At 44.9% G+C, this 72089-nt stretch overlaps 1 protein-coding gene across 1 annotated transcript; it reads right to left on the bottom strand.

Annotated features, from left to right (window-relative positions):
• Window positions 1–2013: 2013 nt before the first annotated feature.
• Window positions 2014–35210, bottom strand: btbd3b (BTB (POZ) domain containing 3b; the record flags this gene model as incomplete). The annotated part of the gene is given in 5 exon segments (XM_084321419.1): window positions 2014–4723; window positions 10420–10538; window positions 23092–23182; window positions 34870–35027; window positions 35031–35210. Coding segments are annotated over 5 exon segments (1581 nt in total). The 3' UTR covers window positions 2014–3690.
• Between the last annotated feature and the right edge of the window lie 36879 nt (window positions 35211–72089).

Raw genomic sequence — 72089 nt, forward strand, 5'->3', positions numbered from 1 at the left:
GCCTGCTAGATATGTACCACTCCTGCTGACTTGTTGTACACAATTTGTAAGTTGCTTTAAATTAAAGCGTCAGCTAAATGACCAAATGTATTTAAATATGTAACTCACAAAACATTCCATGGCCCCAAAATCATGTGGGGACCCCCCCTGGGGGTCCTCCTGACCCACAGGTTGAGAACCACTGCTTGTCTAGGTGATCTTTTCCATCTTAGTGTATATTTAATGATAGTTTGTTTTTTCTTTTCCTCCACCCCCATAATATTGTTCATTTTCTGCCTACATTGAAACATGATAGTAGCTGCTGTTGACAAAAAGTGCACTGACTTGTGTGCTGTTTGGGAACAGTTGACAATGTTTATGTAAAGGTTTTCATCAGCTCATGATGTGGGAAATTGAGAGTGAGCAGTGAACATTATGTTTTAGGGTTTTTTTCAGTCAAACTCATACATTTTTCCAGATAGGGCCATGAACAAGAGGCATTGTTGTTATTGACATCATCATCTTCATCAATGCCATCAGCCCTGGAAACATCGAATCCCTCTGCCATTTCGCGCGGACTAGTTCATGTAATCTGTTAAATTGCATTCATTCATTCAGTGGTCTGTTTTGATTTGCACTTCCTGATTTGCGGAGCTGGAGTCCCGCCCTATCCTGCCTCTGATTGGCCTACCCGTAATGTTTTGGCCTAACCTTACCCAATCGTGAGTCGTCATACTCATATCTAAACCAACCAACCAATCATAGTGGGTTTTCTGCGGGGAGTTTTTTTCCCCCCACAAATCTTTATGTCTGTTTCTCCGGATAGTAGCGTGTAGCGTTTCGTCACGCTACGTCACTACTTCGTTCTAAAAATAGCTGCACTACAGAGAACGCTACTTGGTTCAAAAGTAGCGACGCTACCATCACGCTACCGAGAATTGTAGTTAAGCTATGTAGCGTCGCTACTTGTAGCTAGCTACTGCCCATCACTGGGGATGAGTCACTCGTGCACTGCAGCCTGTAACTGAGAACTGTTGAATAAACAAAGACTGAGAAATAGCATCTGCCTCGAGAGTCGTCAATAACGTTTGAAACCTCAAAACGTTACACTGTTGTCAGAAGTAAAGTGGTGAGAGAGAAAGGAGAGGATGTTTCACTCTGTGTCGAAGTAAGTTCGACGGAGGTGTGCTAGCTTAGCGTAGCCTAACTTAGCTGCAGTTAGCGGCTAGCTAGGCGCATCAGCATGGATATCTGCGGTGGGTCGAAAGAGGCCACGAGAGTCGTCAATAACGTTTGAAACCTCAAAACGTTACAATAATAACAATACATGTGAATCTAATATAATCTAATCTGTAATATAGCGGAACACTATACACCGAAAGTACCAACGCAGTGTTTACGTTCTAGTTTCTCTTCACTTCACTGACAAGAGCAAAGTTTGTTAGATGTAACGCGGCCTGGTGATATGCTGTTCTCTGTTTTGTTTCTTGTCTAATCCCTGATGCCAACCGAATTAACTGTAATCCTTGATGCCGTAGATCAGCTGTGTCGGCAGGGTGGGAAGGGAGTGTGAAAAACCGGCTGCCGCTGCTGACTCCACTGGCACCCCGCGCTCCCCGGCCACCTCCAGTGCAATTAATGATCCTGCTCACAACATCAGCGCCGCAATCATGGAGAATCGCACCGACGCACCCGTTACTACAACATATTGAGGCCAATTCATCAGGGGCGTCATGCTCACTGGTTCTGTTAAACTCAGTCTCTGCATTATTGACTGTCCCGGTAATCAACTAGCCTCTGTATACACACTCTCAGGAGTGATTATGGTCTCGAATGTACATGTAATTCACTATCAAAGGGACACGATGGAATTTCAGATGAAGTATGTCATGTTGTTTTTGAGTTTTATTGTATACAACACTCCCAAGGTTCAGTCTTTAATCCAATTTGAGAACATCACTCCTCTGAGAAGTCAAAATGACATTTTCGTCTTTGTCTTTCTTCAGTTATACTATAGTAGGAAACACAAATAAGTAGCAAGAAGAAAAGCTGCTTTATTAAGAATAAACAACAATACAAATTAAATTACAAAAACCAACAGCAGTGAGGGCGGCTACGTGGTGCAGTGGGCAAGGCGCTCACCACGAATACTGGAGACGCTGGGTTCGCCTGTTTGAGCCCAGCGCTCCACATTGCTTTCAGTTTAGCTGGTCGTCCGTACTAATACACATTGGCAGTATTAGGGGGTGGAAAACTGATGGGTGGGGATCGGGCGTTGTGGACAGCGACTCCTACAGGTCGGTTGGTGCGCCTGCACAGTAGAATCAGGAAGCGATGGGGGCGGCGCCCCTCCAAAGCGCAGACCCCTGACGCTGAAAGATCGCGCCGCGCAGGTGAAAAGATGCGACTGCTGTTACCTCGAGTATCGGAGGGGACTCGTGCTATGTATGACTTAGTCCACATTGCAGCCGGCTTGTGGGAGGCAAGAAACAACGTTCGAGACAGGGGAGGGTTGAATTGGATGATACGAAATTGGGATGGGAGAAAAATAGAAAATGGGAGAAAAAGTGGATAAAAAAAAGAAAATAACCAACAGCAGTGCAATCTGACATGATATGTATGCTTCTGTAAGTGCTGATGTTCATTTAGTCACATTGGGTGGGAGTGTTCAGCAGTTCTGACATTTAGTTTAAAAGATTACTTGCTTAAACTTAAAGGGGCACTTGATTGATTGGTTGATTGATTGAAAATGTTATTAACAGATTGCAGAATGGGTACAATACACACAATATTTCTTCACCGAAAAACAACACAGATTTATTTTACACATAATCTCACACATATCCTAAGGCTCTAAACGGTTTTGCACTCATTAATTTAGTTTGCCAGTTATTGAAAGTGAATGAGTTTGAATATCTCCTCCCATGATGTCATCAGAGGACACACAATCATCAATCATCTACATAATTTCATTGAGCTGTAATTAACGCAACACAATGATACAGAGTCCTCTGATGACATCATGGGAGTAGATATTCAAACAAATTAACTCTCAATAACTAACTTTCAATAACTGTCAAACTAAATTAATGTGTGCAAAACAATTTAAAGCCTTGGGATGTATGTGAGATTATGTGCAAAATAAATCAGATGTTTTTCGGTGAAGTGCCTCTCATTTTCTACCCATTTGTTTAACCTAACCTTAAACACTGGTGCAGATTGAACATGCCCATATATCCAACCAATCGTGAAACTGGAGACTCAACTGCAACCACTCCACTACAAAATGCCTAATGCAGTATTACACGCTAGAATTATGTTACTAATTGTGGCTTGAGAATTGTGATTGGTTATTAAACCACAGACAATTTTTCAATTAAATTCTAATGTAGGGAGTGATTCATGAAGTGCTAAATCCTAGAATAGTATAGAATATGCAAGAATAGAAATAATAAACACCATCTTTGTTATATACCTTCTGACGTTACCACAAATGTGGCTTTATGTACATTTCATTTCAGAATTTACATATATCCATACATATATATCCAGTGCAATTTATCTTGAGCCTAACTATAGGCCTACACAAACTGACTATCTTACTGCACTCCACAGCACAGAAGACTTCATAGATTTTTCGAATTCAGAGCCTTTTTGACAATACTGTATATATTTACACAGTTAGACGTTTTATCTGAAATTATCTTTGTCTCAAGCGTAGAAGACGAGCTCGGGGATCTGTCCCCCCTGCACCCCGGTGCCGTTGGTGCTGTCCGAGGAGCACTGGAACTGGAACGTCACGTTCCCACACTGCACTTCCGTCATGCCCTCCTGTCCAAAGTAGCTCAGCTCATTCCCATCCAGAATGGCGCTGGCCGTGTAGAAGATCTCAGGCTCAATCTGAACCGGATACTCGAACCACACGGGGAAGGTGTTGCTGGAGCCGTCGGAGAAGTACTTGATGGCGTTTTGTCCCAGAACCACCCCTTGATTTTTGAGCTCGATCTTGGCGCTGTACTCCGCCGACCCACAATTAGATCCGTAAAGGCCGAAGCCGGCTATGAACACCCTCTTATCCACAGAGAACTGTATGCTGTCACAGCGGCCGCGGTAACGCCACTGGTTACCCCGGTAAGCACAGGACTGGAACCTGTGACAGTGCTGGGGTGTCAAACCCTTCCTGGGCTGACTGACGAACTGCAGCTCCGGCTTCCTGGCCGCTGTGTACCACAGGAAGATGTCGTTGGTCTCGTTGAGTGTCAGCACTCCTGATTGGGCCGCTCCGTTGGCGAAGTCACCCAGAGGCATGGTGGGGATGCGGATCAGGTACACGGCGTTCCCCAGGACCTTGCGCTTGTTGTCGAACGACGCGGCAAGCTCCCGTCTCTGGCACTCGGCCTCGGCCCAGCTCAGCGCCGCCTCGAACACCACTATCTCTTTAGCGCTGAGCGTCTCCCGCTGCAGGATGCTCTCCAGGGTCCGTGCGTCGATGTTGCAGAAGCCCTCGGAGCGTAACGCTAGCTCGGCCTGCACGTCGATCACCTCCCAGCAGCGCTGGGTCAGCTCCGGCTCCTCGAACAGGCAGCTCTGGGAGAGCAGCACGCAGGCGTTCTTGGCACTGAGGCTGGTCTCCAGGAAGTTGACACAAGCACGCACCAGATGAGGGACGATGTACTTCTTGGCAGCATAGAGGGTGGCCAATACTGTGTCAGCACTCAAGTCAATCTCATCACAGTAGATGTACCTGGTGAGACAGAAATGCACCTTGTTTAGCTCTTTTGTATCAAGTTTCAATATACTTTATAGACCAATACTGCAGTATTTATATACAGTAATTGTACACTAGTATATACACTAGTACAGTGGGTATATTTAATATTTAAGGACAGGTAGGCAGGATACAGGTCAAGAGACAGGGAGAGCTTACTGGCTACTTGAACTGAAGACAAGCAGGTAGAAATACTAGTAGTGGTGGTAGAGACAGAACATACTAACTGACTAACAAACAGACGTACGAACACTGACATACTGGAGAATTTGCTTCACGTGCTGCTCTTGCTGGGACTTGGAAAGAATGTACAGTAAATATCATCCAGATAAACAAACACAGCCTGGTTGAGCATGACACAGAGCACATCGTTGACACAGCAGGAGCATTGGTGAGTCCAAAAGGCATTACCAGATATTCATAATGACCACTGGGGGTATTGAAAGAAGTTTTCCACTCATCTCCCTCTCTGATGTGCAGATGCTAAGCATTGTGGAGGTTGAGCTTGATGAAGATGGGAGCACCCTGGAGGAGATGAGGGGAAGGGGATACCGGTTCTTTACTGTGATGTCATTGAGGCCACCGTAATCAATACAGGGTAGAGCTGCCGCGGTTACCGCATTACCGTGGTATCACTGTTACATCACGCCCACCGCAGAGTTAAGCTGAATACCGCATCACCGCTGTTTTTTTATAATAATAATAAGAAAGGGTCGGGGGGGTAACCGCCGGGCGCTACCACCCCTGCCCGCGACACCGAGTGAACGGCGCACGACCAGAGGGGAGACTTCGAATCCCCCCCGCCTCTCCCCTCGTTAAGTCGGGCTCGCCCGGTCTTCCCCGGCCGCGGCTCACCCATCCTTTCGGGGGGGGACGCGTGTATGCTTTCCACAACGCAGTTGTGTTTCCGTGTTGCTCTGATTGGCTGAGCGTGCGCATGCGCATGAGCCGCGACAAGCCCCTCAGCCAGGCAGGAGTACTAAGCTCCGCTTAACGCAATTTATACATAACGAATCATTAAAAAAATATACCGTTAACTGGAATATGTTGTTTCTTTACACATATGTTGGATTATGTAATTGGTTTGTCATGACAAACCAATAAAAAATCGCGAATTAACCGGTGGCTACAACAAAGTGCACAGTAACGTTAATATAATTACATGCATCATTGTTTACAATGAACGGTGGGGCTAATCGAAAGGACTGGACACGGACAAGTTAAACAGCAATGTTGACTGCAAAAAGTCATTGATAAGCGACGGCCATATTAGACACATAGCCATAATTTAAGATATAGTTTATGCATTCGCAAATATGAGAGCTCTGTCATTGAAGTGGGTGGTGAACAGGACGGCAGTCGTGTAGCGCGGAAACAGCTGTTCACGCGTCACTCGGGGGCCAGAGCGCAAATCAGAGCGCAAAACGGGAATGCGGAAACACAACTGCGTTGCGGAAAGCATACACGCGGTCGGGACAGAGCCCTGGGGACTACAGGTATTCACTCTTGGTCGACGGGAAGGGGAGAGAGGCGTGCGCCTCAGCTCCTCAACAGACCTGTCCACCGTCTACCTCGAGTGAGCCTCACGTTGTACCTCACTGCTAGCGTCAATAAACAGTGTTCACTGTTCAGTAGCCTATGTTGTCTGTGTTTCACTTTCAATAACGAATGCGTGCTTGCCGAATCCCAAACAATATTCATGCTACAAAGTCATCCTCTAAAGATAGACATTTAGACTAGAGGCAGGCTATATGCGACAGGCTGCTTCCTCGTGTACCGGAGGGGACACGTTATGCAAGGCTTCTATCCTCACTACAGCCGACCAGTGGGAGGCATAGTCTAGCAACGTTCAAGACAGGGGAGGGAAGAATTGGATAATACGAAATTGGGATGGAAGAAGAAATTAAAAAAGAAGGAGAAAAGGTGGATCAAATTATTTTTTTACACCAGGCAATAAAAATGTGCCTTTCTACATACACCTATACCGGTACACAGGGGCGGCCCTAGCATTTCAGCAGCTCTAGGCGAGATTCTGAAAAGCGCCGCGGCCATCTTAAGCACGGGCGCACAGCAATAAGTACAGTATTGTATATTATTTAGTTCAGCGTAAAGAAGGGTTTTTGTGGTCTTTCATTACAGGATCGTACATTGCCATTAGCTGCACCTGTTTAAGGAAGTTGCCATTGTCTGGTTTGTTGAGCATATCAGATGTTCCCCTAAGGCTCAAGTTTCTCTCAGCTAATGACTGAATGATGCCTACCAACCATGGTTAACACCTCACGCCATCTCTTCCTTTCTGTGTTGATCAGTCTCATCTCAATCCTATTGATAGTTTGCGAGACTAACGCTTTCCATGATTTCATGTGTTTAGTATGTTCTGGATTCCTCTCGTGTGCTCTCAGTAATTGGTGGAAATTTTTCCAATAATTTTGTCCTGCATTGATTAAGTTATACCCTTTCTGTGAGAACAGCTTGCAGAAAAAACGTATAGCTCATGCATGAGCCTGGTCTCTTTTGAAAGATCACATTCTGAAGTTTCTGATACAATAAAGAGAATTCACTTTTAGTGCTAATGAAATAGACTAACATAGGTCTGAACTTGAGTTGTAGAAAAACGTGTTACTCACGTTCTTCTGTAGTAGTTAGTAGTCCAGAAGTAGTATTTCCAAAATAATTGGATAGGCTGAAAAAATACCATGGGTCCATAGCCTGAAGTCTTGAGAAATGAGTGATTAGGAGCGGTTTGGTAAAACGTTTCGGTAACACTTTATAATAACACTCAGTTATAAGACCTTTATGCTAGGTATTTGTAGATAATGAACTAATCATGAACAAACCATTTATATACATTCGTAAATTATTATTAAATCATTTATAACTATATTTATGTATCAAAGTCAAGTTAGACCGCGCTCTCAGTATCTGACACTGGGTGCTGAAATCCCAAACATTTATGAAGAATAAAGCCAAAGGCCGGACCAGCATAACATTTACAAATTAGTTCTACATTGTTACGATTCTGGTTCTTGACTACGGTCGGGAACCACCCACCTTCTCTGTCATCTGTCACTTGATTGCTGTCACTTGTTTTTCCCTGTCATTTAGTGCTGTTACTTAGGGGTTGGCTTCTGATTGGCTGTCACAGGGGTGTGTGTGGAATGTTGGTATTTGGTGGCTATGTAACATTCCTTTCCTCTGCTTGTCATTCGTCAGGTCTTCACTATAGGCGTTCGGAGATAACGCGGCCGGTTCCAGTTCTGGACCACCACTAAGCTCCATTATCTATTTCTCTCGTTCCCTTGCCTTTGGCATAGAATCCTAGTATTACTCTTTGTGTTCTTTACTGTTAAAGTCGAACCTGTTCAAGAGTATACCTTCTCCGTCTCTGTGATTGCCTACAACAATTGGAACTCACCTACCTCCATACTGATACTACATTATTTATTCACTGTATGCTTGTATGCCGTGACAAATAAAACTCTTGACTTGACTTTATAACTCATTATCAACATTGTTTGTACTTGATTTGTTCATCATTAAATAATGTTGTTTAATGTGTAGTAACACATTTGTAGATGCTTTGAAAAATGTATATGAAAAAACAACTATACTGTACCTCCATTTATTTGTTCATGTTCAACAAATGATTTGTTAAGACATTCATAAAACATCTATAAATCATTTGCAGATGCTATTGTGTGCCCTAATCTAAAGTGAAGCCTATTCATCATTAACTCATTCAGAGCCACGCCCCTTTGACCATATTAGGGCTAGCGTGTCACACTGAAGTCAATGGGAGGACGGGGAAATTTGCGAATGCTTAAACTATATCTTAAATTATGGCTATGGGTCTAGAACACCCCTCGCTTATCAATGACTTGCTTGCAGTCAACATGTATGAAACGGATGTTTTTTTTCATTGGTTCATTTCCGTTTTATACCGTTTTGAATACGAGTATAGTTTTGGAGATGTCTAGTAATTCCAGAGAAATTCCGCGATAATAGCTCTTTAGTGGAATACATAAAACACGTAATTTTTTGGCTGATTTATGAATAGTTTTCAAATAAACGCTAGATTATCGATAGTATGTGTACTTATGCACGCTAGAGAAACTGGCTGAAAAATCGATTATCCATGCCGTGGTCAGCGCTAACGTTACACACACACACACACACACACGCTGCGATGGCGGAGAAAAAAACATCTGATTAACCCAAGACTGGTAAAATAGAGTCCTTACCTCACATAAGATGTTCTGCAAAAAGATGAATCCAATTCCTGATCGCCATTCCAAATATTGATCGTGTTTATTGATCCAACGTTATAGCACCAAAACACATAATCGAAGCTGCTCCGAGCCTCCCCAGTGAATGTGGTAACAGCTACTGCTTGCCCGAGAAGGGAAACCCCGGGACCGGAGTTTTTTTCTGATGCACAGTCCCACCCAATCCAATCCAATGATGTGCAATACCATCCAGGAGACGATAGGCGGCGGTATTTGCCCTTTTTGAGCTCAGACCCATTCCCAATGATAACGTCAGGCTGGATGGATGAAAAATGTATGGATATTGCTAATAAAATAAATAACGATTAAAACCAGAGTTTTCTCTGGTTTTCTCGGGTCTTGGCACTCAACGCATGGCGAGTTAACCCGACTAATGCTCGTGGTTGGCACTGAATGGGTTAACAAATGTCTAATAGTTTGTTTATTTGTGGACTTTTATGAATACACACGAAGCAATTACCAGAATTGTCTTTTCATGTTTAACAAATGATTTGTTAAGACATTCATAAAACATCTATAAATCATTTGCAGATGCTATTGTGTGCCCTAATCTGAAGTGAAGCCTATTCAACATTAACAAATGTCTAATACAGTTAATTATTTGTTTACTTTTTCATCACCCGTTACAAATGTTGTAGACAGCTTTCGGATACACCCTTCTTTGTGACATCAAACAGTGACAGAATTAGGACTATAGATAAATGCAATTTTATTAACATATAAAATACATGTGCATAACATATAGTGTAACAGTGGGGGGCACTAGGACCCAGGAGTACCCTGGCCAGGTATTGACAGAGTATGTAGAGGAATCATGCGAGTGAGACTTGACTTCACGTTTGTTGCCGTCTGTTGAATGGAAGCACGATACATTTGCAGAGCCAAGTTATTCGTGCTGCCCCACGCTTTTAAGGTATGAGTTTTTTATATATTTTTTAAATTTTTTGTTGGTTGTTTTGTTTCCGACCTACAACTCTTATATGTTGTGTAGACGTACTTGATGTGGTGGGCGCTAACGTTACATTTGAATTATGTGTTTGTTCCTAATGTGTGCTCAGTTTTTTTTTTTTGTGCCAAGTGCCCCTTGGCCATTTGACACCACCCTAGGCCCCCGCCTATTTTGCCTATGCCTGGGGCCGGTCTGGCGGTACACATTCCGGTTACTGGTCTGACTCTCAGCCTCTTGGTCATCTCGCCACCCGTTTTCCTGTAGTAACTATAGTTTTTATGTAAACCTATAGCCTACTGTTTTCATTTTAAGTGGGCCTTGAACATGCCGGAGCAATGCCATCGCTGCTGAACCCCAACGCAAGAATATAAATGTTTGTGCCTGAAAACATTGAAGGCAAGTACCGTGTGGGAAGCAAAGAGGGGAACAAACCTTACTTTAACATGGCCAGGAATGCTAATGCTTCCACATCCAGGATCCTAATTTCGTCCTTGTTTTCTGCCAGTTCACCATAAAACATGGCATGGAAGACCGGGCTTCCCACAGCCAAGACATACTGGTGGAAGGAGTGAGAGAGAGAGAGAGAGAGAGAGAGAGAGAGAGAGAGAGAGAGAGAGAGAGAGAGAGAGAGAGAGAGAGAAAGAGAGAGAGATATCTGTAAAGCATTCCCGGTAACTGGAGAAAGGTATTCCCGTAACCTATGGGTAACCGAGAATACCTTGAGGTACCAGGAATACCTTGCATAGGTATTCCTGGTTACCTAAATAGGTATTCCCGTTACCTGATAGGTATTCACGGTAACTTTAGATATTGATATGTATTCCGGTTACTTGTGAAAAGGAGAGGTTACCAGGAATACCGTTACCATATAGGTATTCACGGTAACTTATATGTATTCCGGTAATTAATTAATTCATAAAATTTAGGCAATCATATTATCGGGGGTAGGCTAGCATATAGAATAGAATGTATTTTGTCATTGCACGTCATATACAACTAAATTACAAAGGAGCTCAACACATGACCGTAGTATAACACGACACTGTAACACGTAACAGGACTGATAAAGTGCATGATGAGTGGTGGCATATTGATCACAGTTCATAGTGCATATGAGGTCGACATAAATAGACATATAATCACATTCCAGATGAAGTGAAGTACATGGCCCCGTTCCCCGTACCTGGATAACTGAGTTAGCCGGATAACTTTCGGGTAAGTCTGACTTAAGCCGGACTTTCCGATTCCCCGTACCTGGATTTTCCAAATCACCATGACAACAGATCCAAAAGTTTGAGCCTGGTCGAAAGCAGAGTTTAAGTTCAAGTTAGCCGGATCAAGCAAAGCCACGCCCCCGCAAAGAAAGTGACAGCTCGTTTCCTGAAATTATTCCCACAGCCTAGGATCTGCGTTATACCATTCTGAATTACGTTTGTGTGCTCCATTCTTCCAGAGGGGTCTTTTGAAATGTAAAATAGACCCAAAATGCTGATACTAAATTCACTTTGTCCTAAATAATGCACGTTATATACCGTGGCGCTCGCTCGGTGCAACAACAACAAAATAAAGAATATTCTAAACACGGGTCTCTCGTTCATTAATGTATAAACAATGAATTTATCCCATCTGGCACAGTGGCGTAGCGGTAGTGCTCAAGCCTGGCAACCCGGCAACCGGTGTTCGAAACCCCGTGTTTCCAATATAACTTTTTGGAATATAATATTAATGATTATACGCAAAGGTAGCCTAGTTTTAAGTCAAAATATTATAAATCTACATGCATTGAGGATGTCATTCTTTATATAGCTCTCAACGTGCACCAAATTGAATTATTCCTATATTGCAAAAAGAAGGAGACGACTGGGTCTCGAACCCCGGTCGTCTGCGTGAAAGTCAAAAGAAGAACCCGTTACACCACAGAGAAGACAAGTAAAAGATCGACCATACATCAATCAATGGGTAAGGGAGCCGTATCGTTATTCTGTATAACAGTTTTACTAATTATTTTCGCTAGCAAGATCTCATTTGATTATTCAATCCAGCAGGCAAGTTTAAAGAAATATAATCTGATTGATTGAGGTAATGAGGGACTTGAAATTAGCCTATAGATAACGCATTTAACTTGTCGGCGAGGCGATTGAGCCGTACTGCAATATGTTACTAAAGTTTTAAATCAATTAATCAATCAATGCCGCTAGAGAATCAGGATCTCTGCTCTCGACACTTGCTGCCTTCTCGGCTGAGGCGGGCACGCGCACTTATCCTGGGTCGCAAGTCTGGCTTGAGTTAACGAGACTGAATCCACCTTCGAGGAACAGGAAAATCCCGGCTTCAAACATCGGGTTAACTGAATCTGGATAATGACATCTTGATCGACTTAGTTGAACCAGGTACGGGGAATAGGGCCATGGTGTATATGAGGGGGACAGTTCAATGATCAGTCATTCAGCAGTCTGACTTCTGTCTTATAATGTACGACACGTCATAGAGAAGTAGACTAACGTAGAAACAACTTTTCAAAGCATATTATATTATAAAGCAAAACACATACACAAGAAAAGATTAATTGGGCTCTATGTGTGCACGTGCCTGACCTTCCCCCACTCTCACCCGCCCGTGTGGGATCTCTTTCGGAGCGGCTGCTCGTTGGCTACAATGGTGATCAATCATTCTCACCATCAGCGGTGATTGGTCAGTTCAGGACCGTTCATTACCGGACGTGGTCATTTGATGGAGTGGCCTGTCAAATGATGCTCGCCGGGTATATGTCAGGTAACTGAGACCCGTAGCACGTAATTGGTTGAGTGTGGTGGCGATCGAAAGGTGGCAAATTGAACTTTCGAACAGTGTATTGGATGATTGGCGAAAAATGCAGCCCGGAGGCGGCAGATGTGTGCAAAGTGCCGCGAGTGTGCGCGAGTGTGTGACGGCCCGCCGTCGGGCTGTCCAATGCTTATGTGGCAAATCATGTCCTTATCTTACAAAAGCTGCACCCTAATACGAATCAATCATCACAAACAACCTATTATTTCACATGCATTTGCAAGTGAAACCAATCACTACCCTCACCCAGGTTTGAGTAAATATTGTTTCTGTACAGCCAGCTAACCAGTGAAGTCAACCCAGAGCCCTGCGCTGTATTGTACGTTGTATTGCACATTGTTTACTTTGTTTTTTCTTGGTCTGGCGCAGGGGCGGCTGACTGATTATGGCGATTTGTGCGTCGCCCTCCCTGCCACAGGCGATTTTATAAAAAATGTAATGTTTACAAAATAATGATGATGTATGATAAATATAATAAGAATTCAAAAAAAATCCTGCCTCTGAATATCATAGTCCACTGTCCACTGTCTGACACATGGGCGATTTCTCTCTGCAGTCCCCTCGTTCATTTGTGTGTTAGCTTAAAAAATAATAATAATAATTTACACGACCTCCAATGCATACTATGGGTTGTTTTAGATTTAGTGCAAGCCCTTATGTGCTTTCGTCATATGTAAGCAGGGCTTGACATTAACTTTTTGGCTCACTAGCCACTGTGGCTAGTGGTTTTCCAAAGTCACTAGCCACTCAGCATTTTCACCAGCCAAAAATCCCTGCACTCGTGCCCCCACCCAAAAAGTGTCAGTAGTGTGGTGTGTGATAAAATAACATCTAATCCAATAACATCTGTCCCCACCCGAACATCCCACCCACCCAGAGAGTCACACTTTACATTCTCTGTTCCTGTGTAGCCATTTGTGTAATGACAGTATAAAAAGTATTGTACTTAGTCTTTGTTTCAATGTACTTACTGCATTGAATTGACTCAATACCTAGGAATAAGGTCAGGGTTAGGATTAGGAATATACTTAGGGTTATTGTTAATGTTAAGGAAGTGTAATGCGGTAAGTACACTGTGTAACAATGAGTATGTAATTACAAAAATTAAGTACAAACTTAATTAATTAAATTGTAGAGCACTGTGATATATTGTTACCAATATTTGCTTTGATGTCTAGTCCTCTATTCAGTGTGTGTGTGTGTGTGTGTGAGAGAGAGAGAGAGAGAGAGAGAGAGAGAGAGAGAGAGAGAGAGAGAGAGAGAGAGAGGACGTCAGAGAGAACATATGGAATTAAATGGAAGAACAGAACACAGAAGAATAGAACATGGTATTGGTAGAATAGAATGGCTATAGGAAACAAGCCATGTTTGATCTGAATGGTAAATAGACTGCAATTATATAGCAGCTTTTAACCAAGAAAGAGGCACGTGTAATACACATTACATAATACATGTTAGTTTGTTTACTTACTCGCACATCCACAAATAGTCGGTCTCGGTCTCATTCTCTTTTCTGTTTGTCGATGGTTTGGTTCACCCGGTCTTTTCACAATATTCCACCACATTGTAACGTTAGCTAACTGTCTGTAAAGTAAACTATGGACTAACCAGTAGTTGAGCTATTAACATTAACAGCGTTCGTTCAGCTGTCACGGAAGCAACACGACGTGCGCGATAGGGGCGGGCGAAGTGGATGGGCCAATGGAATGAGCACACTGTGCGCACCCAGTCCTCGTGGGAGTTGTAGTTTATATAGTATCACCTGGATTCACTTAATTATTCCAGATGCCTTTTGTAGACTACAATGTATTTTTTTCATAGAAAAAAAGGCACCCGCCCCGTTGGCGGGTAGAATGACGCATTTACCCGCCAATGATTAATTCTACCCGCATTGGGCAGGTGGGCAGGTGTCAATGTCAAGCCCTGTACGTAAGTCACACTAGGCTGAGCGCGTGGCATTCGTTTGACATCACGTCCGGATATATGCCAACCAGGAAATAACTAACGCTAATAGTTGTTGACTTTTTGTCGTTGTTGCAAATTTATAATAATCACAAGATATATTCAGTGCTGGATCTTTTGGATGGAGACACATTTATGGAAAGTTCAAGCCCGGACCACAAAGCTTCTCGAAGGGTTAGCGGGACACACGACGGCTCTTCCAATTTGATGTTCTACCGGCAGCAAGAAAAAACAAAGATTTGGCATTCACTTAAATTTTTACGCTGATGACACCCAATTATACATACCTATTAAGCCAAACGATTCCTCCCAATTACAAAATCTCTATAGGCTTGCCTATAGCACAACTTTCTACTCCTTAACGCAGATAAAACTGAGATGTTAGTCGTTGGCCCCCCAAACCACAGAGGCCTGTTTGAGGACATCTCCCTCAACTTTGATTTTGAGTCATTTTCGATTCCTTCCTCTCATTTAAAGCACATATACAGTAAAATGTCTCATCACGTCTAGACTACTGTAACGCTCTTTTTTCAGGCCTACCTAATTCAAGCATCAAAAATCTTCAACTTGTGCAAAATGCGGCTGCACGGATACTAACTAAAACCTGAACATTTGATCACATCACACCAGTTTTGTCCTCCTTACACTGGCTTCCTATTCAAGCCAGATCTGACTTTAAAGTGCTACTCCTCACCTACAAAATTTTAAATGGGCTCGCACCGCTCTATCTATCGGATCTCATCTCACGATACTCGTGCTCTGCGCTCACAAAATGCGGGGCTTCTATTGATTCCTAGGGGCGCCTGCTCTGTCGAAGCTTTTAAATCATTGCTTAACTCTTTAATTGCCAACGACGAGTTTGGAACATTTGAACGTCGGGAATTTTAATATTTTTTGCTGCCATTTTGTAGAGGACACCGATAGCTTTCGATGAGTGTTGGACAACACTTCCCAAAAGCCTCTATGGGGTTTCAAGCACATTACTTCTGTATGCATTTTTTCATATCTCTTATTATTTGGGATAATAAACCACAAAACGTAACGTTATTGACATATATTGAAGCACAGTTAGTTTATCTTCCCTAGTTTTAGCATGTAGCAACAATTAGATTTGAATATAGTTTAAAAATGGTGCCACCCTGATAAAAATTTAAAAGCTACTGTACATTACAGTAGAGTTCATTATCTGTTCTTATGCACGCCTGGTGATACTAAATCCAAATTGAACTTGTGCATTTGAAAGATAATATATGTATATATATAAATGTGCGAATTGGCTATAATAAGGTAATTTATAAGCCTGCTATTCTATATTCTATAATAATATTTCAAATAGCATTGGTCCGGATGGGAGAATTCAGTACTGTATCTACAGAACCTTCTGTTTAATCATCTTCCCTTTATTAATTTCCTTAGATTTCTTGTACACATGATCTCAAGAAGGTACTGAACGAAATCAGTGGCAGTTTTTCATGTCTGGTCATTATTAGCATGGTGTTATTCACTGTCAAAGATGCAAAGAAAAATCATAATTCATATTCTCCTTCGTTTCATCACAATTTAAGCAAGCCTAGTAATAGACACAATATTTCTGACACTGGGAATACATTCACTGAGGTCCATAGATGTCCCTAGATACAAAGAATATGCAAATGGCCCTTGTAGAAATGGAGCAATATTCCACAAATAAACAAACTATTAGACATTTGTTAATGATGAATAGGCTTCACTTCAGATTAGGGCACACAATAGCATCTGCAAATGATTTATAGATGTTTTATGAATGTCTTAACAAATCATTTGTTGAACATGAACAAATAAATGGAGGTACAGTATAGTCGTTTTTTCATATCCATTTTTCAAAGCATCTACAAATGTGTTACTACACATTAAACAACATTATTTAATGATGAACAAATCAAGTACAAACAATGTTGATAATGAGTTATAAATAATGTAGGACTCATTTGTAAATAATTATACAAATATAGTTATAAATGATTTAATAATCATTTACGAATGTATATAAATGGTTTGTTCATGATTAGTTCATCATCTATAAATACCTTATAAAGGTCTTATAACTGAGTGTTATTATAAAGTGTTACCCATGTATCTATTGCTCCATCTCCGCCCACTACAAACATGGGAACTCTCTAACCCCTGTCCCAATCTCTCTGAGTGGTTGTCTCGTAGTGTTGACCAAGGTGGTGGATGTCTCAGGGTTTTGGCCAAGATTGCAGTGACTGTTCTCCCCCCACATTGGTTACAGTATGTGCACCACCAAGGCCATGGATCAGCTTCATACTGTCTTCTGTCTGACCTGCCTGTGGTTTAGAAGTTGAGTTCATTGCTGGGTTAAGTACTTCTATTCTATTCACATAATATGCTTACTACATATATCTATTCTATTCACATATATGCTTACCACATGTGTCTATTGTTATGTCCGCCCATCACAATCACGCAAACTGTCTAACGCCTGTACCGTCTCCCTGTCTCCCTGTGAGTGGCTGTCTCATGGTGATGACTGGAGTGTTGGACGTACCGTGATGATGACCGGGAGGATGCAACCCTCTCTACGCCACCCCCATACCTCAAATGGATCCGCCATCAGCTCTATTTTCAATCTTTCAAAATGTTCAGTTGCTATTGCATGTACTTATTTGTGTTACATTACACATATATGTACATGCTTATCAACTGTTTTGCCTGTTTTATAGCAACACTACTATCACCGACATCTAAGAAGGGAGATTCGCCCTTCAACGGCCCTTCTAAGGTTTCTCCCCTCCACATTGCCTGTGGTGCTTTTTTCCTATTGCTAGGTTTTTAGTGAGTTTTTCCGTACCTTCGTGTGCGGTATATCTGGGAGTGTTGCATTCATTTAATTTATTTATTTTACATTCTATTTTGTATTTTCTGGTCATTTTGTCTTTGTTTTTTATTTATTGTGATGTTTCTTCTGACTTGTTTAAAGAAGACGTGTCCGGCCCATGGGGACATTAACGTGTGTTGTCGGGCCTTACAAATACATTTGATTTAATTTGATTTGATTTAATTATTATTTTACTATGAATTTCTCAGGACCTCGTGACCGGAAGTAGCAACCCCTCTCCTATACCCACTGACATCCAACCCACACATCAGACAAAAACAAGCAATGTAAACAAAGTGCAATACCAAGAGATGCTTTTTTGCCTAGAGGTTGCTGTTTGATGACATTACAGAGTCTACCTTAAATTTACCAAATACCCGTTGCAATAGTAAAACATTTTAAAATCCCCATTCATTAACATTAACTAACCTCCCTCTGCATTGAAATAGGGCTATTGGATTCTTGTAATTCCTTGTAATTGCTCTCAGGGGTGCAGCACGAGGTCTTGTACAATGGTTGACATCTGCAGCTTTATCTCTTTATGCAAAGAACAGCCGTCGCCTTGGGGACGCTGGATGAGTGCTTCTCACTCTTGCGAGTAAAGTGAAGGAACACATACAATAGGCCAATAGAACAATTCACACCATCAGCTATGCTCAACCACATTTGCTTATCTCCCCCGGGATAGAGAGAGAGAGATTTCTAATGAATAAGACGGCAACTGTCACCCATGTGTAAAGTAGTGAACAGGGTGCAGCAGAGATGTAATTGAGTTACATTAATGAATTAATCTAATGATCTCTAGACTAATGATGAAATCAGATGCAACGCACAGCCACAGATGACATCAGGAATAGGCATATGAGGCTCCGCAGATCATACTGTACTCCTGGTGTGTCTGCATGTGCGTGTAGTACCCTCAAGAATATGTGAATATTTTGTGTAATTTTTGCAATTGTTTATATATGATTATTATTATTATTATTATTATTATTATTATTATTATTATTATTATTATTATTATTATTATTATTATTATTATTATTATTATTATTATTATTATTATAAGCATTGTAGTAGACTTTATATTGCCAGCTGCAAGCTAAACATGTAAGGATACAAAGTGAGAACATAATTAACTAATTTCACATTTATTGTGAGAAGAAGCCATAGGTTATTAGGGAAGAGGAGAGCGGAACCAATTAGTTCAGGTGATGTTGCGCCAGGTCCCCTAAGGCGACAGTTTCCGCCCTCTCCTCAGAGGAGGTCTGGAAAGTGAAGCGAACGGTTTGTGTCTTCCTTCTGTGATACAATTCCTATGTGTTTCAGGTCAGTCCACTGTGAAAAGTACAAAAATTCTACCTCCTAAAGCTAAACGTTAGGTAGCATGAATGTATTGCTAACAAATTTGAGTAGTTTATAACGTATATTATATTTTATACAGTATATATAGTGTGTGTGCGCATAGCGGCATGCCGTGGCATTTGTAGAAAATGCCGATTGTCACGTTATAAGTTACAGACGCCGCGCACGTGCCACTGGGTCATAGAAGACGTTATAGTTATTTTGTATATTGTAAAATGTTTATTCAATGCTGGGGCCCTGAACACTTGACAATTATGTTGAATAAGGTTATTTGTTATCCGTGAATTTAGTTGTAAGGTTTTATGAAGTACATTTCACAAATGCACTTAGTCAAAGCTTAGGAAGACGCCATTTTGTGAAGTTTGAATTTAGCTAATATTTTGAGTTAATGAATAATATCTATGAAGTTTAAGAACAGTCTTAAACTACTACAAGTAGTTTAAAGGTAGAAGTATGTTTATCTATGGTGCTCATTGAACTATTGGTATTTGTATTTTATTTTTTTATTATTTTTTAAACAAACACATAAACAAACATGACAACACACGATAAGATATACAAGCATTAGTTGTCAGTGCACATCCAATGAAATCACATTTTAGTTAATTGTCTTATATAGGATATACTTTTAATACCTGTTATCTAAAAACCTACACACATATGCTCCAGCTCGTACCCCCCCCCCCTTCCGGACCCCCCATTGGATAATCCATCCACTTTCCCTCGCTCCTAACCAACTATTGGTATTTGTGAAGTGTAACTTCTAGTTGATTTAATTGAACTATTAGTACTTGTAAAGTGTACCTTCTTGATTCAATTGAACTATTGGTATTTGTGAAGTTAACTTCTAGTTGATTTGATTTGATGTTGTAGTATATACACTACTAGTACTATAGGTGGCAAAGGAAGATCATTCTCTCTCTCTCTCCCCCCCTCTCTCTCTATATATATATCCCTCACTCACCCTCTCTCTCTGTCTCTCTCTCACACACACACACCCTCTATCTCTCTCATATACACACTCTCACCCACTCACCCTCTCTATCTATCTTACTCACCCTGTCTTTCTCTCTCTCACACACACCCTCTCTCTCTCTCTCTCTCTCTCTCTCTCTCTCTCTCTCTCTCTCTCTCTCTCTCTCTATCCCTCACTCACCCTCTCTCTATCTGGCTCTCTCTCACACACACACACACACACACCCTCTATCTCTCACACATACACACTCTCTCTCACCCACTCACCCTCTCTCTCTATCTCTCTCACCCACTCACCCTCTCTCTCTATCTCTCTCACTCACCCTCTCTTTCTCTCACACACACACACACCCTCTATCTCTCTCACACATACACCCTCTCTCTCACTCACCCCCTCTTTCTCTCTCTCTCCTTCCTTTAAAGGTGTGATCTTGCTCTGTCGTTTACAAAAAGAGACCACACATACACGACATTGAAACAAAGACACTTACAGTATGCAGTGGGGCAAATGTGTATATGATTTGAATATGATGTTTTGGTAATCATTGACACTTGTGCAGTAGGGCAAATGTGTATATGATTAGCATAATATGATGTTTTGATAAACAGTTGGTAATAAAACTCCCAAGAGAGGAGGTCTGGAAAGTGAAGCAAACGGTTTGTGTCTTCCTTCTGTGATACAATTCCTATGTGTTTCAGGGGACAACGACGTTGAACAAAAATGTGTTGTTATAACAGTACCCGACAGATTTGGGACCCGTAACATGCGCACATGTGCACATGCATGTTTTTGTGCGTGCGTGTACAGTATGTGTGTGTGCGTGCGTGTACAGTATGTGTGTGTGCGTGCGTGTGCAGTATGTGTGTGTGTGCACTGTGCAGTATGTGTGGGGGTGGATATAAACTTGCTCTAAATAGATGCACGTAGCGAGAGCTTCTCTCAACTGAATACATTACTGCACTAATGCACTGATTTCCCCCCCACCCAATCATACAACTGCTTATCGCTACACACCCCGGTAAAGAGAGGTTCTTACATGTATTTGGTTCCTAGATGTCCCTTTTTAGGAGGATCTATAGAAATGCAGCCACTCCTCAGGTATGCAATAAATAATGCAACACGGCTTCGCGTCTGTCTTCGAGAGATTTAAATTTGCGAATACAATCATAATGTATACGTGCCAAATGGAAACCATTAAGACTGTTGTGCAGAGCGCCGCTGTGCAGAACGGAACGCCATCTTGCTCCATTGACCTCAGCACAGGGTGCAGTCGAATCATTTAAAAGTGTCCTTCTTTAACTGCTTTGAAAAACTAACGAGCAAAAACAGGAAGAGAAAAACAGCCGAATGAATTGAAGTCTATGAGAAAACTGAGTTTTTTATTGTACACAGTTTACCAAAATCACTCCTAATCACTCATTTCTGAATGGATATTTATGAAATGTGGACATGTACTACATAAGGCTTCAGGCTATGGATCTCTGGAGTTTTCTTAAGCCTCCAGCCATTCTGGGGAAATACTACTTCTGGAATACTAAATACTACTGAAAAAAGTTTTTCTACAACTCAAGTTCAGACCTATGTTACTCTATTTCATTAGCACTAAAAGTGAATTTTATTTCTGGAATCAGAAACTTCAGAATGTCATCTTTCAAAAGAGACCAGGCTCATGCATGCTATACGTATAAAGTATGTTGTTTTGGTTTGCAAAAAAAGTATACAGTCCTCAAAAACTAAAACCAAAATGGCCAATTTTGGGGGCGCAGGTTAAGAGGAGATAGGGATTTTCACTTTTTTTTATGCTCTGATCGTCATCACTGGATAGCTAAAGCGGCTGGCGCTGAAAGTGTTAAACGACAGACCCATGTGTTCTTTTAAAGCTGGGCTGATGCTTCTTTCTCCTCCATTGACGTCCTCCCTCTGTCCCCGCTGTATAACCAAATCTATTACACCGCGATTGGCTGCTGCAAATGCACTCTGCACATTTAAGGACACTTTTAAATGATTCAACTGCACCCTGTGCTGAGGTCAATGGAGCAAGATGGCGTTCCGTTCTGCACAGCGGCACTCTTGAATACTACGTATGTTGATCGACTGGATCGATATGAAATCATTTGTAGGATCAAGGTGGAATTGACGTCAGATAGTCCTTACCTTTGATCGGGGGTATCCCAAAAAGAATATTCCAATTGTCTGATCGCGATTTCCAGTATTGGTGTCCATCGGGTCCCCGACATAATCCGGCATAACCCATGCATCGAGCGGCCATGGACGATCCAATGTGATCGGGTGAACCGCTACACTTGCCTGGACCAAAATTCTCGAGGGGTTTAGATGTAACACACGGTGTGAAATAAGGTTTCAAAGGGTGGGCTATACTAGCAGGATGCGGCCGGTATTGCACTCTAGCAATCTCAGAATGATTTCCTATGGTAACACCGAGGTCCGTGAACCTTTAATGAATAAAAAAAATCGAATAAAAGAAAAAACAATGAAAACCTGACTATACTCGGGTATGGCACTCAACCGCTGGCGAGATAACCCGACTATCATCGGGTCTGGCGCTGAAAGTGTTAACATTGGCTTGAAGTGGTGGAAGAACATGGGTGTGGTCAATCGATGATCATCTGCCAAGGAAGTCTCATGCGGATGTATCACATTAACAAAAGCCAATCAAGAATCATCATGTGATGTATTAGGTGGAAATGATGAGACATCGTATCAAACGCACCCCATCCAGAGCCTCATTTATCATTCCAACTGTGTGTTGGTGGATGTGCGTTTGATTAAAAGATGATTAATAGCAGAGAGAGACAAAGGAGATCAGCTCTGCATGCGAGATGAGCGCTGAGGAGGACACTCCTTCCTCCTTTCACTCCATCCTTCAGACTCATTTACATAAAGCAATCGAGGGGCGTCTCGCGAAAGACACATGGTGTGGCAATGAGATGTAGAACACAAAGGATTTAGCTTCCATTCCTGTTGGCAATGAGGCGGGTTATTTCTATGATGATGTTGACAGTGGCGGCGAGCGGGGACTGACGGCTTGTTAACCGTTCATTTCCTCCCCGGCCAGCTGATTGGACCGGCTGATAGAAGTCTTACTCTGTGTCCGGGAAGCCTCTGTGTCGCTCCCGACTGACCCACCACAAAGTGAACGTCTGCCATCAGCTCGTTGTTGAACATGACCGAGTTCCTGGGGAAAGAGGAACGGGAGAGGGAAAGACATTCAGTACCATGTGTTTTACTCTGCTTTGAGAGGTAGAGAACACAGAACAAACGTTTTAAAAAGTGCACTAGGTACGGTTTTTGATCGTTTGAAGTTACACCTACTGTAGACTTCAGTATATTTTTACTGTATTTATTTACTGTATAATTTATTCTATTCTTATTCTTAGGCCATTTGTTTTGTTATTCTTATTCGTGACTTGTTCTGTCTAAATGTTTAATGTGAGCGATTTGCAGTGTCAAATTTCCCTCGGGATAACAAAAGTATTTCTATTCTATTCTAAGGCTGTGTGGACCACGTACATTAACATAGAATAAACAAGTAATTTAGAAGACTCATTATATTACAATGGTGTTGCGCTTAGCGAATACGGGATCACTGGTCTGCTTTAATGGCTGTGGTTTTCGTTTGAATTTTTTCCTATGATATGGTCCGTCTGTGTGAGGTTAAACAGAGCGGGCCATGTCTATGTTATGTGGATACAGTCAGCTCATACTATTGTCACGCTCGCACGTAGCATTTTATTTTGAAGTGCTGTTCCCTATTCCATTCACTTCCGGGACCAAACCAAGAGGGCATTTCAGGGACTCTAGGGTACCTTTTGATGGACTATCCATCTATTATATTCTTGACCATTATTTTCAATGATATGCACATCACATACATCCAGTGTTTTAATTTGAACAAGAAGGTTTTTTATTTTTTTTATTTTATATTTTTTTTACTACAGAAGGTAAAGACTGATTGTTGTTAGACTGGTTAGTATTATTTCAGTTTTAGTATTACACGGTTCTGGTAAGGCTCAGCCCCACAGGGTAAGCTTTGAATATGGTTTTGTTATGGGATAGTCCTGGAGGGTGAGGTGTTAATGTGGGTTTGTGTTAAATGTTGTATTTTTGTTTGCTTTTTGTTTTTCTTTTCATTCGACTCGCTCTATTTTATTTTTGTTTTCACACTCATGCTCGGAACTCAATAGGACCTTAACGAGTGGATATGTGTCTGTTCTAATGCTCTACTCCAAACGAATTACATTCAGTCATACTGCAGCCCTTTTAGACTATGGCTAGTTTAAATATCTTGATCTGGAATACAGGGGGTCTTAATCTACACCATAAACGCACAAGTGTACTAACGTTGCTAAAAAGGAAGGAAGTGGACCTTGCTTTACTGAGCGAAACACACCTTTTAATGGCTGATAATGCAAGACTGGCAAATAAATGTTACCATAACATAAGTTCTTCTTCTTTTAGCACTAGGTCCTGTGGGGTAGCCATAATAGCGAAGCGAAATTTGAATATTAAACTGTTAGATGTGTGGTCTGATGCAGATGGTCGAATCACTATTGCTAACATTGAATACTCTAACCGGAAAATTGCTCTGATCTCTGCATACGCCCCTAATTTGCATGACGCTAACTTTTATACTGCACTCACTGCAGCTATGCTGAAACTACCTGATTACTCGTTTATAGTAGGAGCTGATTTTAATGCAGTATGGGATCCATTGATTGATAAAACAAAACATACTGGAACCTTTGATCAGAAACAAGCTACCACTGCCCTACAGGCCTGGTCCAAGGACACAGGGGTAATTGATATGTGGCGTTCGCTGAACCCATCCATGAGAGATTACACTTTTTTCTCTGCGAGACATAAGACCTTTTCCAGAATTGATTATGTTTTTTCTTCCCTGCGTCTCTTTGATAGCTTTGATGTTGACTTAATGCCCACTGCACTTTCAGACCACAAAGGTATCCTTTTCAAGGGTTCTCTCAGTAAAATAACATCCCGCGCCCCTAGATGGCGCTTTAACTCAACGCTGCTGAAAATGGAGAGTTTAACCTGCAATTTAAAGAGAAGCTCACTGAATTCCTGCAGTTTAATGCTGGCTCGGTACAGGATCCCAGAATTCTATGGGATTCTGTTAAGGGTTTTATTAGAAGTAACACTACTCTCTTTGCATCTAATCTCCGCAAGGGACGTCTCTCCAAGCTGGTGGAATTGGAAAATCTTCATGCCACGCTGATCTTCTCTTTGCAACACAACTACTCTAGTCGACTGGAGCTTCAAATTAAGGTGGTGAAAAAAGAGATTAACTCCATTTTAAAACAACAATCCGAATTTCAAATGCACAGAACAAGACAGCACTACTACTTTCATGGCTCCAGGCCTAGCCACCTACTAGCTATGAAGATACGAGCCAGTGAACAATTAGCTGATATCCCTTCCATTAAGAACCAACAGGGGGAGGTAACCACCAACCCCAAAAAGATTAATGATACATTTCGGTATTTTTATTCCAACCTGTACAAGTCAGAGGTGGTCTTTGATCATACTGGAGGACAAGCTGGAGGACTTTCTTAATCAAATCAACTTACCACAGGTCTCAGAAGATGACGCTAAACGGTTAGCTGCACCTATCACGCTAGATGAGCTTAGGGAGGCGATTGCTGATATGCAGCGGGGCAAGGCTCCCGGTTGGGAACGGCATTCCACCGGAACTTTATCTTGCTTTCTGGGATGTACTCTGTCCCTTATTACTTTCAATGATTTTACACTCAATCGAAGAGGGCAATTTTTCCAGAGATGTCAATATGGCGCTTATATCTGTTTTACTCAAGAAAGATAAGGACCCCACAGAATGTGGCAGCTATAGGCCCTTAAGTCTCCTCGGAGCCAATCTCAAGCTATATGCCAAGGTTCTAGCCATCCGACTTCAAAGGCATATGACATCTCTAGTTCACCCTGATCAAACTGGCTTTATAAGAGGCCGCCTGGTTACTGACAATATTAGACGGTTACTGCACGTGATTGATGCCAGCAAGGATGTCGCAGTCCCTACAGCTGTCATGTCCTTGGACGCAATGAAGGCCTTTGACAGATTGGAGTGGTCTTATTTGTGGGCAGGATGGGGTTAGGTGAGGGGTTCATTCATATGATCAAAGTTCTCTATACAGGGCCTTCAGCCATGATCTTAACAGGGAAGTTCTGCTCGCCACTCTTCTCTGTCTCCCGCTCTTCTAGACAGGGTTGTCCTCTTAGTCCCGGACTTTTCGCCTTATCTCTCGAACCTCTAGCTCAATACAATCCCAGATTATATCTCCTGTTTCAATTCAGGGCACACATCACCATATCCGCTTATACGCAGATGATGTACTCTTATTTATGCAGAATCCCGCCATTTCTCTACCTCATCTTCTCAGCGTAATAGATGATTTTGGCAGTCTATCCGGCTTTAAGATCAACTGGCCAAAATCTGCCTTTCTCCCACTTAATGAGACTGCAAAGGCTACCATCCTCCCTGCAAACATACTTATGGTGGAACACTTTAAATGTCTTGGGATTGAAATATTCCCCACTATTAGCCAGACGGTAAGGTATAATTACTCCAGCTTGGGTGACAGGATTATGAATGACTTCAGCAGGTGGTCAAAATAAAAAAATTCATCACAGGCCTGTGCGTAAATAATTAAAATGAATATTTTACCCAGAATTAACTTTATCAGCTCCATGCTCCCGTTACCTCCTCCTGCTGGTTACTGGCAGAAATTGCACTCTGCCTCATATAAATTCGTCTGGAACAACAAACGCCCGCGCTTAAAAAGATCCACTGCCCAGAGGAGTAAACTCGACGGGGGTTAGCATTTCCAAACTTCAAATATTATTTTCAAGCTTTTTCTCTGAGACCATTGATCACCTGGTTTGACTCTCAAGCAGCCGTATCCTGGCGACCATTGGAGGAGAAGATAGTATTCCCATATAGACTTCAGGACATTGTGTATACCAACATATCAATTAAGCAATGCAATTTACGATTTGGCCCTCTTATCACACATGTGATCCAGACCTGGCGGGACACCCAGAAATTGTGTACTAACTGCCATCGATGGCATACGCGTTCCCCTCTATTTAATAACAATCTACTACTTATTGGACAACAGCCTATTAAGTACCCTAGATGGGAAAAGAAAGGCATTCACATGTTGGGGGATATCTTCGATAACACTGGTCTCCGATTTTTCCAGGATCTATCCAGCGGTTATGATCTCCCCGGAACTTCCTTTTTCATTTTATTTGCAAATAAGGACAGCTCTGAAGGCTCATGGGGTTCCATGGGATGTTCCACTAGAACATCACCCATTTCAAAAATTATTTTATGACAGGGAGACATCGAGAGGCTTCGTTTCTGACTTTTATTGCCATTTTCTTGTGTCCTCGTATGAGGACCTCCCCCTTGATACAATTTGGAGAAAGGATGTCCCGGAGGCGTGTAGCTTATTGCCAGCGGAAGAGTGCAAGAATGCTTCCGCATTCGTCACCGCACGCCAGTACGGTAATGCGCCTTTCCTTTCGCCCCGCTCAGACAAATGCATGTAGTACATTGCAACACAACGCAGCATTTCCGCGTACATTGCAACGAATCACTTGGAGTTTGAAAGTGATATCAGAAGAAACTACTCAACCTCGGCTGTCTTTAACTATGAGTGAACACAACGCATTGTAACGTTAACGCAGCTGTCAACTGTACTTTACTATGGAATACATGTATTATTATCGCGACGCGTCGTCACAGACTAAACAGTGTTCTGGATTTTCCTACAATGGATTATTGATTGTAAATTGAACCCTTGCAGCACTGAAGAACCATTATGTTCTGCCTTCTGTATTGCTGCTGAATGACGTCTCTCAATTGCCGACCTCTACACATGTGAAAAGACTGATTCTAGCTGGCCTCACAGCCGCCAAAAAATGTATCGCCTCACGTTGGATACACCCAGACAAACTTTGCCCGAAGGTATGGATTCTCACTCATTATTATTATTATTATTATTATTATTATTATTATTATTATTATTATTATTATTATTATTATTATTATTATTATTACTACTGTTATTGTCCTGTGATGTCTTGTTTATTAGTACTGTTACTGTATTGTGTTGTCTTGTTTCGTGAAAAAAAAAAAGGAAAATTCAAAATATTTGATCGCATGAATTACTCGAGTAATGCTCAAGTAATTGTTTAGAGAAATCTATTTTTAGAATGCATCTAAAAGCGCATGGCAGCAGCAATATTGATATACACACACACACACACACACACACAACCCATTTTATTATTGTCATGGGTGGGGTGGTTGAATAAGACTCAAGTGCAGACAAAGCGAGGCAGATGGCGGGTCCAAGGGTGTTTAATGAAAGAGGAACTCAAATACACGGGAACAAATTACAAACAAGAAACACCTGGGATAATTACGACTGGAGACACCTGGGAGGGGAAACAGACTGACAAAGAACTACAGGAAGCGAAACAAGGAACTACAAGTATGGAAAACAAGACAACCAAATACAAGACACTGGGACAAAACAAGAAACTACAAGACTAATACTAAACAGTGAACATAATACAAGACAGTAAAAAACCTTACAGGGATACATGAAGGAGAGCGAGAGAGAGAGAGAGAGAGAGAGAGAGAGAGAGAGAGAGAGAGAGAGAGAGAGAGAGAAAGAACACAAAGAGAAAAAGCAACAAGGAGAACAAATAATGACACAGGAGAGGCAGGGCTGGGGAGGACAGTCCATAGACATTACAATTATGTCTTGCTCCACAGGCATACAAATGCACAGCAATTGCTCTCATTGTCTACACTGCCTTACACTGTAATCATCAACTACCTACTGTACCTCAAACTATAGTTTACCCATATAACTGTATATGATAGCATGGACAATAATCCTGTATATACCATATATATATTTATATTTACAGTACAGTATATATAAGATAAGATATATTTTTTATTTATTTATATATTTCTTTAATCTTTACCCAGGGACAGTGCACATTAATCAACATCTTCAGTTTTCCACCTCAATGTAAATGTGCCAGAATTAGCTAATGAGCTAGTTTTCATCTGTAGTCCCTGCCTACCATGCATGTCTTTATGACATAAGATAAGATAAGATATTCCTTTATTGATCCCCTTGGGGAAATGCAGGCATCATAGCAGCATAGGGGAGGGGGGAGGGGAGGTGCAGGTACATGTGATAGTAGAAGACGTGATACAGGTCATACAATTATAGTACAGTGGAGAAGTAAAAATTCAAATAGAATAAAAATAGGCAGTGTAAACAATATAACAATATAATTAACTCTGAGTATGCACATATGGGCAAGTAGGCAGTGTAAATAATAATAGAAACGGTAATATATATTTCTATATTTCCATATCTGTCTGAATATACCTGCATATAATCCCTTCTATACACCTGTATATACCCATATAACCCTGTATGATAGCATGTACAACAATGCTGTATATACCATATACATATATTGTATGTCTATTGTACTGTACAAAATTTACTTTTTGGCTCACCAGCCAAGACAGATGTTTTACCAGCCAAAAATGATAAATAGCTTTTTAGTATATCACCATGTGTTATTATTACTATATTATAATACTCTCATATGCTCATATCTGTACTGTCTGTACAGTATATACTATGGATACTATGTATACTATCCATGCTCCACAGCTTCCAGTGTTGTCTTCCTGCAACAACTCACAACTTGCAGGATTTCAGTGTGAGATTTCTGTTTCAGTGGCACAAACAAGCACTTTTGGTGGATGTGTTTGATGGTAACCAAATAAAAAAAACAAGAACATTGACATTGAGTAATTTGGCTAGTATTTCGAGTAATCTAGTTGAGTTGAACCTAGTTGAGTCATTCATCAAGCTAGCATTGAGCAGCTATAGACTCAACCAGTAAATAAGGTGCTTATATTGCACATAAGTGAAGTACTGTATACACGGTGTGCCTGGTCAAGTATACACGGTCTGCATGGTCCAGTATAAACGGTCTGCATGGTCCAGTATAAACGGTCTGCATGGTCCATTAGTTTCAAGTATCAAGTTCAAGTTTCTTTATTAGTTGTCATACAGAAGTACAGAATACTTTTATATAAAATGCTTCTTTCTGTTACGCTCCAGAGACTGTGCTAGACAAAAAAGATAAGTATAAAATAAAATAAGTATAGCAGTATAAAATAGAAGTCACGTACGTAGACGCAAGTGTTCAATATGTACATATGTACAATGTTCAATGCAGAGTAGAAGTAACTGAGTTACCATACAATATACTATACAATATATACTAATATACAATATACTATATAGTGCAAAGCAGAGATGGGATGAGGTAGCTAACATGAGCAAGCACACACTCATGCTGCACACGCCCACACTTATGGCCACTAAGGAAAGGTCACTTTAAAAATAGTATAGTATAACCTGAGATTGTATAAAATAGCAATGTACAGAAAGACCCAGTGCCTCATCCGTAGCTAACAGTGTATGCACTACCACAGGACCTAGCATGTCCTCCATGCTCTGTAAATAACTTATGTACAAATACCGATATGCCCTACTATGTTACTGTTTATTGCACAATGTTGTTTTATTGGATTCCATGTTGTTATTACTGTATTGCACATCGTTGCGGGCAAGACCACCCGCATTTTATTGTATACTTGTATGCCGTGACAAATAAAACTCTTGACTCTTGACTTGACTTGAGGTACAATTTAGGTACAATTTACAGTAAGGTGTACTGAGGTATGGGTTGTAGTGCAAATTATTTGCCAATAAATATAAAGTGTGTTTAGGTGTTCTAAAGTGTGTAAGTGGGTGCTGCAGTGAGTTGTTTGTTTAACTCTTATGCCCCCCTAACGATTTTGCAGAGTTGTCACCTTAGTGCATGAAAAGATTGCATCACGTTCAAGGTCATAAAAAACTTAATTTGTAATATTTCGTTCCAATTCTTTTTTTATGAATACCACTATGAACCTAACTCAACATATCTATCAAAGATTCCAAATATTTCCGTTTGTAGGGTTATGGTTAGGGTTAGGGTTAGGGTTGGGGTTAGGGTTAGGGTTGGGGTTAGGGTTAGGGTTGGGGTTGGGGTTAGGGTTAGGGGACTGTTGAGCAAGTGTTGGGGTGGGCACGGGCACAGGGATGAGATTTTACCTTCTCCTAATCTTTCTGTCTGGTTAACCCTAAGCCTAACCCTAATGGTGTGTGTGTGTGTGTGTGTGTGTGTGTGTGTGTGTGTGTGTGTGTGTGTGTGTGTGTGTGTGTGTGTGTGTGTGTGTGTGAGTGTGTAGGTATACGTGCACACATGTAGTCGCGCTTTTGTCGGCATGTGCATGTGTGTGGGTGTGTGTTAACCCTTCCTTGCCCTAAACTATACTGGGGGGGGGGGGGGGGTGGGGGGGATATAAGTGCACACCCACTCCAGTCCTGGGCCCTCATTTATCAACGTTGCGTACGCACAGATATGTGCTTAACCCGTGTGTACGACCATTTCTAATGTCTGTCTCCGGCCCCCCTCACCAGGTCCCTGTCCCCGTCTCCAGCCCCTCTCTCCGGGCCTCTGTCTCTGTCCCCCTCTCCAGTGCCCCTGGTCACCGGCTTCCTTCGGTCCCATCCGGGCTGGCCGGGGCCGAGTGGGTCGCCGGGTGGCTCCCGTGGAGGGGGGGGTACTGTGAGGATTCTGTGAGGATTGGCTCGTTCCCCGCCACACGCTTCTTCAAGGTACTGTGTTGATTGGTGCATTCCCCGCCACACGCTTCAGGAGCGATTACCAATTCCATCACGCACCTGTCGTAGTTTGTAATTAGCGCTCCAGAGGCTTCATATACTCGGACCTTCTTTCAATCGTGGTCGGGTCGTTTTGAATACTACTGCTACTGCCTGCCTTTCCCCCCGTTGTTGTGCCTCGTCTACTTTCCCTCCAGGACATCTTTGGATCGCCGCTGGTGAATATCTTGATCATTTGTTTGGAGCTGCTCCTCGTTGCCCGCTTTACACGTTTGCGCTTTGGTGAGTTTTGGAAACAAACCTTTTTGGATGATCTGTTTTTGTGTGTTTGGAGAACACTGAAGAAGTACCGTTTTTGTTTTGTACTGGACTCAGCTAAATTGTGTGTTTGGATAACACTGAAGAAGTACCGTTTTGTTTTGTACTGGACTCAGCTAAATTGTGTGTTTGGATAACACTGAAGAAGTACCGTTTTGTTTTGTACTGGACTCAGCTAACTTGTGTGTAGTTTACACCGAAGATCAAGTCACTTGTATTTCATACTGGACTCAGCTAAGGGAGGACTGAACTGCACTGCCTCTGTGTACTGTTGGACTGCTGTTGATCTCTCTCTCTCTCTCCGTTTCCACTCCGAGTTGGAGCTGGGAGTATCTGCAGAGCCGCAGCGGCGCCTACGCCGATTCCCCACCTCTAACACCGGGAGGATCTGCAGAGCCGCAGACAACTCTGCCGAAGGCATTCTCTTTTTTTGTTGATTCAGAATTGTTATTTGGCTCTTTTTGATTCTGTAATAAATACGCCCTAGTGTTTGGCTAACTCTGAACTACCTGTCTGTGCCGTGCTGTTGAGGTCGGTTTCAAACCCTAACAGGAGGAGGTTGGGTAGTTGGGGTGGAGGGGGGGGGGGTTGGGTAGGTGGGGGGGGCAAACTGCAAACTGTACATTGGAGGTGGTTGGGTGGGGGGGGTTGGGTAGGCGGGTGGGGGGGGGATAACTGTACATTGGATTATCGACGAAACCTTACTTGGTCCCAAGAAGAGGGTCTCGTGTATTATTGGTTAGGACATTTACTGTACATTGGAGGGGGTTGGGTTAGGATCTGATCGTTACACTGACACTATGTCTATTTGTATTAATTCGTTTTTTCTTGATTTGGAGTAGTGGAAATATCTTTAATAATATTTGGAACGGCGTGTGTCTGGAGGACAAAAGCATTGGGATGTGTGTCGGTATCTTACCAGTAACTGCATTTGCGATTTGTCAAAGCTGGACAACCCACAGGTAGTTTTGTACTGTACCCATTCTGCAATCTGTTAAATAAAGTTTAAATAAACGCATCGCGGATCTGCAATGTACAGTGTAAATGGGGGACCCTGATGTAAACAAGACGAAAGTCTTTCTCTGGTCTGCCATTCCTTAACAATTGTGTGTATTGAGCTGTACTGTACTGTACCCATTCTGCAATCTGTTAATAAAGTTTTCAATCAATCAATCAATCAAACCCGCACAGTGCAATACTCCAATTCAGCCATTGGCAATTCAGCCATTGGGTGGGTGGCGCTGCTGAGCGGGCCTGTGACGGTCTCGTGACCCAAATTCCTGAGGGGACTGACAGTGTGGGGCCTGACAGCGCGGGGACTGAGAGTGCTGGGGCTGACGTTCTGCAGATGGATGCTTCTCCCCCATACACCAGAACCACCTTTTAGCAACAGTTAATTCTGTCTCTATTTAACATTTTAAAAGTGCTGTATTGTGGTATTTCTTTGTTTGTTAAAATAAGTGGTCTACATGCAAGACACTTAACCCCTAATTGCTCCCGATGAGCAGGTTGGCACCTTGCATGGTTGCCTCCGCCGTCGGTGAGTGAATGGGTGAGTAACAAATTGTAAAGCGCTTTGGATAAAAGCGCTATATAAAAAAGCAGCTATTTACATGTTAAAAATAATAGCTCCACATTCCGACAGCCTTTACTGAGCCATCACTGAGTATCTGGTCAGTAACATGGGTCTCTCAGTCCATCCGCTCTGCTGCTCTGCAGTAAACAGAGACTACACAGAAAGCACTTGAATCAAGTGAAAACCTGAAGAGCTTAGTGTTCATTCCTGGTCCAGGCTGTGGAGGAGGGTGTGCTCTGACTAATACGTGGGTGGACGGCTGTAGAGAGGTGGACGATCTACTGTATATGATCTCAGCTTCCTATATCTTTCAATGGGAAATAGGTTAACAAGTACGGTACAGGTATTCTCTTAAATACCCAGGAATAGAGATGGGTACCCTCAATTAAACGGTTGTATCAAACTTTCTTTTTGTATACTGTAGCATCCTTCCAGTTGTTGTTGTTGTTGTTGTTGTTGTTGTTGTTGTTGTTGTTGTTGTTGTTGTTGTTGTTGTTGTTGTTGTTACTGATGTTATGCTGTAACCCCAATTTCTAATTGTAAATCCAATTGTAATTAGGCTGGGTATACTTAAAGGGCCACTTCACCAAAAAACAATGCCAATTTATTTGGCACATAATCTCACACATATCCCAAGGCTCTAAACTGTTTTGCATACATTTAGTCTGACAGTTATTGAGAGTTAATGAGGTTGAATATCTCCTCCTGTGATGTCATCAGAAGACACTGAATCCTTGTGTTGTGTTAATAGGGATATATGGCCATTATTGCACAATCGCTGCGGGCATGACCTCCCGCATTTCACTGTATGCTTGTATGCCGTGACAAATAAAACTCTTGACTTGACTTGACTACCGGTATATATATATATACATATATATATACTATATATATATGTGAGATTGTGTGTATTTTGTGCTTTTAAGTACCAAGAAAAGTTGGTGGGTATATTGACCTCATTACATTTTAGGCATTAAGCAGATGGTTTTAAACAGATTGGGCAACAGTAGAATGAGCTCAAATTCTTGTACCACCAGCATAACAAGTATAGCCAAAATGAGGAGTACAGAGGGCAAATCAACAGTGATTAAGAGGTTAGTAGTATATTCCCTGTACTTGTGTATACCCTCGACCAGTTGACTGGTCGTAACCTACCTTTCCCGTATAGTGGAGTATAGACCCTGCCAGTTACAATTCTGGACGGTGTTATTGTTGATGAGGTTCTGCTGCTGGTACTGCTGCACTGTGGTGGTGGTGGCGGTGGTGGAGGTGGAGGTCAGCTTCACGGTGGGGAACATATCAGCTGCCATCTTCTACTTCTTCTTCTTCTTCTTCTTGCACTTCAGGGCGATGATCTCGTAGCAGACGGGGGGAAGCTTGGAGCTGCCACTGGCGTTGCCCTTCTCAGAGCTCTTACTTGACTTGCTCCTCACAGACTCTGGCAGCATCAGCAGGAACGTCAGACATGTCATGTTCCTTCCCTTGACGTCGACCATGAGTATGTTCCACTGCCGAGCAGAGGAGACCTGTGCTGCGCTGGGCAGGGGGGGAGGGGGCAGCAGGTGACACTGTACAGCAGTCAGAGATCCTCTGTTAGGGGTGACCTGTCAGGACAACGGTGGAGTTGATTAACCTCTTCTCTCTTCCTTTATCCTGTCTTCTCACTCTTCTGAAGACACTGGCTCAATCTGACGACCCAGAGCCGTTCCTCCTCTGTTTAAAGTGCATTCTGGTGATGGGGAGGCTCCAAGGGGTCCCATCCCTGTTTGGTCCTGGACTGATGAGATCACTTCTTCAGATCGCTCCTTCCCTCCTTCTCCTCCTTCTCCTCCTCCCCCCTATCTCTCTCTCTCTCCATCTCTATTGCTCACTGCTCCGGTGAGGGCTGACTTTACAGGATCAGACTTGGTACAAGTGCAACGATCCTCAGACAGGCTAAGCCTGCTCACTCAATTTCTCTCTCTCTCTCTCCCTCCCCCCCCCCCCCCCCCCCTCTCTCTCTCTCTCTCTCTCTCTCTCTCTCTCTCTCTCTCTCTCTCTCTCTCTCTCTCTCACACACTTGTATTCCTCTCAGGATGTGGAAGCCGCGGATGTTGGCGCGCTCTGCTCTGCTCCGCTCCACGTTCTGCTGACTCCAGAGGTTGAATGGGAGAGAGCAGGAGGGGATGAGGAACCCCCGCACCCCTTACCACACAGCGCAGGCGGGCACTCTCCTCAGCACAGCCAATTGGAGAGCGTGGGATCTGTGATTGGCCGAGGCAGCGGAGTGTGGCAGATACTTGAATATTAAATCGTTAGCCTCTCAATTAAAGTGACAGCCGTGCCTCTGGAGAATATTAATGATCTCTTTTTAGCATCTGTTTTCTTCACCTGCACCTCAGCCCTGCTGTAAATATAATTTAAATTTTAACATTTTAATATCAAAAGGGGAATAATACCTATACTTGCTCCCATTTCTTGATATATAAATGGTAAATGGCTGCACTTATATAGAACTTTTATCCAAAGCGCTTTACAATTTGTTCCTCACATTTGACCCATTCAATCACACATTCACACACAATGATGGCGGAGGCAACCATGCAAGGTGCCAACCTGCTCATCAGGAGCAATTAAGGGTTAAGAGTCTTGCTCAAGGACACTTCGACATGCTGCCCGGGAGGAGCGGGAATCGAACCGGGAACCTCCGGATTTCCAGATGACTGCGCTACCTCCCGAGCCACTGTTGGAATAAGTGTAGAAGAGCGTCCCTGACTGAATCATAGTAAGCCTACACTGTAAGAAAAAAAGCTGCAAGACAACGGTAAATGTCTGGCATCAATGGTTGCCAAATACTTACTGTCAAATTACAGTAAAATCAAATAAATTTACAGATTACAACCTTTATGTAATGGTTAATATTTTTATCAAAGGTAATTTACTGTATTTGTATGGCGTTTACACGTAAAGTAGAAAAACAAAAGTAATCTGTAAATCTGTCAAATCTGTAAAATAATACAGTGAATTTCCTGTGAAAAAACATTTATTTTTTACAGTCTACTACTGTATCTCCCTTGATGAACGCCAATTTCCATTTGACTGAGGGGTAGCCTAGATGTTTAGATTCCCATGTGAGGGTGCGGCTAAGTGGTGCAGTGGGCAAGGCGCTCGCCACTAACGCAGGAGATGCTGGGTTCGAGCCCAGCTCTCGGCGTTGCTACCGGCTTGGCTGGTCGTTCATACTAACACAATTGGCAGTGTTAGGGGTGGGAAAGCCGGTGGGTGGGGATTGGACGTTGTGGACAGCGATTCCTACAGGTCGGTTGGTGCGCCTGTACAGCAGAATCAGGAAGCGACGGGGGCAGCGTGAGCCTCCCACGCATTACTCCTCACCACTGAGAGATCGCGCTGTTCAGGTGAAAAGATGCGACAGCTGCCTCCTCGTGTACCGGAGGGGACACGTGATGCAAGGCGTGGTCCTCACTGCAGCCGACCAGTGGGAGGCATAGTCTAGCAACGTTCGAGACAGGGGAGGGGAGAATTGAAGGGAGAATTGGCGAGGTGAAATTGGGATGGGAGAAAAATTGAAAAAAAAGGAGAAAAAGTGGATACAAAAAATATATATATATATTCCCATGTGAGGGACCAGGGTTCAAGTCCAAGTGGATTACAGTGGCATGGTGATCAGTGGCGGCTCGCCACTAGGGGTGCTGGGGCGCCGCCCCCCCTGGTTAAAAGAGAGAAGAAGAAAAAATATTTTTATTTTATTTTATTTTTTATAGCCCTATAAATAATATAAACATGTTTAAAATGAATAATATTTACTAATTTTAAGTATGTTTGTGTTTCCAATGCACAATATAACGTTAATATATCAAATATAAATAATTGTTTTAATGAACAGGAAGTGACTGTCTTATAGAGAATACGTTCCGTAGCCGTATTTCTCTCGGGCTCGCCGCAGCCGCATTTCTCTCGGGCTAGACGCAATAGCGCTTACAGTGGGCGTGCACGCCGTGCACTGGTTTCATCGCTGTATCCGTCGCAGCCAATCAGTGCGTAACGCGCTGTGCGTTGAAATATGATGTATTATGATGGAAGCCGAGCGCGTTTTAAAGCGAACTATTATCGTCTAAGCAAGCAGCGCCAGTATTTTCCGTAGCCGCATTTCTCTGAGACGCTCTCTGATTGGCCGACGCCAGTATTTTTCCCCAGCCGCATTTCTCGGAGACGCTCTCTCTGATTGGCCGACGTCAGTTTCTGGTTAGGAACTGAAGTTAGTAGTTAGTTACTCCACGCTGTTGTATTATGCAGTCACTCTGGAGTGGACAGTGTGGATATACATCGACAACAACAGTCTGGACTGTCTGGGACTGTGGGACAGTGGACATTATACACTTTATCAAGCCCTCTGGACCACGTTTCAACTAACTACAGTGAGTTAATGAGTTAATGCGGTCTGTCTCTCTCTCGCTCTCTCTGTCTCTCTCTCTCTCTGTCTCTCTGTCTTGCTCTCTCTCTCTCTCTCTCTCTCTCTCTCTCTCTCTCTCTCTCTCTCTCTCTCTGTCTGTCTCTCTCTCTCTCTCTCTCTCTCTCTCGCTCTCTCAACACAGCGTGTTAATTTCGCTGTGGCCGGGTATGGCATAATGGCTGAATGAATGAATGGTAACTTGTTTAAAATGACAATATAGGCCTATATATATGTGTTCATTATTGATTTGATGATCATACGTGTACTAATGTAGTATGAATCAATTAACTCGACTTAATGTTGGTAACGTTATGAGTCCGTATTCGCTTGGCCAGCTTGGTCAGATGATTGCGACCACCCAGATGTAGTTCATACCGGCCGCCACTGATGGTGATCCAGATGGGGAAGGTGGGTGAATATAACAAAGTAGCCCTTCCTGAGGAAGGATTCTGCTTTGGCTGACTGCAGTCCCGGCGCCATGGGCGGGCATTAGGGGGCCGGGCCCGCCCACTGAGTCAGTTGTGCCCACCCTGGCAAAAAAAATAAAAATAAAAAATGTCTTCAACCAAAGTCAACTATCCAAATCTTTAGTCGGGGACAGCCCTAGTGGGCACTGATATCTACAACAACACTACTGAAGCTAGCACGGCACTCTGTGAGAATTCGTTTTCTACCCTCAAGAACGTCTTTACAGAACATCGCCTTAGTATGCTTCATCGACGCAACTAAGGCCAATTTAATTCAGTTGGCATTTGAGAAGGACTTAACAAAAAAGTTCAAGAATGAGTGGAGGGGCAGTGTTTTAAGAAGATTTCACTCTGTCCACAAACGCCGCTTGCCGCTCTACTTATGATGGTGAGTAGCCTGTGGAGGAATTTAGTTTGCTTTTTTATGCACCTTATTTTTGTCAGTTCAGTTCAGTTTGTCAGTGAATTCAGAAGTGTTGAATAAATGGAGACTTTTAAAAGATATAGAATAGAATAGAATAGAATAGAATAGAATAGAATAGAATAGAATAGAATAGAATAGAATATAAATGTATTATCCTGAGGGAAATTTGACACTGCAAATCACTCAACATTAAATATTTAGACAGAACAAGTCACAAATAAGAATAACAAAACAAATGGCCTAAGAATAGAATAAAATGAAATAGAATAAAAATAGAATAAAAGATACAGTAAATAAATACAGTAAAAATATACTGAAGTCTACAGTAGGTGTAATATTGCACATTGCTGTTTAAAAGGTAAAGTCCAGGAAGATGGTAACTGTCACTCTGTGCTCAGTGATGCAGTGAGGCACAGTGATGCATTGTAAAGTCTGATGGCTGTCGGAATGAAGGACTTCCTGTGCCGTTCAGTGCTGCATTTAGGTAGAGTGAGCCTATTACATGCTCCTCCTGTCAGCCAAGTCTGTGTATAGTGGGTGGGAGGGGTTTTCCCTGATGGCCTGGAGCTTAGCAAGGCTCCTCCTCTCCGCCACGCTCGCTAGAGTCCAGCTCCACCCCAACCACGCTACTGGCCTTCTTGACCATCTTATCCAGCCTGTTTGTGTCCCCTCCTCTCAGTACGCTGCCCCAGCAGGTCTGTTATATATATCCGTTCAGTCTGTTTTTATATAAGTGAAAGTTCTTAAGATAGAGAGAAATTAGATTTTTCAATTGCCTCTCTGCTGTTTAGTTCAGCACCGTGGGCAGCGCCAAGCAAGCCACAGCGCCGCTGTGCCAGCTGAAACGTATAAAAGGGAACCTGTGTTGAAAAACCATTGTGCCCCCCCGAGAACATTTTATGCCCCCCCACTAATTTGTTTCTGCAGCCTGGTCTGGCTGACTGGTAGATGTTTGGTTTCCAGGTTTGAATCCGATGGGTTATCTATACCCTAGGCGCTAAAATTTATAATGAATGAATGATCTGATTGGAATTAATAATACAAAAAGTAAGTATCAATACGAAGGAACCGAGACACAAACTGGGTCGGCAGGCGCGGGCTGAACTCACACTGAGGGGCATGAACAAGAACAACGCACGCTCACGTTAACACAACCACGACCATGTACAGTTAACCCTGTACCGGTGTAATCGCTTTTTTACCACAGAACAACTGCAAACAAATAATATGAAAGCAATCAATCACATTGGTTGTTTGCATCACATCACATTGCAATTTGCACTGGAAAACGATCAAAGTTTCGACCGACGGAACAAACATCTTGGGTCCATTTAGTAGTAAGTGCTCCGTAGGATCCTAACCTATAGGTGTTTAGCAGGAGGTAAATGTCAAATGTACAATAATGCACTTCTTTAGTGTCTGCGCCCTCCTTCTCATACTCCAGACAGCCCTTCAGGGAGTCCCACCGCACACATCTCCACCATGCTCTGTATGATTGTACCTGTGTTTTAACAGATTTGTGAATACACTGAAACTGAACTATATATCATTGTATGTCGTCAAACACAGTGATATGACCCTTTGACCCCATTGCCAAGCCCTACAGAACACAACAGACTCACGTGGACCAATGGAACAATAATGGGACTAGAAACTAACAACATACTAGTTCTCAATATAGTCCTTGAAGCATTGGGGCTATACACTGACAATATAGTCCTTGAAGCATTGGGGCTATAAACTGACAATATAGTCCTTGAAGCATTGGGGCTATAAACTGACAATATAGTCCTTGAAGCATGTAGGCGGGCGCCGGGGTTCACAAAGAACAGCAAGGACTGTCAGGGCAGGTTTAACCAGGTCCCATCCAAGTGTTTCTCAGTGTTTGCAGTCACTCTGAAAATGGAGAGTCTCTTGGCGGCCCGCTTGCTTACCCAAGTCCTCTGGTGGAAGCCTTGACTGCAGAATATTAAATAAACTGGGCACTGGTAACATGAAAACAAAAGTGCTACCTTCATTTCCCAGCCCTAGGAAGCAATCTCTTTAAAAAGTGAAAGTCTCGTAATTTTTTTTTATATAAGGTGTATTATTTATAATGATTATTTATTTATACATAAACTTGGAGTGAAAGGGAGAGCCATAGAACCCTGTTAGACCATATCTGTTCACATTTGGGGACATGGCGACAAGAGTTCTTTAGACGGTGGTAAAATCATACCTACCATTAGGGGAAACACTGACCATTAGTACGGGATTTGTCTCCATCAAGTGGTCGTTTGTTTGTACTGTTTTGCTTTGCCTGAATCGATTCTATTCAATTTAGGAAAATATTGGCTTTGTTTTGCTCGTTCTGAATCCTGACAGAAGGATTTGTTAAAAAATAAAATGAATTAGAATAGAATGTGACATGTTATTTTATACTCTAAATGTGTTTTACTAATAACTTCTGGTAGGCAGAGGAAAGAGAGATCCTGTTGCCATAAGTTGAAATAGGAAAATATATATATATAAACTATTTATTACTGTCACCTGCTCTTGGTGATGCTGCAGTCTTATTACTGCCAGTTCAAACCCTCTTGATTCTGAAGGACTTCATTGATTCTTGATTATCTTCAGGTTTCTCCATTTTTAGAGAGTCAAGAGAGAGTCAAGAGTTTTATTTGTCACGGCATACAAGTATACAATGAAATGCGGGTGGTCTTGCCCGCAACGATGTGCAATACAGTAGTGCAACATATAATAGAATCCAATAAAACAACATTGTGCAATAAACAGGTAACATAGTGGGGCATCTCGGTATTTGTACATAGTTATTTACAGGGCATGAAGGACATGCTAGGTCCTTTGGTAGTGCAATACACTGTTACTGTTACTATACTATTTTTAAAGTGACCTTTCCTTTGTGGCCTTAAGTGTGGGCATGTGCCGCATGAGTGTGTGCTTGCTCATGTTAAAGTGGCTGCTAGTGTGCGAGCGTGTACAGCGTGTGTGTCGTGTGTGTGCTCATGTGTGCTTGTGTGTGAAGAGTTCAGTGTTCTGTGGCACTCAGTGTTCAAGGCTCTGATTGCCTGGGGGAAGAAGCTGAGCCGAAGCCTCTCTGTCCTAGTAGCTGGGGTTCGTAGGCGTCTGCCTGACCTCAGCAGCTGGAACAGGCTGTTATTGGGGTGGTCTTTCATTATTCTGCAGGCTATGGATTTGCACCTCTTGTTGTATAGAACCTGCAGGGGAGGTAGTGCAATACCCGTGGTATGCTCGGCTGAGCGCACCACTCTCTGTAGGGCCTTCTTGTCCTGTGCCGTGCTGTTTCCATACCAGGCAGTGATGTTTCCAGTCAAGATGCTCTCTACAGCTCCAGAGTAGAAGGACTGGAGTATCTTCCCAGATACTCTGAACTTCCTTAACTGTCTCAGGTGGTAGAGGCGCTGCTTCGCCTTTTTTACGACTGTGTCTATGTGTGTTGAGTGTTGACCATGTCAGATCCTCTGAGATGTGGACCCCCAGGTACTTAAAGCTGCTCACCCTGTCCACGGTAGCCCTGTTTATCCTCAGTGGTGTGTGTGTCTCCTGCTGTCCTCTCCTATAATCCACGATCAGCTCCTTGGTTTTACCAATGTTCAGGAGCAGGCTGTTGTCCTGGCACCAGCGTTCCAGTACCTCAACCTCCTCCCGGTAGGCCTTCTCGTCGTTGTCCGAGATCAGCCCCACCACCACCGTGTCGTCTGCAAACTTCACTATGGAGTTGGAGCTGAACTTGGCCACACAATCGTGTGTGTAGAGTGAGTACAGCAGGGGGCTCAGAACACAGCCCTGGGGGGACCCGATGCTCAGGGTGATGGTGTTGGAGGTCTGACCCCCCACCCTGACCGCCTGGGGTCTCAGAAAGTCCAGTACCCAGGCGCTCAGAGCGGAGCTCAGACCCAGCTCGATCAGCTTGTCCACCAGTCTGGTGGGGACTATGGTGTTGAACGCTGAGCTGTAGTCAATGAACAACAGTCTCACATAGCCCCCCTTCTGGCGGTCAAGGTGAGAGAGGGTGCTGTGCAGTACCTGGGAGACCGCGTCGTCAGTGGACCTGTTTGTCCTGTATGCAAATTGCATAGGGTCCATATCACTGGGGAGGGAGGCACATTTCATGACCACAGAGGTGAGTGCCACTGGTCTGTAGTCATTGAGACATGTTGGGGAGGGTTTCTTTGGTACAGGGATGATGGTAGACATCTTGAAGCAGGCAGGGACCACTGACTCCGCCAGGGATTGATTAAATATGGCGGTGAACACAGGGGCTAGCTGGTTGGCACAGGACTTAAGTATGCGTCCTGTTATACCATCTGGGCCAGCCGCTTTCCTGGTGTTCACCTGCAGAGGGTAGGGGCATGGCAAGATGTCCATTGTAGGCCATTACATTTGACCTTTAATGACTACAAATTTGTTTCAATATATTATTCAACGCAACCACAAACATGTAGGTCATGTTTTTCAGGAAAAATAAATCATGTTGCCATGAGTAGCAGTGGGCCAGTCAAATCAAGTTTTTTTGTACACAATTATAAAAGATCACCTGTAGATACATATGACATCACAGACTGCTTATTACCATCACCTGCTCTTGAAGAACTTGCCGGGCGTGGTGCCGCGTGCCTGTAATCCAAGGCACTGGGAGGGAGAGGTTGGCGGTTCGAGTGAGCTAGGGAGTTCTGCTCTATAACGGCCTGTGTCGAACGGTTGTCCGTGCTAAATTCGGTATCTAATTGGTGCTCCTGGTGGAGCCTGGGACCACCAGGTCTCCTAAGGAGCGGAGAACCGGCCCAGGTCGGAAACGAAGCAGGTCAAATCCCCTGTGCTGTCCAGTAGAGGGATTGTATAAGTATAAGTATAAGTATTTATTTGTCATCAGATTAACACACACACACACACACACACACACACACACACGCACACACGCACACACACACATGCGATGGGCAACCCACAGGAACACACACACATGCACTGAGTCGCTGACGAAATGTTCTATTCTATTCTATATTCTATTCTATTTTATTTTATTCTATTCTATTCTATTCTATTCTATTCTATTCTATTCTATTCTATTCTCTGCACTTCCCATCCTGTCGGCTTGTATCCTTTTGGCAAGCAACAAGCCCTTCCGCGTTGCTCTGATTGGCCGAGCGCGCGCATGCGCATGAGCCGCGACAAGCCACTCAGCCAGGCAGGAATACTAAACTCTGCTTAACACAATTTATACAAATGGAAGTATTGATTTCGCCGTAACGAATCATTAAAAAAAGATACCGTTAACTGGAATATGTTGTTTCTTTACACATATGTTGGATTATGTAATTGGTTTGTCATGACAAACCAATAAAAAATCACGAATTAACCGGTGGCTACAACAACACACAGTAACGATAGGTTATGTATATAACCTAGTTATATGAGTACTGGCTGAGCGTCCCGCTCTTAAGCCTATCGAGATATACCTCATCTCATGTACCTATTGTACTTACACAACGAATAAAACTAATACACCCACACCTGCCGGGTCCCGCCCCTACGGAGGCGTAGCCTATAAGATAGTAGGCGTGGTCCCCAATACACCCTTCCTCGCCAAAATCTCGTTCCCAGTCAAAAGATCCCTCAAGGGGACTCAGGGCCGCTTAAGAGCGGGACGCTCAGCCAGTACTCATATAACTAGGTTATATACATAACCTATCGTTATATTATCGTACTTGGCTTATCGCGTCCCGCTCTTAAGCCTATCGAGATATGGGGTAAGAGCGGACGCGAGGCCCGACAAATGTACCCCCTGAGGACCCGAAAGCCCACATCAAGGGGTTTGGGGAGTCCTGTCACCCCATCCTCCCTAACGAAGGGGGGGCGCAGTCAACTCCACCGGAGTGTGAACAAGGAGGAACTAGAACCCCTTGAACACACAGCACAGGTGGAACCACGTGTGACTTAACACACTGTGGCCCATACCCATACACTCCTGCTACCCTACCAAGGACGGGAAGCAGGAAAGGCCACAGACCCCAGAACCGCCTGGGAGACAGAACCCCTGGTCATGTCCATGAGGTAAAACCTTACAAAGGGGCCCGGGGAGGACCATGAAGCTGCAGCACAGATGTCCTCCACCGAAGCCCCACCCAGGAGAGCGGCAGAGGCAGCCACCCCACGAGTGGAGTGCGCCCTGACGCCCCCAGGGGGATCCTGCCCAGCCAATATGTAGCAGAGAGCAATGCCCTCGCACAACCAATGGGACAGGCGCTGTTTCGACAGTGCCTTACCCGCACGAGAACCACCGTGACAGACAAAAAGCTGGTCGGTATCCCTGAAGTCCTGAGTACGGCTGAGGTAAATTCCCAAAGCGCGGACCGGACATGACAGGTGAAGGCCCGCATCTAACTCACTAGTGTGAGGAGGCGGACGAAACGCCTGAACCGAAAAGACAGGCACTCTGGACGTACCGAAAGAGCACAGAGCTCACCCACGCGTTTAGCGGAGGTGACAGCCAGCAGGAACGCGGTCTTGAAGGACAGCTGTCCCAACGGCGCCTGCTCGAGCGGCTCAAACGGGGCCAAGGACAACCGGCCGAGGACCAATTGAAGATCCCAAGTCGGAGCCAAAGAGCGTTGCACCGGCTTAACGCGTCGAGCGCCAAGCAGGAAACGCTTCACAAGAGGGTGGCTGAACAAGACAGTCCCCTCAAACCCCTCATGATAGGAGGATATTGCTGCCGCATATACCCTCACCGTCGAAGCCGACAGTCTATCAAGGAGAGACTGGAGATAACTCAGGACAGTATCCAGGGGGCAGGAGACTGGGTCCCGGCCCCCCGCCTTACACCACTCTTGGAACATACGCCATCTGCCCGCGTAAAGCGCGACAGTGGAGGGAGCATGTGCATTCCGGATGGTATCAACCACAGAAGGGTCCATCCTCTCCAGACTCACCCTCCCACCAGCCACACCAGCAGGCATTGGCTCAACACCGGGTACTGGAACAGAGACCCGTTGTGCTGTGAGAGGGCCGTCGCCGACCAAGGAATAACCCAAGGAGGAGCGACCAGAAGCTGGATCAAGACCGGGAACCACACTGCCGTGCCCCGGTCCGGCGCGACCAGGATCACGTCCTGCGCTCCCTCCGTATCCGCTCCAACAGCTGACCCAACAGATGTACAGGAGGAAAGGCGTACAGAAGACCGGGCGGCCATGGAAAGATCGAGAAGGCATCCACCCCCAAGGGGGGATGATCCGCTCGACTGACCGAGAACCACAAGGGGCACTTGTGAGAGTGTCGGCACGCAAACAGATCTACCGAGGCCTCCCCGAACCGATCCCAGATCTGTCTGACTATGTCGGGGCGGAGTTCCCACTCGTCGTGACGAGGACCGCCCCGAGACATCATATCCGCGCCCATATTCTCTGCACCAGGAATGTGGAGCACCCTCAGACTGCGCAGCCTGTGAGATGCCCATAGCCAAAGTTCGACCGCCGCCCGGTGCAGGTGGAGTCCCACCCTGCCTGTTGATATACGCCGCTGCCGTCACACTGTCTGTCCTGACCAAAACGTGCTCGCCTACCACCAGGTGGCCGAACCGTTTGAGGACCAGAAGGGCCGCCTTCAATTCCAACACATTGATGTGCGGGGTAGATGGACCGGCATGAACCGCCGGCCAGCTGCCCCCCACCGCGTGGGTCCGACACGTCCCTCCCCAACCCGTGAAAGAGGCGTCGGTGAAGACCGCGACGTGTGAGCGCCTGCTGCCCATGGGGACCCCAATGGTGAGGATACCCAGCCTCTTCCAATGGGCGAGATCTCCCCATATCGACAAAGGAACCGTCAACCGTTTCCATTTGTCCATCACCGGATCTATTCTCATAGAGAAAAACCACCTCTGTATCCTCCTCATGAAGAGAAGGCCAAGAGGAACCACCGTGTGAGCATATGCCATCATACCGAGCAGACGCATCACTTGCAGCGCCGTGACCGTCCCTCCCAGACGGAAACCCCCGAGCGCGCGACTGATAGACACCCGACGCTGCTCCGAGAGGGTTACAATCATGGGCCTTGACCTCAGCGTCAAGCCCAAGTACTCCACCTGTTGACTGGGAAGAGGCGTACTCTTCTTCCAGTTCACAGCAAAACCCAGCCTGGTGAGGAATTCCACCACCAGCCTGGTATGAGACCTGGCAACCTCCTCCGAACGGCTGAGGAGTAGAATGTCGTCGAGATAGAATAGAACTCGTATCCCCCGACGACGTAGAGGCTCCAGTGCAGTCGCCACGCACTTGGTGAATGTGCGGGGAGCCAGAGAATAGCCGAAGGGCATCCTCTGGTACTCGTACACTACGCCCTGAAACAGGAACCGTAGGAATTTCCTGTGAGGAGGGAAAATCGGGATGTGAAAATACGCATCCTTCAGGTCTATGGAGGTGAACCGGTCTCCCCTTCAGTCAACATCCTGAACGGTCTCGCTACAATCATAAGATTGAACGCGGACAGATCCAGTATAGGTCTGACCCCCCCTGTTTTCTTGGGCACCAGAAAATAACGGGAGTAGACGCCTGACATCGCGTCCTCTCTCGGAACCACAACGGCGGCCTGCTTCGCCAACAGAGATTGGATCTCGTCGGCCAGGGCTGTCACTGCTTCTGACCCTGACAATATGGTCGGCACCAAACCTGAGAACGGAGGGTGGGGTTGTGCGAACTGTAACACAAGCCCCTCCCTCAACGTTCTCTCTATCCACTCCTCCAAATGGCATTCTTGTCGCCATATGTGAAAATAATCCCACAGCGCACCCGCCGTCAACTGGCGCTGGGCCGCAAGAAATAGTAGATAGTTGGCCCGGTCCCTCCCGCTGTGCGACGCACCCAAGGGGGGACCCCGATAGAAAGGGCCGGTTTGATACGTGAGAAGCTGTCATCAAACAGGTTGACACACCTCCCCCCTTGAACACCCCTCTAGCACACGCTGAGGAGTCGTTCCGCAGCTAGACACGCAAGGCATGAGGACCCCATGGGCTCCTACACGCCGAAGCCCTGCAGTGATATTGCTACCACCCAAATCACGCTCGCCTCTGCTTCGCAGACCACAGCCGCTCTCACGGGAGTGGGAGGCATCAGCGCGATACCCCGCCTGACGAAGGCAAGGCCGGGGTAACCCTTGCTGTGCTTTCAACAGAAGAGGCCTCGAGTCCCCCTGCTGACCACTGTAGCTAGTGGCAGCCGTAACACCAGGCTCACCCATCACACAACGTGTGGTGCAGGAGCCACGCGACAGCACAACATTCTCATGGACAGACCCAGGCTCAGCCATCAACTGGGTGTCAGCCCCTGTTCCCATGAGAAGTGAAGAATGGGGCCGCATGCGCTTCAAAGAAGGTTCGCGGCCCGCAGCCAAAGGAGAACGATCAGAGCCCCGCTTCTGTGGGTAACAGAGAGAGGATTGAACGGGGAGCGGGCTGCTCGCGGCAAAGTGACGACGGCTTGTTTTATACAAACCGAATTCACCCAAAATGGCTGATCCCTCGGCCGCAAAGGCTGTCGGCCTTGTGGAACCCCGTTGACTCTCCGCCCAGGGCACAACTGGCGGGGGAAACATAGCCGCCTGTCGAGGATCTCGCCACAGTCGTTGACGAGACCGTGCTCCCACCTCTGGCTGCACAGCGTGAGGCAATGTAGAAACCAGATCAACAACCGCCTGCGCCTCCACAGAATGACCAAAAAGCCTTTCCGTGGAAAAAGGAGTCGTGAGGAGAGAAAACCTATCCTCTTCCCCAAGAGGAGAGTGCTCCAACCAAACATGCCGAACAACAAACGTTGACAGCATCCTAATCCTCCCCGCAGTTATAGCTTGCGACTGAGTCAAGATCTCTATAACACCACAAACATGCAACATGTTTATAATGTCGGCTGGACCCATAGCCCTACTACCCGACGCCAATGTGGATAGGAAACTAGCCAGCTGAGCCATAACATTGGCCGCCGCTACAAACCATTCTGCAGCATACCACTCATCCGTCCATACTGCCACCCTCCGAGCCGATGCAGTCTCAAGCATCGGCCGGGTGGGACATCGTTCATCCCCGCCGGGGGCACAGGATCAAAGCTACCTGGCTATGTAGCCACGGTACACCCGGCCTGCACCCAGTTGTTAGCCCATTTACCCGTAAAAAAGGTAAATAGGACTCAGCGAAACCCCCCACATTAGCAACCGACTGACCTTCATCAATGAAGCGGGTAAGAGGAGGGAAAAGCGGAATTGTCCCGCGGCGGGGATCATTAGAACAACGACCCATTTCAGCGTCAACATTAGCATTAGCAGTAGTAGCATTAGTAGCATTAGCGTTAGCAGCGTGCTCCAGGATTGCCAGGAAAACGTCCACTGCAGTGGAACGTTCACCAAGCCACCCCGGCCCTGGCGCCGAAACATACTCCACAGCATTACCAATACCAACATTGATGCCTAATGACACAGGGCTCACCGTTGTACAAGCCGGCCCGATAGCAAACCATGTACGCTGCCCCTTGATCTGCTGTCGTCAGATGAGGAAACATCAACATAGGCCCGTCGTGTCGCTGAAACATGCCTCAAAGATGCCAGGGGTAAGCAAACCTCCGGTAAGCTTTCAACATTACGTAATTTCTCTAATCTTTTCATAACACTAGTTACATAAGGTGCATTGCATCCGCTATGCTGGGAACGAAAATAGAGGAAGGGTGTATTGGGGACCACGCCTACTATCTTATAGGCTACGCCTCTGTAGGGGCGGGACCCGGCAGGTGTGGGTGTATTAGTTTTATTCGTTGTGTAAGTACAATAGGTACATGAGATGAGGTATATCTCGATAGGCTTAAGAGCGGGACGCGATAAGCCAAGTACGATAATATAACTACATGCATCATTGTTTACAATGAACGGTGGGGCTAATTGAAAGGACTGGACACGGACGCGTTAAACAGCAATCAATTAATTTAATATAACAGTCCGGTTCTGTGTTTGTTTGTGTCCAGGGGTGCAGTCGTGCACACACGCGGTTACACGCCGTGTTATTAGATCACTGAGGCAGAAGTATGCGCGATCGCGCACGGATGTGTACTCGCGTGTACGCGCAATCGCGCACACAAAAATGCGCTGTATCCATTCGTTGTGCGCTAAGTACCCGGCCAGTGCCACCCATAACAAAAGCGCGTCTTCAACCACGCCCCCGCCCGCAAATACAAACAGATATAAACAGATCATTTGACAACAGTATCATGTTCCTACCTGCAACGCAACCTGAACCAACGATGCCACCGCCGCTCCCCAAGAGAAGAAAGTTGCAGCTTCAGAATCAGCTTATCCAAAGCAAACTTAGTTTCACTATACCTGCACGACCTCCAACGCCCGCGCCCCCCACAACAGAGACAGCTGTCCTGCCACTCCACAACAAGGCAAGTAACGGCATTTAAAACAGCTTTTCTTTTTTTCTAGTCTATAGGGCCTAATGTATTTGTCCAGATTGACTAAGGTAGGCTATTTGCCTGTTTGTTTCTCTTAAAATAAATAATCGTGGCACTGGAAATAATCATGTTTTAATTCAATGTGATCACTGATTAATCTTGTACTGACAAAATGCAGATATATTCTTATAGAGAAATGTATTTGCCACGCAATCACATTGGAAGAATAATAATACAAACATTCAGTAATGATTTGCCTTGCTATTTGTAGCACCCTGAATATTCGACTATTATTCAGAAGTGCTGACTTGCCTTTTATCTCCCCTTTGTGCACAAAGACATATTAACTAGTTTCCATTGATATTCTCCTGAACAATGACGCAAGTTTCTCCTTCTCTCACCGGCTGGAATATGGATTATAAACACTAAGCTGAATCATATTCAATTCACCCAGTTCTTCCTGTGGGGCTAGTTGGCGGTACCAGCAGGGGGCGGCGGTGGCCGGCGGAGCGCACGAGAGAGGCATGGAGGAGAACTGAAACGGAAGTGGAGAGAACCAGCCTCTTCGACGTTGGACTTGGACCTGAATGGTCGTGTCGTTGGAAGAGCCCCGTAGTGGAACACGCGGGTGAACGTATTGAACTTGAATATATTACGGGTTATACTAGAAATATAAGCGTAGTAGCGTGTTGAATATCCCCACAGAATAACCCTAGTGATACAACGAGTTATCCTAGATGAAAGCGGTATAGCCAAGTTGGCTTATGTTAACGTTATCCCCTCCAGCGAGGTGCCCGGCAAGCGTTGCCTGAAGAGAACTGGTGGTTAGAGGCACTGTGCGTTGTTGCATGTTTCGGCTAGCAGGAGGGCTGTCTAGGACCCACAGAGTAGCTTCAGTTAAGGTAGCCTCCAGATTATTAAAGCGCGTCAACCCAGCACCGGCAGCCAGCAGGCTGTCAGCATCGGCAGCAGGGTTTCCGTTAGAAAAAATTGTTGCCGGTCTCCGTGACCTGCAAGATTTCAATCTACCGGACAAATGAGATTAATTCCGGTCATAGTTTATTGAGCTTTAAAACAATTTATAGGCAGACTATATAAAGAATGTCATCCTCAAGGCATGTAGATTTATAATATTATTATTTAAAACTAGGCTACTTTTGCGTATACAGTCATTAATATATTCCAAATAAAATAAGTCCCTCGATACTCCGTGCTGCTGCTGACTTGAAATAAAATAGACCGCGTATGTGGGCAGTCGGTCCGACACTAAACAGCAGTCTGTTATAATCACATTTTTATGAGCTAACGAATTCCGTTATATTGGACATTTGTATTAATTATATCAAGCGAAGAACTGAGAAATTTTGCAGAGAGAGACGGCAACGTTATCGTGGCCGGGTTTGCGTGATGTATTTCTCCACCTCCCAACGACTTGGTGCTGGTCATAATGTCCGGTGAAAACAACTCCCTCCAAGCACAACTTGATCACCCGAACCGTACCAAAACAGGCCAAAATTAAATAGCCCATGATGCGACGAACGATTCATTACATTCGTTTCATCGTTGCTCCACCAAGCAGCCGGTCCAACAATGAAAGCTGTTATCAGCGCGAGCCGGCAGCAGTTAGTTTGCAAGAAGCATCCAGCTGCAGACCCGCAGAGCAGCTTTCCAGGTCTGGGGACCGCACTGTGCCAGCAAAGCTGGTGGGTTATGTGGGTCTGCAGCTGCATGCCTTCCGCAAATCCAGCAGCAAGCTCTCGCTGAGCGAAGCAACGACAACAAACGCAATGATTGTTTCGTTCACCCAACTCCAGCCCATCCAAATACAATTCAAATAATCAAACTGTGCCCAGAGGGAACTATTTTCACCGGACACTATGACCGGAGAGATTAAATATGTCGGACTTCAACAGATTTTGCCGGCCAAATACCGGTAATTACCGGCTAACGGAAACGCTGATCGGCAGTCTACATCTTCTCAGCACCGGCGGTCGGCAGCCTAGCACGGGAGTTCGTCCCGTCCAGCAGAGGTCGCCATCACCCAGCACGCGCCTCCAGCCCGCTACTGCCCCCTCTGCCTAACACAGCTTGCTAGCTCCTGGGACGAGAGCGTTCGACGCCATCTTACCACCCGGACTAGTGGTGGTGCGGCGAGGCCACCATCTTGGTTGAGTACACTGGCGCTTCAGTGCCCAAGATCCTATTGCACAGTACACAGTGTGGCGCGGCCTACGGGCGAAGCTAATGTTGCTAACTACAGTTCATAGGGGTACCCCATAAACATTACATGCCGGCATTAGTATAGGACTTTTGTTTGGTAAAGTGGGCCCACCTTTTTCATTTTCTTTGAGTGTGATAACGTGTATGTTCTTTAATATTACTTTCCCATCTACTTAACCATTTCCCTCTTGGATGTAACCGACATGTTATTATATAAGTAAAGCCTCAGAGAGGTATTATCACTACTATATAAGTAAAGCCAGAGAGAGGTATTATCCCTGGTACTAACCCAGACGTGGGTGATGAGTCAAGCACATTGAAGTCTATTATATTTGGGTCGGCAATACCTGGTTCTATACGGTGTGGGTGTATTTTATAAGTGTTGCAAGATATGGAATTACAACTGAAGTAAACATAGAACCACCCTTTGCTATTGACTATTTGTAGCTGAACAGTACAAATAACAGTAAAGAATGTAGATTGGAGTCTTGTGTGCGTGTCCATTCCTGAGCCTATTATTAACCCTTTTGGTGTGGGTAACGTTAACACATTTAACCCCTTCCTACCCAACTATCCCCCTTTCAACTATTAAGGTTTCTAATGTCACCGAGGGAGGGTACTGCTTGCGGGAGGAACTAAGTTGGGAACGAGTTGGGGAGTACTGCTGACCGCCCCGGAAAGGCGAGGAAGACCAGAGTACCAGACCAGGTTGGTAAATCCCGGGCCCCATCCACTCCCACTGCCGGCCTCCAGTTTGACGCTCCAAGCCCAAAGACGAAGGTGCAGTCAGACGGAGCTCTACTGTGTCTCGCTACCCAGTGGCTGTGCACACCCGTTCCCACGAAGCAGGGATAATCCACCCTGCTACATGTTGATTGATTGAAAAATGTATTAACATATTGCAGAATGGGTACATACAACAAGATACAAAGCATTCAGTTGACTAATTGTATATGTTCTAAGATCAACGGGCCACCTAGAAAGTTCTGGGATCCAACAACATATGTCACAACTTGGCTGAGAGCCCATCGCTCAGCTGAGGACAAGAGAACGAGAATAGCAAAACCTACATATAGGCCCAGGACCAATTGGTGGAGGCTTACTTGAGCTGTGGAACCTCTCACTATGTGACAAATAGTCCCGACTGGAAGGTTGTACCATTTTGAACAAAGGCAAATATTGCTTAAATAGCTTTGATAAACCAGGTCTTACTGTACCCATTGGTGGGGGCTTGCTTGACTGTTTTGAAACCACTGTTGTGAAACAAATGACATTGAAAAAATGTAAGTGATGTGTACTTTTTCCCCTTCTCAAAATAAAGAACTTCAAGTAAACACAAGTTGTCTGATTATTTTAAGTTTGCTTTTGTGTTTGTGTGTAAAACAATTTCTTTCATTGAATTAACTTAAAGTAAAAGTAAATACAAACTAAATTAACAATATAACTTACATTGTTAATTTAGTTTGTATTTACTTTTTTAAGTTGATTCAATTAAAGAAATTGTAACTACTATTACATTTAAAACATTGTTTGTTTTTCAACCATATCTGTTGACAATATAATTTCTTTATATATTGAAGGCTACATTCTGCTCCCTTTTTCAGCTTCTCTATTTCAAGAAAAAAAAAAGAAAAAAAATCTGTTCTGTGCGCATGCACGTACCCGTGCACGTGGCGTGTTACCAGTTCCCATATTACGACTGCACCACTGTTTGTGTCTGTAGATTGTTGGTGAACAACTAACTTTAGGTTAGTTTAACTTGTCCGTGTCCAGTCCTTTCGATTAGCCCCACCGTTCATTGTAAACAATGATGCATGTAGTTACTGTGTGTTGTTGTAGCCACCGGTTAATTCGCGATTTTTTATTGGTTTGTCATGACAAACCAATTACATAATCCAACATATGTGTAAAGAAACAACATATTCTAGTTAACGGTATATTTTTTATAATGATTCGTTACGGCGAAATCAATACTTCCATTTGTATAAATTGCGTTAAGCAGAGTTTAGTATTCCTGCCCATAAGGCTCTGTTCCTGCCTGGCTGAGGAGCTTGTCACGGCTCATGCGCATGCGCACGCTCGGCCAATCAGAGCAACGCGGAAGGGCTTGTTGCTTGCCGAAAGAATACAAGCATCCCGTCGTTCTTCCCCCCAAGGGCAGCCGGGAGCATACAAGGGCTTCGGCAAGCACCTGTGAACAGACGGTGCAATGCAGCCTTGGCAATACAGCGGTACCCAATCTTTTACAGAACTCTCCCTGAAGATATCATATTGCCTGTGTTTTATAAAAAATTATATTTAAAGTGTGACAGTTGTGAAAAAAAACATGAGGAAAGAACGTTGTTCTCCTTCTGACTCCTGACTGAAGGATTTGAATATTGAAAAGTCTGCAACCATATAGCCTACAACAGTATCTTTGAAATCTAGGTAAAATAATTAACCAATATGCTGTAGGGCACTGGTAGCCTAGTTCAATGGGCTGGCTGTCTAAGTGATGGTGCAGTCTTGTTATTACTGCCGTTTCAAACCCTCTTGATTCTGAACGACTTCAATGGCCATTATGGAAGCAGTAGTCTTGATTATCTTCAGGTTTCTCCATTTTTAGAGGGTAGGGGGATGGCAAGATGTCCATTGTAGGCCATTCCATTTGACCTTTAATGACTACAAATTTGTTTCAATATATTTTTCTATGCAACCGCAGTTTCAATTTGTAGGCCACATTTTTCAGGAAAAAGAAATCCTGTTGCCATGAGTAGCAGTGGGCCAGTCAAATCAAGTTTTTTTTCTAAACAATTGTAAAATATCACCTGTAGATATGACCTCACAGACTGCTTATTACCATCACTAGCTATGGAAGAGCTCGCCGGGCGTGGTGGCGCGTGCCTGTAATCCAAGACACTGGAAGGCAGAGGTTGGCGGTTCGAGTGAGCTAGGTCGTTATCCATAATAATGTAAGTAAGGGATAATGTATAGCTACGAGGTCATTGTCGCAAAATAATTGACCGACACAGAGTTTAAAATACCGAGCCGCCTCGGCGAGGTGTTTTAAACGTCAGTGAAGGTCAATTATTTTGCGACAATGATCGAGTATAGCTATACATTATCCCGCTTATTACATGGCTAACTTACTAACAATATACCTAATTCATTTTACATCGACTCGCAACAGTAACACTGGTTCTGGCTCCGCTGAGTGCTCGTCGCTCCGCCCCCCAGCAGCTTCCCCGGAAGCCGGCAGTTTGCACTGATGTCAGTGGGCTTGATTGCGAACAGCTGCGCACAGCGGTCATTATTGTGGGCTTGATTGCGAACAGCTGCGCACAGCGGTCATTATTGTCCCACAGCGGTCATTATTGTCTGATAACTGACCTCTGACGCGCGCTATTGACCAATCACAAGCAAGCATTTCGGCGAATGTGAAAACGCCATGTAATAATGGTTAATAACATAATGGCAAATCCATACAAAGACTAGTTTTTCATTGTTAAAACCGAGCCAGATGAAAGAAATTGCACCATGGGATGATAAGCTGCACCTGGTGAGGTGCCTGTTTTCTCAACATTGTACCCACGTATTCCACAACTCCATCAGTGTATGTAATGATTGTACCCACGTATTCCACAACTCCATCAGTGTATGTAACGATTGTACCCACGTATTCCACAACTCCATCAGTGTATGTAATGATTGTACCCATGTATTCCACAACTCCATCAGTGTATGTAATGATTGTACCCACGTATTCCACAACTCCATCAGTGATTTGTTTCCTTAGCGTGGCACGTCGGAGACGGGATTCAAACAGGGGACTCTTTGTCTGAAATCATGCAGTTGACATTCAGAGGGATGAGCACAACCGGAGTGCAATGGCTGTTTGCGGACGACTCAGCCCTGCTGGTCTCTGACAAGAACAAGTTACAGGTTGAAAAAGCCCTCAGCTCGGAACTAGGCAAAATCTGCATATGGCTCGCCGACAACAAACTATCATTACACATGGGCAAAACAGAGTCCATTCTCTTCGGTTCAAATAACAAACTCAGCAAGACTGACGACTTCTCGGTTACAGTGGGTGACAATATTGTCACAAGGAAAGATGAAATTACCTACCTGGGTTCCATCCTAGAGGCTAATCTTTCCTGTGACAAAATGGCATCCAATGTAATAAAAAAAGTCAACCAACGAACGCGATTCTTGTACCGGATCTCCTCTCTGGTAAACAAGAATACCCTGAAGACTCTAGCAGGAGCACTCATTCAAGGGTACTACGACTATGCTTGCACCTCATGGTACCAAAGCACCTCAAAGGCACTAAAAAACAAATTACAAACATCTCAAAACAAGCTAGTCAGACTACTACTTGACCTGACTCCTAGAACCCACCTCACCCCTGCCCACTTTGACAACCTAGGATGGCTTAGAGTAGACGACAGAGTACAGCAACTTGCAATGGGCCTGGTCTACAAGATACACTACGCGACCAAGGTACCCATGTACATGTCAAAATACTTCCCAAAGGTCAGTGAATACCACGATCACAACACCAGAGGGAGCTCCACAAATCATGTAAAACCCAGATTCGGCTCAAACAAGGGACTAAACACGTTTCGCAATTATGCCACATCAATGTGGAACGCCCTGCCTAAAGCTGTAAAGGAATGTGAATCACTACCCACCTTCAAAAACACTCTCAAAAAACACCTACGTGAGACTGCAATTCGAAACTGGCCCCTACAAATGTCCTAACCTAGTTGTACAGTAAATGACCAAGTAAGGCTTTGTCAACATTCCAATGTACAGTGTAAAATGTGTGTGTGTCCCCTACCCAACCCCCCCCCCCCCCCCCCCCCCCCCCACCTCCAATGTACAGCCCTCACCCAACCCACCCAACCCCACCCCACCAACCTCCTCCAATGTACAGTTTCTACGCCAAATGTATATACACTCCTTTTCTGGACACTTTTGTATCACAAACAGTACTGTATTTGCAAATCTGATATGTCATAAATGTATAGATGTAGCAGTACTGTCTATCTGTATGTCATGTATGTCATATATGTTATGATGAATTGAAAATGGGGGACCCTGGTGGAAACAAGACGAAAGTCTTTCTCTGGTCTGCATCCCCTTAACAATTGTATGTATTGAGATGTACTGTACTGTACCCATTCTGCAATCTGTTAATAAACTTTTCAATCAATCAATCAATCAAACCCTGGGTGAGGGAGGTGAGATTCATACGCCATCCTGCCCCCTGAGGCCCCCGTGCACCTCCTTGCACCTCCAACAGAGAAGAATGAACAGGGGGCGAAGCAAAGAGGCCAACTTGCAGGGCCCGAGTTCACCCCGAGAAAGAAGTAAATAACTGATTTTTGTCTGGCTCCTCCCCCTTAATTCTTGGGTTCATCTGAGCACTCAAGCACCCTGACCGCGTCAAGGTATCAGTAAGCAGGGGGAAAGAGGTGAAGGGAGAGAGAGAGAGATAGAGATGAAGGGAAAGAAGACAAGAGAGGAACCCAAGATGGACCCGGAACCAGCAATGTGGGCCCCTAAACTTGCACAGTCCAAGGCTGTTTTCGACCAGTAGTAGGTGAACCACCTCCACCCCACACCGCAAGGTGCTCCGAGTGCCCCAGAGACGCGTGGGCACCTCAGTGGCATGGCCGGACTTTATACCGGAGCTTCCGCATGTCCATCCACCTAAGGCACGCCTCTCAGAAGGCCCCAAAGCACCCTACAAGTGCAGAGAGGAACTGGCCTACACAACTCATTAGAAGGCTTTCTGAATTAAATAACTTTTACAATTATAATATTATTGTTAAATCAATTCGGAAGAAAATATACATTTACTTTTGGAGGTGCAGGCAGGAGGAGGTGAGAGAAAATGGGGATACACCTTCTGTCAGACCATATATGGAAAGTTTGATTGATTGTAGCCACGCCCCCTTTGATATGATTTATGTCCCTAAGTCCCGCCCCCTTTTCTGATTGGTCGAGGATTCAAGGAGGCGGGACTTCCGGTTTCGGAGGGGAGGGACATCCGGTTCAGGAAGGGGAGGGGTTTTCAAAATTTTCAAAAAAAATCTAAATAAAATATATATATATTTTTTTTTGTAAGATTGTAAATAAAAGTTTCAGAACAAAGTTTCAGAATAAATGTATGTGGACATAAATAAACATTTCAAATGTGTGTGTGTGTGTGTGTGTGTGTGTGTGTGTGTGTGTGTGTGTGTGTGTGTGTGTGTGTGTGTGTGTGTGTGTGTGTGTGTGTGTGTGTGTGTGATTTAAGAAAATTACAATGTGTGTAGGGGAATTAAGAAAAATACAATGTGTGTATGTGTGTGTGTGTGTGTGTGTATATTTTTGATTCTTGGAGAATGTCACAATCTTTAAGCAATTCTCCTTCACATTTCTTTTTAAGAAAAATACAATGTGTTCAGAAAATGCCTTCTTCCATGCCCATGTGGCCTGCATGGACGAGTTTGTTTAAGCAGAAAATGCCCATGTGGCCTGCATCTCCCCCTCTGTTTCTGTCTCCCTCTCTGTCAAACTGCAGCTTCTCTGTCAAACGGGGACCCCACGCTGTTTCTCAGTAGACTGTTTCTGAAATTCTGAAAGTGACAGCCCCCTTCGCTGTCACAGAAGGAGGTGGGAGAAATGACGTAGCTCATCGAATCAGACAGCCTGAAACTTCTGTCAGACCCCCTGGTGAGTATTGATTTACGAGTTTAGAAGGCGGGAGAAACGAAAGAGATCGGCGAATCAGACATCCTAAAATGTCTGTCAAACGGGGCCACTTTTGTCAGACTTCCTCTTTTTTTCAGGGATGCAGCTTCTGTCAGTGCCAATAGATTTACGACCATGTCTAACTCCCCCTTTTCTGGGGGGGTGAGAGAGTAAGGATTCGTGATCCCTAAGGTGTATGTGTGTGTGTGTGTGTGTGTGTGTGTGTGTGTGTGTGTGTGTGTGTGTGTGTGTGTGTGTGTGTGTGTGTGTGTGTGTGTGTGTGTGTGTGTGTGTGTGTGTGTGTGTGTGTGTTTGATTCTTGGAGAATGTCACTTGTGCTCAGAAAATTACAAAAGTATTGTGTGTAGAATATGGAAGAGTGTGTTTAGACATTTGTGTTCAGAAAATTACAATATGTCTATGTTCAGAAAATACAAATGTGTAAATAAAATATATGGGTGTTACAGATCATGGTTTCCCTTAGTGATCATGGAGGTGTCAAAGTGAAACATGGTCGGTTCTAGGTAGGATGCCAATCTGAAACCCATAATGTTTTTACAGCTGGGGTATAGGCTTGAATGTATCGTTAATACGACATTTTGTTAAACTGTTAAAAGCGGGCAGAGGTGTGAGCACGCCAGATAATCATCCTTGCGAATATCTCTCACGACACAGCATTATTATCTTAGTTATAAATCAAGGTTAATATATCAACAACAACCCAGCTTACAGAGACCAGAGAAGACCTGACTACGGTTGATCTCTCAGAATGTGATCAAAATAGTATTATCTCCATAGATACTGTTAATAAGCTACTGATACGGGTAGGCTTTGTGGGCGTCTGTATAGGCAGTGTTATAGGTATATGTGTGTGTTTATGGGGGGTGTGTGATATTATGCGTGACATAGATGTCGGCGTTGTATAAAAAACTATATATTTAGAAAATCCCCTCTTAGAGCGACCCTAGAACATAATGGCTGACAATATGTCTACACCCGTATTACACACATCAGACAGACTTGCTCGTATTAAAGCATTGCTGCGTGTTATCCATAAAGCACCCTTTTAAAAAGAGTTACAGTGCGTTTATACTTTTAGACAGTAATCATGACCTACTCACCGTACGAACTCTACACTGGATACGAACTGGATTCTGATGAATCCAGCTCACCGCTACTCTACATTCCTCTAACCAGTAATGCCTCCCCCGGGGTGCAGATACCAGCCTGCCTATACAGAATCGCGGAGCCATCAACATCTCAGGGTGAAGCGTCTTCAATTATCTGGAGCGGGGTAATGATGAATACCACCGAAACACCAGATCTGTCATCACAGGAGACCATCGTCGACGTCCTTGCTGCAGAGGCTGGCTACACACCCCCAAATAGCCCCTGGCGATCACACACGCCTGAATCAGGTTATCCGGAAGAAATGCCTGTCGCTGAGAGGAGAAGACTTACAATACTACCTGTAGTGATTGACGAGAGACCCGGCTTCCTCGACCATTTAATGATAGCCAGTATTAAATTAGTTCTGGCCGAAGTACTCATCGAACAATGCTATGGCTGTAGCATACAGCATCCCAGTCAGAAGCAGCACGAATGTCTATTTGAACCATCGCTGTATTACGTTGTCAATGAAGCGGCCTTGTTGACGATGCTATGAAGTGGCCAGCTGACCCCTACAATCAGCGCCCTTCTGGGGCGTCTGAGTCTACCCATCATGTCCCCTCTACGAATGCAGGGGATCTGTGAAGGATTGCTCTTCGAGTTTCAGTAATTTAAGAATAGCGAATGTCTGAAAGAAGTGATTAAGGATATACATTTAGATTACCCCGAGATCGATACTGATGCAGTCTACGACTCTGTACTTGTATTCATGTCCACAGTGCCAAAACTGGCAAAAGTGTATAGAGAATGAAATGTTTTTATGCGTCTGTACAAACAATAAAAAGGTGTGTTTTAAAAAAATATAAATGTTTCCTGTATACTTATTCACTCCTGTATTATAATCCTAGGGGAGAGGTGCTTGAAAATATGGACAGTGTATTAGCTAAAATATATTATGACCCATCAAACCCCGGGTCGTATGGGGGTGTAGAATGCCAGCGAAAGGCTGTGGAGATCTCTACAGGAGGTAGAGTTGGAACGAAAGTTGTCAAAACATGGCTATCAAAACAAGATAGTTATACCCTCCATAAACCTGCTAGAACAAATTTTTATAGAAATAGAGTATTCGTTCCGAGACCTCTTTATCAATTTCAAATTGATTTATGCGATATGCAAAGCTTGGCGCAAGATAACGATGGTTTTAAATATCTGATGACTGTAATTGATGTATTCTGAAAGATGGTATATGTCAGACCGCTAAAAAATTAAACTGGTCTAGTTGTTACAAAGGCATTCGCTAAAGTTTTAGATGAAAGTGGTACACCGGTAAAAATACAAACGGATAAAGGCAAAGAATTTTTTAATAAAAATTTTAAACAGCTGTTAAAAAAACATAACATCCACCACTTTGCTACCGGAAGCAAATTAAAAGCGAGCGTTATCGAACGGCTGAACCGCACATTGAAGGATCGGATGTGGAGATTTTTTACAGCTAAAAATTGTTTTTCGCTATATTGATATGTTGCCGGATATGGTAGAGAATTATAACAAATCGTACCACTCCAGCATTAAAATGAAACCCATAGAGGTTTCTAAAAATAACCTACTACAGGTATTTCAGAACCTGTATGGGTCAACAGCTCTAACTCTTAAAAAAAAAAAAAAAAGATTTAAGTTTGATATCGGTACGGTGGTACGCGTCTCTAAATATAGGGCTGTCTTTGACAAGCGCTATGAACAAACATATACGCATGAGACGTTTATTATAGAGAAACGTTTACCCCGTGTGCCGGTGGTGTATGTGCTGAAAGACCAGGATGGTGAGTGTAACTGAGGGGTACAATTCCCTGACTGTATTACTAGATATGATACTTACTACCACTACCTTTGTACTTAATATTCGGCCACCCAGTACACGGCATAAATATATTATGATGAACACTGTCACGTAGATGAAACGGATCCAACACAAATGTACGAATTAGAAATAGGTCTTTATTTTTACACAGCGATGGTGTGTAGAGCAAGCACTTAATCAAATCAATCACATTTATGAATGGAAATTAGTATGCACTTTTATGGCAAGAGTATTCGTCGGTATATCAATAGAGAATGTCCAATCTCTGAAGGCGCAGGTGGTACATATACGACCTGGAATAGTTTAAGGAATAACAGCAATGATACTTTAATGATTATATACTGGACACACTAGGGGGGGTTAATCCGGTCGCTTGTAAGCCGACAGGAGTAGGAGGGGGGGGGGGGTAGAATCCGGCTGCCTCATCCGGCCAAGGGTATCCCAGGTGAACCCACTGTAGTGCCGTTCAATGCGCCGGCGATCCTTGGACCACAGATGAAAGCAGGTGGACTCTTTGTGGGCCGGCGTTCTCCGGTCCACGGAGGAGAGACATGAAGCGACCTCGTCTTGCAGAGCGTCTCCTCACCTTGCGTCCTCTCCAGGGGGGGGGGGGGTTCCAACACACGGCAGTGTCGGGGGTCTTTATCCATGGAATAATCAAAGTATACAAAGCATAATCCGTGCCTGGGAAGGCGGGCTGTCGTCGGTAGAATAATCCGGTATACAGGTCCACTCGCTCGTCGGCTCTGGGGCTCCTCGGGTGCAGCTTCACGTGGGGTCAACCACCCTGGATAAGCGGCCAGTTCTCTGCCCGAAACGATGGGGTACTGACTACGGTAGTATTCTCACCGCACGAAGCACTATATATTAACAGACTATTATTAGCTTAATAGACTACGTCCAACTCGACGATATAGTGCCAAATATGACTATTCAAATATTAATATACACGATGTCTCAATACCGATGGTAGGCGAACTTGGCCTTACTCCCACACGTGGCGTCGCGGGGAGGCTTTACGTCTGTGACTCTATTGGAGGGTAAGAAACTGGACTGAAAAGGAAGTCCTACTTTAGTAGCGCAGTATATATACGCACTATGAACAAATAGTCCCATTAGTAGCCAGATTCCTACGCGGAACTAGGACTTGTTCGTACATGTGGAGCGGTACGTTTGAACTGGGTCTGAGGGGTATGGCAGCCTGGCACCAAGGTCTCGACCAATAGTAGAATGGAGACTATTATGGGATGTTCAGTAGGCTAGAATGGATATTCAATGCATATTGTACAAGGAATATACAAGGGATATCAGGGAATATTAGAGAATATACAAATACAATTAAATATATATATATAAATAAATATATATATTCGGTTTAATCTGGCCCTTCACAACAGCCACCCCCTGATTGGTCCCAGACCTAATCAGTTAAACAGAGACAGATTAATCGCGTTGTCTATTTACACATAAGGGTTTGCTGTAGGGGTCAGTCAACTTCACAAAGTCATAGGGTTATAGGGTCATGGTCATCATCGATTGTGTCTGGGAGTCGGGGCAGTTCTATGAGCCTCGCCACGGGACGGGTGTAAGTGCGACCCTGGACGAGCACTTCAGCTGCTCGGACCTTGCCGTCGGCACCGGTGATCACTTTGCTTACGCGGCCGGCCGGCCACATAGCTCTGGGCAGTGATTGATCAATAATCATGACGACTGTTCCTTCTGTCAAATTGTCTCTCTGGGCTCGCTGCAGTAGAAGCAATTCTGCTTCCTCGTAGTTAGCTGCTGACATATCAGCGGGGGACTTGCACTCCGGGTGGTACCGCAGGAATGTTCTTTGTTGTGCACTCTCTATGGACGTGCAATCGTCTATGTTAGGGTCGGTGGAGGCTACGGTGCTCAATCCACAGAACACAGACTTCTTATTTTCCACCTCCTCTGGACTTGCTTCCCTCGGGATAGGCATGGGCCACTGTCCTTCCGGGAGTGTTAGGAATGCGGGGCCGTCACTGTAGACATTGCGACGGGTGAGGTCATCCAGGGGCATCCCCCGGGTGATGACGTCAGCTGGGTTCTGTTTTGTATCAACATAGCGCCACTCTGTTTCTCCGGTTAACTCTTCGGTTAAGTCTTGAATCTCGGTGACTCTGACTCCCACGAAGACTTTGTACTTGCATGAGTCCGATTTGATCCAGGCGAGTACCGTCGTGGAATCTGACCACAGGATTGTTCTAGACACCGGTGTGGTGAGCTCACGTTGGATGAGCGTGGCTAGGTGCGCTCCGGCTAGGGCTGCGCAGAGCTCTAGACGTGGGATAGATTGTTGCTTGCGTGGGGCTATTCTCGAGCGGGCGAGGACAAATGCTGTGTAGATCTCTCCCCCCTTCTCTTGGGCCCGCAAGTAGGCTACTGATCCGTATGCGACCTCTGAGGCGTCACTGAAGATGTGTAAGTCCATTTTACATGTCTCTGGCCTCACCGTGGGTGGGAAGTAGCTTCGGCGCATATTAACGCCTGGGAGTGAGTGGAGCTCCATCTCCCACTCTCTCCAGGTGGATGCAAGGTGTGCGGGAATGGGGTCGTCCCAGCCCTGGTCCTTGTCCCACAATGCTCGTACAATCATTTTTGCCCTGGTGGTGTACGGTAGAATACATCCTAGCGGGTCATATTGTCGGGCGAGTGTTGTGTACACACTCCGTCTGGTGGTCGGCGCCGCCGCCGGCCTTCCCTGCTCCGTAGTCAGGGGCTTGTGTCTGTAGTGAAGCGAATCTGTTTTGAATCGCCACACCAATCCCAGGGTCATCTCCTGGGCTTCTCCCGGGATTGTAGCCATCCAGGTCTCGCTGCTGGCTGCCTTGTCCTCGGAGGAGAGGCTGCGCAGTACTTGCGGATCGCTGCTGGCCCACTGCCTGAGATCAAAGCCGCCTTTGATCAATGAGGCGCGGAGTTTAATCAGGAGAGCCTCGGCTTCTTCCTGGGTTGAAAGGCTTTGTAGACAGTTGTCTACGTAGAAGCTGTTCTTTACGCTGTGTCGGACCTCTTCGTCCGCTGCTGGGTCCTCTGCTACATGTTTCTGTAGTGCAAATGTAGCACAGCAGGGACTGCACGTCGTTCCGAAGGGGAGGACTTCCCATTGGTAGATGGCTGGGTGCTCATCTCCTGGCTTCTCTCTCCATAGGAACCGTAACAGGGGCTTGTCCGCCTCTACTAATCTCACCTGCAGGAACATTCCTTTAATGTCCCCGCTGATGGCCACCTTTTCCTGGCGGAAGCGGAGTAGAACGCCGAGTAGGGAGGGGCCGAGTGTGGGACCGGGCAGTAACTCTTTATTCAGATTTTGGGATCCGATCTGGTAGCTGCAGTTAAATACTATGCGGTCTTTACCGTTGTGATGGACCTTGTGGTGAGGCACGTACCACGATTCAGTGGTCTGGTCAGCCTCTTTAATGTCCATCTTTGTGACGTGTCCCGCTGTGATGAGCTTCTCAATCTCAGCGCGGTATACACTCTCTTGGGCGGGGTTCTTGGCTAAGCGCCGCTCCGTGTTCAGCAGGTACCGTTCTGTGGCGTCTGTCTTGGCATGGAAAGTAGGCATTCCTTCTCGCCGCAGGAGTGGCGTGGCGTATCTCAACACGCCGTTGACCGGGACTCTCTTGGTCCCTGTCTCGAGGAGGTGAATGGCGTAAATGTCATCTTTAGAGCGAATGTCTTTCTTTCCGTTCTTAAAGGGCATTTGTTCCAAGGTCCATAGCCGCTCTACGTGTTGCAGGAGTGCAGTTTCTCCCTCTGTGACTCGGGAGTGGAGACATCTAGTGGCTGTACTTCGGTTGAGAGATTTGGCGAGCGGGCCTTGGAGAGTCCATCCCAAACGGGTCTCGACTGCTGCAGGACAGCCTCGGGGTCCGGTATGAACCCGGTCTATCGGGACAATGAGGTCTGCATGGTCGGAGCCTATCAACAGGGTCGGCATAGCATTGTCTATGAGCGGGATCGGTAACTTGCGCAGATGTGCATATTTCTCCATCAGCTTGGCGACGGGGTATGTGTACCGCGACAGTCCTATTTCTTGGCTGGTGAAAGCGTCTGTAATCTGGTACCGTCGCTCAGGCTGGCCGCTTGCTGCGATAGAGAATGAGACATTCTCGCCCTTTATCGTCTTCAAATCTCGTCTTATTGTCCGAATTGTCATTTGGGTTTCGCTTCCCCGCAGCCCTAGCTGGGCCGCAGCGGAGGCGAGCAGCAGGGTCTTCTCTGACCCGTCATCGAGGACGGCGTAAGTGTCCAGGACTTTATTCTGGTAGCTTAGTGTCACACGCACTACTTTTAGGAGTACTCGGGCTCCACTGCTGCTGGCGGGATCGATGTACATGACGCTCGCTTTGCTGCTGGATGGTGCGGGTGAAGGGCGCCGTCTGTTACTGTCGTGAAGTATGTCCAGATGGGCTCCATCGCACTTGGTGCACCTTTTCTTTAAGCGGCATTCGGCTGCCATGTGTGAGCGCGCACAGCGAAAACAGCGCTTGTTGGACTTTATCCATTGACTTGCTTCCTCCGCGTTCAGCTTGGGGAAGGAGTCACATTGCGCTAGCCAGTGTTCTTTCTCACAGTAGGGGCACACTATCTTCCACTTCTCCGTTCTGGAGGGGGTACTGTGGCTCCTGCTGCTCGGTACTGACTCCGATTGGTGCATCACAGTCACCGATCTTCTTCCATCATTTAGTCGTCTGGTTCCTTCTCTGGAGCCAGGGGTGCTCCGTCCGAATGTATCTAGCCGTAGGCTGCTGACTTCTCTCGCCAGGAAGTCTGCTAGATCGAGGAGGTTCGGTTCGGGGCCATTCGGGTCTCGGTGGTCCCTCTGTCGCCTAAAACGCTCCTGTCGAGCGGGCGGCAGCTTCTCCAAGATCCTTTCCACATTTGAGTTGGCGTAAAGTTCATGCCTCCCCTTCTCTCTCTGCGCTCCCAACATCCCTACCAGGGACTGCACTCTGATAGACAGGTCGTCCAGTGCTCGATTGTCTATTGCTGGGGGTAAGCGGTCGATGTGTCGGATCTCCTGGATCACGTAATCCCATATGCGCCCATACCTCTGGTCCAATGCTACCAGCGCTGCTGTGTATGGGGTGGTGGAAGTCGCGTAGGCGAGCGCTATATTATGTGCGCGGGGTACCTTTAAGTGCTTCAGTAGGATGGCGTATTTATGGCGTTCATCCAATACATCCACCAACATGGTCTCCAGACACATGCGGAGTTCTGTATACTGGGCCCGGTTCTCTTGGGTGAAGTCGGGTACCATAGGCGTGCCAATGTATGACGCTGACTGTGGATACATCGGCGAGCGTTGGGGGAGAGGCCTCCTAGGCGAGTCTCCTCCCGCTCCTTGGTATGGGCTGGTACCGGCAGTGTACCATGGCCCGCTTGTCCAGGTGCTGTTCCTCGGTGCGGGTCGTGCGTCGTGCTCACCCGGGTATAGAGTCGGGGGTCTGTAGCGCAGCTCCGCGGGAGTATAGCCTGGGCTGTACCGGACCTCCTGGTCCGGTAGAGTACTGTGCTGTCGTCGGGCGTGGTTCTCCTCCTCTTCCTCTTCGTCTTCAGTTAGGTCATCCAGTGCTTGTAGTCTCTGGTTTAGCCTCTCCACAGGATATGCTGCTCCTTCCCGGTTGCTAGGTCTCGCTTGGACCGGTGGGGGGAGGTGGTCTGTGGGGGGTATAGACCTCGTCTGTTGGTCAAGTTCAGGGTTGTTTACTCGGCTAGGGGATGCCGCCCTGGAGGTGTGTCTAGACGAGTTCCTGGAGCCTCTGGCGGAGGGAGAGGGTGTTGTCCGTCTGATCAGCTGTTCTATTAGTTGCGCTTGCTGTCTGTCGCGCTCTGCGTCCCGTAGAGCACCAGCAGCTGCTCGCTGGCTGTCTGCTCGGTCTCAGGCCACATTCTCTTCTCTCTGAATGCGTCTTAGTTCTAGACGTATATGCTCTTCTTCGCTCCGCTGCTGGATCTGCAGTCGGTCGCGTTCAGCAGCGGCGTTCAGGCTGATGAGGAAGGCCTGCTGTAGGGTCCTCTCTGCCTCGCTGGGAGAAGGCGGTTGTATAGGGGAGCCTTCCCTCGGGGTACTCCTTGCGGAGCCTTGGAGCTCTATCTCCACGGTGCTCTCCCCGTCTTCTTCCGTGCCGAGTTCTCTCTCGGTGGCGTTGTATTCCTCCCGGGACTCATCGGGGACTACTTCTTCAGTACTGGCGGGGTGTGAAGTCATGTCTGGTTCCCACTGGTCCCCACCGTGAACTTGGTCAGTTACATTAGAGCCCGTAGGGGCCTCTATGGTCGGGGTAGTCTGGGCGTTGGGGTTAGACATACTTTTACTTTCTAGTTTTACCGCGTTTACTGTTAGTAGAAGACTAGGTTGTTGACTGACAGCGTAAGCCTCTAAGTACTGAGGGAGCCGTCGTTCGCGCTGCGGGCGTTGGTTAGGAGGATCGTTTCGTGGAGTGTTCATCATAGGCCATTTCAATATTAATAACACTATATTAATATTACACTAATTACCCTCCGGCTCGAAGGACCAATTGTAACTGAGGGGTACAATTCCCTGACTGTATTACTAGATATGATACTTACTACCACTACCTTTGTACTTAATATTCGGCCACCCAGTACACGGCATAAATATATTATGATGAACACTGTCACGTAGATGAAACGGATCCAACACAAATGTACGAATTAGAAATAGGTCTTTATTTCTACACAGCGATGGTGTGTAGAGCAAGCACTTAATCAAATCAATCACATTTATGAATGGAAATTAGTATGCACTTTTATGGCAAGAGTATTCGTCGGTATATCAATAGAGAATGTCCAATCTCTGAAGGCGCAGGTGGTACATATACGACCTGGAATAGTTTAAGGAATAACAGCAATGATACTTTAATGATTATATACTGGACACACTAGGGGGGGTTAATCCGGTCGCTTGTAAGCCGACAGGAGTAGGAGGGGGGGGGGGGTAGAATCCGGCTGCCTCATCCGGCCAAGGGTATCCCAGGTGAACCCACTGTAGTGCCGTTCAATGCGCCGGCGATCCTTGGACCACAGATGAAAGCAGGTGGACTCTTTGTGGGCCGGCGTTCTCCGGTCCACGGAGGAGAGACGTGAAGCGACCTCGTCTTGCAGAGCGTCTCCTCACCTTGCGTCCTCTCCAGGGGGGGGGGGGTTCCAACACACGGCAGTGTCAGGGGTCTTTATCCATGGAATAATCAAAGTATACAAAGCATAATCCGTGCCTGGGAAGGCGGGCTGTCGTCGGTAGAATAATCCGGTATACAGGTCCACTCGCTCGTCGGCTCTGGGGCTCCTCGGGTGCAGCTTCACGTGGGGTCAACCACCCTGGATAAGCGGCCAGTTCTCTGCCCGAAACGATGGGGTACTGACTACGGTAGTATTCTCACCGCACGAAGCACTATATATTAACAGACTATTATTAGCTTAATAGACTACGTCCAACTCGACGATATAGTGCCAAATATGACTATTCAAATATTAATATACACGATGTCTCAATACCGATGGTAGGCGAACTTGGCCTTACTCCCACACGTGGCGTTGCGGGGAGGCTTTACGTCTGTGACTCTATTGGAGGGTAAGAAACTGGACTGAAAAGGAAGTCCTACTTTAGTAGCGCAGTATATATACGCACTATGAACAAATAGTCCCATTAGTGGTGCGGTAGCCAGATTCCTACGCGGAACTAGGACTTGTTCGTACATGTGGAGCGGTACGTTTGAACTGGGTCTGAGGGGTATGGCAGCCTGGCACCAAGGTCTCGACCAATAGTAGAATGGAGACTATTATGGGATGTTCAGTAGGCTAGAATGGATATTCAATGCATATTGTACAAGGAATATACAAGGGATATCAGGGAATATTAGAGAATATACAAATACAATTAAATATATATATATAAATAAATATATATATTCGGTTTAATCTGGCCCTTCACAACAGTGAGACTATAAGCGGCACATTCTATGAACTAGAGTTACAGAAAATTGTAGAGTCAAAGAACAAGTATATGATAGAGAACTGTCTGGGGGATAGGAAAATAGATGGTAAAATATTCACTCTGGTGAAATGGAGAGGTTGGCCGGCGAAATTTAACTCTTATATCTTAAAGAGTACTCTCACAGCTGTATGAACAATGTCCTTATATAATCCTAACTTTGAAGGAGGAATTCATAATTCATCATATTATCATAATGGAAGGGTTTTACGTCACGCTCCCTTCCAACGCATGCATGAGAGTTTTCCCCAAGAATAAGTGCTCCAGTTTCAATATTAATCTAGCTAAAGCCCTACATTTAAAAGGAGAATGGCTAGTGGGTCTGGCAGAAATAACCTATCCACATACCTGGTACAATATACCTGTCGAATCAGCCTATTTTGAGTATATACATCTAAAACAACCTAACATGGCGGTAGAAAGATTGCACATAGGTTCAGGACGGTATTATAGAAACCCTAAACAATTAATAAAACGAATCACCGATAGTCTACGCTTGACGGGTGATAAAAAGGCAGGGCTTTTTTTTAACGAAATTAGCAATACCTGTGAGTTTACGGGTTATGGTTTGTATGAGGTCAGGTTCCCATCAGAGTTATGTTATGTTCTAGGGTTAAGCTACAACCAATGGTATGATTTAGCTAATACAGTTGCACCCCACCCTGCTGATCTAGGTTCGGGTGTATATAATCTGTTTATATATTCTAACCTCTCAGACCATCAACTCATAGGCGATGCGTTCGTCCCTCTATTATCCACGGTGCAGATCAGAGGGTCGTATGGAGACATAGTGAACATACGTTATGATAAGGTGCATTATTCGATGGTCTCAAAAACCGATATAAATACTATTCAAATAGAAATCAAGACAGATAGTTAATTTTACGTATGGGAATGTGATCGTAAAATTACATTTTAAACCATTGAACGTAAGCGTATAATAAAAGAAGTAAAGACATTATGGAGGCCCATGGCCAACCCAACCGGTTCGTTAATTATTATATAAATCAGGTGGGACACGGGTTAGCAGGATTTGCCGGTGCTCCTGTACAGTATGGCCGTGGGGTGGGTTCTATTTTCTCAAGATTATTCAAGTTTGTAATGCCTTTTTTTAAAACTGGTATTAACATAGCTAAGCCACATATGAAGACCGCGGCTAAAAATATCGGAAAAGATGTTTTACATGACGTGATCCAGAAGGTCACCACTAGGATGGGTGAACAAAGCGGTTCAGGGTATGGTGTGAGGTCATCGAGAGGAAGGATACCGCCTGGATGCAGATCGACAGCTAGGAAGAATAAGGGTTCTTATAAAAAGAAAAAAGGTAGAGCTAGGGCCGTTAGTCAGAGGAGACGTCCGACGAAGAAACGTGTCCGTGTAAAGGATATATTCTAACTGAAGAATGATTCACCATCGGTCCCAAGAATGCTCAAGATCCGAGCTGGATATCTTCGCAGCCCCTTATACACAGTTATCGATCGAGCGAAGCGATTATATTGAAATATCACCCATAACAGCTCTAACTAGGGATTCGCCTATAGAATTTCCACCAGGTGAAGGAGAAAGATACTAGGATCTCAATAATACGTTATTATATTTAAAGGCCAAGATCACCAATACTGATGGTAGTAA

Source organism: Notolepis coatsorum (genome assembly GCF_963971535.1).
Source record: "Notolepis coatsorum genome assembly, chromosome: 9".
In the NCBI taxonomy this organism is placed as follows: Eukaryota; Metazoa; Chordata; class Actinopteri; order Aulopiformes; family Paralepididae; genus Notolepis; species Notolepis coatsorum.